The sequence below is a fragment of the Humulus lupulus genome, chromosome 1 (assembly GCF_963169125.1).
Source record: "Humulus lupulus chromosome 1, drHumLupu1.1, whole genome shotgun sequence".
NCBI lineage: Eukaryota > Viridiplantae > Streptophyta > Magnoliopsida > Rosales > Cannabaceae > Humulus > Humulus lupulus.
In genome coordinates, this window is record NC_084793.1 from 166,426,806 (window position 1) to 166,498,894 (window position 72,089).

General features: G+C 37.0%; 2 protein-coding genes, 1 long non-coding RNA gene and 1 other non-coding gene across 5 annotated transcripts; 1 reads left to right on the forward strand and 3 right to left on the reverse strand.

Moving 5' to 3' along the window:
* Positions 1 to 17,938: 17,938 nt before the first annotated feature.
* LOC133800115 (uncharacterized) lies at positions 17,939 to 21,806 on the reverse strand. Of its 2 annotated transcripts, none has more exons than XM_062238087.1 (3): positions 21,452 to 21,798; positions 21,269 to 21,345; positions 17,939 to 18,191 (listed from the first exon to the last, which is right to left on the reverse strand). In XM_062238087.1, the coding sequence occupies exons 1-3, from the start codon at positions 21,696 to 21,698 to the stop codon at positions 18,186 to 18,188; spliced, it is 330 nt and encodes a 109-aa protein (XP_062094071.1). In that variant the 5' UTR covers positions 21,699 to 21,798; the 3' UTR covers positions 17,939 to 18,185. The 2 variants fall into 2 exon arrangements, with proteins under 2 accessions (XP_062094071.1, XP_062094070.1); XM_062238086.1 differs by lacking the exon at positions 17,939 to 18,191 and adding an exon at positions 19,796 to 19,919 and having other exon boundaries at positions 21,452 to 21,806.
* Positions 21,807 to 28,718: 6,912 nt separating this feature from the next.
* LOC133822172 (uncharacterized) lies at positions 28,719 to 30,159 on the reverse strand. The gene is made up of 3 exons (XR_009887811.1): positions 30,063 to 30,159; positions 29,517 to 29,586; positions 28,719 to 28,820 (listed from the first exon to the last, which is right to left on the reverse strand). It is a non-coding gene; the product is annotated as an uncharacterized LOC133822172 (long non-coding RNA).
* Positions 30,160 to 37,002: 6,843 nt separating this feature from the next.
* On the reverse strand, positions 37,003 to 37,109 carry LOC133813078 (small nucleolar RNA R71). Its single transcript, XR_009884122.1, has one exon. It is a non-coding gene; the product is annotated as a small nucleolar RNA R71 (small nucleolar RNA).
* Positions 37,110 to 37,371: 262 nt separating this feature from the next.
* Positions 37,372 to 39,129, forward strand: LOC133824234 (uncharacterized). Its single transcript, XM_062257102.1, has 3 exons — positions 37,372 to 37,903; positions 38,027 to 38,373; positions 38,431 to 39,129. The coding sequence occupies exons 1-3, from the start codon at positions 37,372 to 37,374 to the stop codon at positions 39,127 to 39,129; spliced, it is 1,578 nt and encodes a 525-aa protein (XP_062113086.1).
* The last annotated feature ends 32,960 nt before the right edge of the window (positions 39,130 to 72,089 follow it).

The following is a 72,089-nucleotide window of genomic DNA, read 5'->3' on the forward strand; positions in this document are numbered from 1 at the left end:
TTAAATTCAAAATTCAAATTAATGATCATCATTATCATCATCTTTTAAAAATAATAAATCAAAACTATTTTAACTTACCATATTTATTTTCTCCCATTCAAATAAAATAATGAATTTCAAAAAGTAATTAATTTATTATTATATATTTTGAAAATTTAATATTAAAATAAATAAATATATTTTAAAATTTTAATAATTAATTCCAAAATTAATTATTCAACCTCAATAATCATATAATTGTATGTTTGACTCAAAAAATAAAATTCTTCTCAAAATTCCAAATTACAGTTTTACCCTTGTATCAACTCTTATCTTGATATGGTGTTGATAGAGCCACCCTAGGGACCTATGGACCTATAATTTCAAGCTCCAATAAATATTGGATTATTAATCAAAGCTCTTTGATTAAATAATTATATATATTAATCTCATGATTATTCCACTATAAATATGAGATTGAACTCTTGAAAAAATATAGAAATATATTTACACAGTACTTTATTACAGAATAAAGTGTCCATTTATATAATCATTACATACAACGTTAATCCTCTATTAATAGTTCGTAATTAAAAAGGAATAAAATTATCGTTTTACCTTTTTAGCTATATCTAGTTCCTAGTGTACCATTGACTTTACTAGTGAAGGTTGTGTCACATCAAGTTTGTAACGTGAGCGCTCATAACCATTTTAGTTCCAAAAATCAACCTAATAGGGAACCATTATTCAATCTATAAGAATGTATAGATTCCATATCTGTTAAACTATGTCCACAAACATATATATCATTGAGTCCCCAAAACAATTGTTCTCAGCCTGATCATTCTGACAAACCTTAACGCATGAATCATCAGATAACATATATAAGAGTTCATAGAAAACTCAGGATTAAGATCATCGTGTATATGATCATCGGTTGATGTGTTTGATTAAGACTACGAATCATTGTTTAAACAAATATTTATAAATCACATCTGGTCCAGGTCTATATATCACTATATATAAAGTACCTTCACTAAAGTGTCTTACTACACTAGTGACCCAGATCTAGGTCACTTGTATTCATAATACTAGTGAACCGTACTAGAATTAATTAATCTAAAGATTCCATAACTTTATTTTACTGTGAACTATTTCAAGTTCATTATCTAAATATTGATCCTCTCATACCAATATGAGATTAAGACCACATAAATCAACTTTGGATGTTTAACTGCTCAGTAGCTGTTACATTTTAGCTTCTATGGTGGAATTTACAATTCTGAAATGTCCAACACATTTCCAGATTAATGTGTTTCCTCCACAGTTATAGAAACTGATTCTAATATAAATCTTGGAAGATTTATATCTGATTGAAAATAAGCTCATCCTTCGCGATTTTAGGTCACTGCCTAAATGCACAAACATATAATCTCTATTATATTCAAGATACTTAGAAAATCAAGTCCTTATAATTATTCAATGACTCAATCCAACTGCTGACTATTCCCACTGTTTAACAAATGTCAATTTGAACACATAACATTCGATACATAAAACGGTACATCAATGAGTTGTAGGAATACTGACTCATGTCCTTCTTTTCTTGTATAAGAATGAATGGATATTATTATTTAGATAATACATCCTCCTGATCGAGAAGGCAAAAAGACTTTCTTGGAGTTTTGCAAACTAAAGTATTTAAACTTCTTATCTATATAAGTTGCTTGAGACACTGCCAAATTTTTTTTTTCAATCTCTAAAGATTTGAATGTACATAACATATTTGGTTTTTCTAAATCTAATATTTAGAAATGTTCAGCTAACCATTTCTTTACTTTTGATAATTTCTCTACATCATTCCCAATGATCAGAATGTTATCAACATGGAGAATAAAAATCACAAAAGAATCTTTGATTAAATCAAAGATATTTAAGATTTGATGACTCGTGAAAATCCAAAGGTGGATTTAAGAAGCCTTGCAAAAATTTTTGCTTTTGATCTTTTATTTCAAATCTTTCTGGTCAAGATCTTCAAACAGTTTTGTCATGTCAGCCATTCAGAAAAGACTATTTAGACATCCATTTTAATAAATCTCTTAATCCCTGCAAAAAACAATGGATAAGAGTATGTAAACAGATTTAAGCTTGGTTATAGTAGAAGGTATTTATTTTATTAATAAATTTCTTCTTTCTATTTATAGCATTTGGCTATCAACCTTACTTTGAACAATCTATACTTTCCTCTATTCTCATCTTCATCTTGAATATTCTTTTGCAAACTAAAGTTTAATGAACTTTAGTTGGATGTTCAAGAATCCAGATGTCATCAAAATTCCAAATTCCATTTCTAGATTCATGGTGTTTCAACCATTGTTATGAGTTAGAATCTTTCTTTGCATACTAGTATGCAAATGAAGCATAGTTAGATTGTGTAAGACACAACCAATTGAACTTTATGTTTGTAACGGAGTAGTTACTAACTAACTCTCCCACTATAATAAAGCTTTACAAAATTTGTGATATTCTTTGGTTTTATCATTGTTAATTATCAGTAACTCCCTTATATGACTTATAGTCATTATTTCTATTACTAGTTAACTAGAAATATAGTGATTATAATAATCATGCTTCATTAAAGTATCATTTAAGAGATACAAACACATTTGTAATATCTTTATGATTATTAAATGACTTAATGGAAAACTTTCAATTTATTCACATAACTACTTGTGAATCCCAACTTTTAAGTCTTTGATGATGTACAATCAAACATGTACAAAGTATAATAAGTGTCCAAATTATAGAAATAATAAAGACGAAAATGATCACTTATCATTTATTTAAACTTATCTAATATGACAATATTCCATTTCCAAAATACTCATTATTGGCGCAGTTTTTCGCCAACAATAGATTAAGAAATCAAATAGGCATATTAGTGTTAAATTATAAACCGTAATGAAATAATAAAAAATCTTTCGAACACACACAACTTTTATGTGATTTTGTGGTTAAAATCCACCTACTCCACGAAACAATGTTATTGCTTTTCTCTCTCAATTTTTGCAGAGTTTTAGTAATATAAAAATGGTCGTCTTTCTCCCTGTCCATTATTCCTGATATTTATAGAGGAATTTTCTGGATAGGTTTGGGTAACCACATGAATTAATAAGGTATACATTTAATACAGATTATTCCCATTTATATTGGGATACGATTTGATAATAGATTGGAATATACTCTTGCTATCTCGAATAATAAATGATAAATATGAAATACAACCTGGCCATTAATGAATGTATAAGGAGCCTCTGAATCTCTTGGGATCCTTCAGTGTGCACTCTATCCAGGTTTCCATGAGTTGAATATCTCACTCGAGATCGTGTTCAAAGTCTATCAGAACCCTAGCTCGCAGTAAACTAAGAGTGCTCAAAGTTTGATATGGTCATTATAAGTCTCGAACTCAATTATCATCCTAAGAGGCGGTCTGATAATAACCTATGTATCATGTACGAACTAAACTGAGTCTCGAGCTGCTCACATCATTGTTAACCAAACATCCTACTTCGCTATTTTTCCACATATTCATCTGCCAGTTGTACCCGAGCTGAGTAATTGAACTCGTGCTAATTTCAGGGTACAACACTAATTTTTTTTAGCATTTAAATTGTATGTGAGTTGAGTTTGAATTCCAAGTTCACATGCAAATTACTTAAATTCCAAATTCGAGTTTAGGCTTCCTTTTGATCAGATCAAACATGTTTTAAGCGACTTTACTTTGAACGATGCATGAAAATTTCTAGAAATGTATTTTTCATTCAACAAAGGTAAATATATCTTAAATAAATGTCAATCAATATTGACTTAATATCCATTATCTTTTAGCTTTGAGCATTAGAATGTTCAACATACATCTTTATGTATTAGCTAAACGATTATGTGATTTTTGAGTCTTTATTAGAGAAAAATCCTTTTGGTTAACTTATATTAATAGACTATATGAATAGGGAGAGAACCAATGAACGGTTCTAATAAAAGACTGTCTTTTATTTTTTTATGTGTCTATTTAATTATAAACCAATCTAAAAAAATTATTCACATATATGTTTCACTTAATTGTTGTTGGAATAATATGTCTTATTTATTAAATCTATGATTTGCACAATAATGAATAATTCATAATTATCAATATACTCATTGATGAAATAGGTAGAACAAATATATTTAAAAAAATAACAACTAAATTTATTATTTAAAAGAAATATTAAACTTGTTCACTTATCAATAAAGGAATCTAAAATAAAGTTTCTAGAAAGAATTCATGAACCAATTTAAAGAAAGAACTTATTAGTTTCTTTCATAATGAAAATCAACTATTTCAAAATGACAAAAAAATTAAATTGTTTTAAAGTAAACAAAACAAATTTCTAAACTAATATTTTCTTGATTCAATCGTTTTCATCATTTCTTATTTGCTTTAGTTTCAATGCAATTACTATTTTTCTCAAAAGATTTATGCATCCCTTAAACACAAGAACAAATGAAAAATAATATTAGTGGCATAATTTTGAATCAACCATTCAAATTATTAAAGAAGTGTTTTGAGTAAATCTAATTTACCCCGTATCTTAAAAGTTGCGCATATGCTAGAGCATCACTCTTTATCAGGGCCCACAACTCGTATGTAGTTTCAATAACCATACATCTTTCTTTAATGTCACCATGCATGGTAAATAACATGCATTGACGTGCCAGGTGATTCAATCTCATCCGTTCACCATATTTTTCATGTTCATCAAATCTTCTTATGCGGTTAAGACTAAATAAAATCCTTTCCAAGATTCTATCAACGGGTTGTGTGTCGATTCCCAAGTTTTCAAGTACTTGATCAGGATTAAGAGAATTAATCATTGTTGCTGGAAATAAATAAATAAAATAAAATTAATCAAAACATATAATAGATACCAGATATTATTTAGAAAAGTAAACATGATGCAACATATAAAAAACACATAAAAATTAAATAGCAATCCATGATAAATTAATTTGAAAATCAATGGACGAGGCTTGGGGTAGGTCAGACTAACTCCAAATTAATTTTGAGACGAATCTCAATTTCATAAGTGAAAACTTAAAAACACATTTTTCTCTTTTGACTTATGAACTACTGCTACTTTGGTCAAGATGTACTAGTCATGCTCGAAAGCCTAGATACACCTTCAGAGTGTAACCTATTATTTTCGATTAATGAATTAACTCAAGAGTGTGCCTTAGGGTAAGGCAAACTTGAAATACATCATTAATTTTATTCTCATAAGAGAAGTCAACCTTGAGATAAAATAAACATATTTAGAAGCATTTCCTTAGGGATGCTGCAAACAGAGGCTACATGAGGCCCTTCCTATGTCTCTCGGTGTTCAACCAATAATCGAGACCATGTGACTTATTGTCATAACTCCCTTTCCCACTCGCTATTTTGGAATTTTCACAAAATCAATATTTTTTAATTTAGTTGTGAAAATAAATTTATTTATTTTTACCAAATAATATTCTAATAATTACTAATCTAATTAAGCAAAAAATAAAATGAATAAATTGTGCCCTTTATTCTAATTTTAATTTTTCTTTAATTAAAAGAATGTCATTTTTATTTTAATAAAACATTTTTCATTAAAATAATAACTTAAACAATTTTAATTTACCATCTTATCTAATTAAGACTAAATTTATTGTTATATGAGTTATCATATATAAACATATAATAAATCATAGGACGTTCCTAATAGCATGTTTATACACGAATGTAATGCATACTAATTGCGTACTGTGTGAGTATATGAATGGCATGTTATAATACATGACAAAACAGTAAATACTTTAATCATATTCAAACATCTCTAATAAATAAATAAATGTGGGTTTGTAACTTTTGAGTATTTCTAGAAAAAATTACAACACTTGCAAAATATACATGAAAATGTAACATAGACCAGCTAAGGCCTGATGAAGAACACCTTGATCTCGAGCCTTGAGATGTAGTCTTGTTGAGCCAATGTCACCCTTTTCCATATCCATTTTGAATTATACAACTTTTAATTATTTTAAACAACCTTTTAAAAATAAGTAAACTTTGGGTATTAACACCCAAATAGTTTCTAAGGCCCAATTTTGAATTTGGGTTATTGAATTTTAAAAATAAAATAATTTTTTTTTGGATATTTCAATTAAAATAATTTTAATTATGGAAGAGAATAATTAAAATATTTTTAATTAAGAAAAATAGTCAAAATTATTTTAATTATAGAAATTACCAAATTAAAACATTTTAATTCAATTTCAAAATTTTAATTAAATAAATAATTAAAGTATTTTCGGTAACAACACATTAGGGTTTGCATGACACAAACCCTAGGTGTGTCATAAAGAAGGGGTGGCAGCAAGTGAGTGCTCGCTCGTCCTCACGAGTGGAGGTGGCGGCGAGGTGGAATCGTACGGTCCGTATGAATGGGGGAGGGCACCTCGGGGTGGGTGCCACGGTGGTCAAGGGTGGTGGTGATGTTGTCTCGATATTCGTGACAAAATCCGTTGAATCCAATTACAACAATTTTATAATTTATATATCAAAAAAATCAAATTACAAAATTCATATGCCCCAAAATTGGCTTACATTTTTCATTTAGAAATTTTAAGAACAATCATAAACCCAAAATCACATTTATAAACAACCCTTAAGAACCTATCATCATCAATATAAAAATCCATCCATTCAAATATATATCACATATAATGTAAAAATATACATAGTCCCACACAGTTAATTAACAATATGTAGCAACGGGACCCGAAACCCGACTCGGGGCGAGTCTGGGGGTATTCTGGGCATTATACATTTTATTGGGTTATCGGGTATGAAAATAAATATTTGGAGATATATTTGAAGTTAGAACGTATAGGAGGGAATATCGGGGAAATTTACCATTTTGCCCTCGAGGATGTTTTTGGTACCTCGAGCCTTGGAGGTAACTTAAGTGACTTAGGATAAGTAAGACAATTATAAGAAACATTGAGAAGCTTAGCATAAATCGACCGTCTCCCTATCACTTGGTGTTTATCTCTCTTTGGAAGCTTGAAGGCTCAAGGAAGTTCTTGAGGAAATTGAGCTGGGAATTAAGAAATCTAAGGCTTGAATTGTGGGAGCAGTAAGCTTGGGAAATTGAAGAGCAAGTGTGGCCTGAATTCATCCTTGAGGTAAGAAGCCTAATATTAAATTAACTAAGTTTAAGATGAGTTTTGTTAGAGTTGTAAGTTTATGCATGTAAGCTGAATGATGGATCACTCTTGGTTATCTAGATGAGTTTTTGGGATTAATTTTGCTAGGTTTTGCTGCTGGAACCGTTCTAGGATTATTGTAATGATTAAATTAAGTTGTTATATTGGTTTTGGGGTAAATTGGCTTGGTTTTAGTTGTGAAAATGGGGGATTTTTCTGGGTTCAAAGGGTCAGGTCACGGCATTGTTCTTGGTGAGTCGTGACCCTCTAGAACGTTTGGGAGGCCAGGAAGAGGGGCGGGTCGCGACACCCTATATGTTGGGCCGCGACGCACATAGGGAGAAAAGGGAGGCTGAGCCTCTAGTTGAGGCGGGCCGCGACATAGGGCCTTGGGGTCGCGGCGCTTAGTGGGTTTTTGGACCCCAAGAAGGTTTTAGGATCATGAATCTATAAGTTAAGGCTCGGGATGGATTTTATCACCCAGATTGATAGAATTCAAGGTCCTGGAGACTAGAATTATAACCCAAAGTTATTTAATGGATTAGAACTTGATGGATGGATGTTGTTGATACATTGTGACTAGGTTTTTAGTGAGGCTTGGACTAGGGGACTGTGCTCGAGATATCGGTGCTCAGAAAGCTCGGGACACAGGTAAGAAAACTGTTGTACCCGTAGAGCAGAGCGTGGCCCTATAGTTTGTATTGCAGGGCATGACATTATGTGATTGTGTTGTAGGGTGTAGCCCTATTTATTATGTTTGTATTTGCTTAAGTATTTGTTAAGTTTATGCTATGTGTTGCATATCTGTAACGACCCAAAATCACTAATATGGCTTAAGGGCTTTGGTTAGTGTGCCGAGAGGGCATAATTGGTTTATGTGTGGAAATTATTAAATTAACGTGTGATTATATGATAAACATGTTTGTATGGATATATGAATGTAAATGTGGTTGTATGTTATCTTTGTGAGAACCACATTATTATGTGGGTAAGCCTGCAGCGTGCGACTCGAGGCGATCCTAGGGAGCTAGTTAGCGGGAAAGTCACAACGGGGCTTAATGTTTGACTTGGGGCAAGCCTAGGCGGGAATATTGGGGAATTTTACCTTTTTGCCCTCGGGGACGTTTTCGATACCCCGAGCCTCGGGATTGATCTAATTAGCTAAGATTAGCTAAGTAATAAGAAAGTAGTAGAACAAAAGACCCAAACCGACCCATGTTTTCTCTTCTCCTCTCTTCTCTTTTCTCTCTCAAGAAGGCTATAGAAACCTAAGGTGAATCAGCTGGAATTCTGTGTTTTGTGCTGAAGTTGTGAGGGAATAGCTTAGTTCCAACCAAGGAACACTTAACCAGGATCAAGGTAAGAATTGAATTTCATTCTTGAGCACTAGAGTTCTGAATTTTGGTTGAGAATTAAAGGTGTTTATGGTTTTGATGTTTAAGGGCTGAATTGAAGCTGAGAAGCTTGGGTTTTAGCTCAGAAGCTGTTAAAGAAGTGGTTCATCAAAGAAGGTAAGCTTCAATTCGTAGCTTAGAGCTTAAATTCTAAGTTTACATGACTGGTTTTTGAGTTCTTTAGTTGCTGGGTTTTAGAAATCAAAGTGGAGTTTTAATGAGTTTTTAAGCTGGAATTATGTTGGATTATGTTGTTAGAATTATGTTAAAAGTGTTGTGATCCATGGGTTTTGGAATTAGGATGCTTTGGATAGTTTTGAATAAGGTTTGGATGTTAGGAATGGTGGTTTTTCTGGGCACGAAGGGTTGGGCCACGGCTCTGTTCTAGAGCGCTGCGGCCCTGTGAAGCAAGGAAGAGCCAAGGAGGCTCTGCAGTGGGGAAGCGTCGCGGCGTGTATCTGTCTCCAGGGAGGCTTAGCCTCTGTTTCAGGGGTGGGCCACGGCTAGGTTTCAAGGGTCGCAGCCCTTAAGGGCACCTTTGATCTTTTTGAGGTTTTAAGAGCGGGAACCTAACTTAGGGTGCTCGGGATCGATTCCACCACCGTGTTTGGTGGAATTCGAAGTCCCGGAAGCTAGAACTCCACCCGGAAATATTAACGCGATTATTAATGGTACTCCCTATCTTGGTTGTGACTAGGTATTAAGCTAGGGCTCGGGAAGCGGATCGTGCTCGAGAGGCGTCGCTCGTAATTAGTGAACTTGGAAATTAAAGGTAAGAAAACTTCACCCGGTTGTGGAATTATAATGGGACTAAGGGTTCCCTATTTTGTATGCTTTGTAAAGGATGGTATTATGCCATGTAAACAGTAAACCAACGGCCTAAGAGTGCCGAAGTTTACACTAGCGCATAGGGAGCGGCTCGACCATTGGTAGCTGAGGACAACTTGTTATACACTGAGCTCAGTTTAAGCGGGCCGGAGTCGGTGGGATAAACAGAGTGTGTGACCTTAAGTGTCGACCCTGACTATTATATGATTTGCTTGCTATTATTGTTTGGTGGATTGTTATGCTGAATAGTTGGGTGATGATTAGCTAACTCTTTAGTTGAGTCTCCATGCTTTGTGAACATTGTGGTATGTTGTGTGTATGAACGTGCTTAAAGGGTTATCCAAATATTATTATTGCTTGTTATGAGATATGATGTGTTTTCTTGTTGGGCCTTGGCTCACGGGTGCTACGTGGTGCAGATAAAGGCAAGGGCAAGCTTGATCAGCCCTGATTTGGAGAGCTCTAAGAGCAGAATGTACATGAACAGCTACTCAGCCGCCACGGTTGAGAGTGAGGTAGGAACAGGAGAACCAGAAACATCTATTTTGCGTTAGAGTGGCTAACGATTGCTTAAACTTTGGAAAATTTTGTAAACTGACTTTTGTACGCTGTTCCTTTTTGGGATCCCGTATGTAAATTGTTTAATTTTATGAAATGTACCTTTTGGAGACCAAACCCCTTTTAACCCTAGCACATTGATGGTTCAGTGACACGTTTTTAACTAAATGACTTGATTAGCAACTCCTGCACCTTTGTAAATACACAGTGTAGCGGTATTGGCTATCCAGGGCATTACAATATCTATAAATGTACGGCAAGGGCCGAGAATGGTGAAGGCTGAGAACGGCAAGGCCAAGTACAGCAAGGGGCTATGAGTAGCGTTAAGCACGCGGAGTGCAAGTTGCAAGGGTGAGACCCCTATTGGATAATTGGGATATCCTCACGGTGTAGACCGCGAACCCAGGGCCAGGTATAGCGCCTGGGACGACATGGTCGTTATGTGTTTAGCCTGTTGGCGGCTTTGTTATATGCTGATTGGTAGTTGTGCATATGTTGATTGCCTTTATGGAGTTTTCTTCTTGGGCTTCAGCTCACGGGTGCTCTATGGTGCAGGTAAGGGCAAGGGAAAGGTCAACCAACCATGAGTACAGAGAGCGTGGAGCGACGAGTACATGTTCGACCTACCTGGCTGCCACAACCAGGGGTATTTTTGGGATATGACGTGTATTAAACCTAATTTTTTTCATCTAGTCGACTTTAATTATATTTTGAGTTGTAAATATTTCTAAACAGTATTTTGGGATCCCAAATGTATAACACTTTATAATTTTTAATGAATGATTACGTTTTCAAATCATATGACTTTTATTACAGTTTAGTTACACTTTTAACTTAAAACCTCGATTAGCGAGTTAATTGCACATTTTAAACCCACTTAGTAACGACTTTAAGGAAGTAGGGCATTACAACTTGGTATCAGAGCGAGCCAAGGTTTGTGGTTCTTAGAGATTGACCGAACATGTACGCTCACTGTCAGTGACAAGCTCGACTCAGGGTTGGTTGGTAATGATTGAATTATATGCTTGATTATGTGTTTAGATGCCATGTTTGCCTGATTATTTTATATAAAGCATGGCGAATGAGTTAACATATGCATGACGCTAGGGCATGGCCCCCTTGAGTGTTGTATGTTGTTTGTATTATGTGGATTACTGTTATGGTTGGTTGTTGTGAATTGGGAAGTGGTTTTGGATGTTGTTATCATGCCTGATGAGTGGCATCCTTGATTGTAGGCATATTGTTGAGATGCCTCGACAATCATCTAGTCTCCGCGGCAGTAGGGCCGAGGATGACAGCCAGGGTCAGGACCTTCCACCTGCCCCACATAATTGACAATAGATGTTTGTTGAAATGGAAGCTAGACTGCATCTACAAGAGGAAGAACTTCGACAGCTGAGGCAACAGGCCCTTCCTCAGGGCATTGGGTTGCAAGTTCAGCATGTTGTGGCTCCAGTTCCAGTTCAACCTATTATGGAGAATAGGTGGGAACCTTTGTATAAGAGGTTTAGGAAGCAGCATCCTCCCACCTTCGAGGGTGGACCAGACCCACTGCGGGCAGAGCAGTGGATGAATATGATTTCCTCCATCCTGGATTTTATGAGGGTGGTAGGGAACGAGATGGTAGCTTGTGTCGGCTACATGTTCAAAGAGGATGCCTACATCTAGTGGGATGTAGTGACACAGAAAAGAAATGTTGTCGTTATGACCTGGGAAGATTTCAGAAGCATCTTTAATGAGAAATATTACAGTGTTGCAGTTTGAGCTATGAAGGTTGATGAGTTTATCAACCTAACTCAGAACCGTTTGACAGTTACAGAGTATACTCTGAGATTTGACCGGTTGGCAAAGTTCGCAGCTGATTTGGTGCGACTGATGCGGCAAGAAGGGATCAGTTTGTACGGGGGTTGAATGTCATGATTGCCCATGATGTTAAGATAACTTTGGATATGCTCAGGTAGTGGAAAAGGCCCTTACAACTAAGGGGGCTGAGGATCAGATAAGGAGAGAGGGCACTGCTAGGCGCGATGGCAGGAGGACGGTGCCTCCTTTCATCGGATCCAGTCGGGGTAGTGGCCCCAGTGAACAGAAGAGGAAGGCCTCAGATTCTTTTGTTCCTCCTAGCTCGGATAGGAGGGCATGGGGTGCTTTCAGCAGCCGTTAGGGCAGAAGTGACAACTGGAGAAGTTTTCTAGTGTGTCATCGGTGCAGACGATGACATCAGGGAGAATGTAGGATCAGGGCCTGCTTTATTTGTGGGAGTATCAATCATCTAAAGAAGGACTGCCCACAAGCCAGGAAAGAGGAGCAAAAGTAGGGCGACAGTCTCGCACTCGCCAGAGTATTCACTTTGACTCAAACTGAGGCAGAGGCAGAGGCTAGCCCCTCGGTTGTGACAGGTCAGATTTCTAGTGCTGGTTCTTGTTATACTGCATTGATTGATTCAGGAGCTACTCATTCATTTGTGACTGCTAGAGTGATTGACCAGCTGTGTAGACCTAGTGATTTGTATGATAGGGGTTTTCAAACTTTGTTGCCAACTGGGGAACTGGTAGTCTCTAGGAGATGGATTAGAGCATTGCCAATAGTGGTAGACGGTAGGGAGTTGTCTGTTGATTTGATTGAGTTAGAGATGGTTGACTTCGATATGATCCTAGGGATGGATTGGTTATTGAAGTATGGGCGACGATTGACTGCAAGCGCAGGATGGTGACTTTTGAACTAGAAGGGGAGGTACCCTTTGTATTTGTGGGCGCAGTTAGTGGACCACGAGTACCTATGATTTCAGCACTGAAGGCTAGAGATCTAATGCAGAAAGGTTGCATAGGATTCCTAGCGATCATTGTGGATACCTCTAGGGTTGTGTCGTTTGTACTGAGTGAGACCAGATTAGTATGCGAGTATCCAGATTTATTTCCAGCAGACCTGCCAGGGTTGCCGTCATAGCGGGAGATCAAGTTTGTTATAGAGTTGGCGCTAGGGGCTGAGCCAGTATCTAGGACACCTTACAGAATGGCTTCGGCAGCATTGAAGGAATTGAAGATTCAGTTGCAGGAGTTACTGGATTTGGGGTTCATCAGACCAAGTTTCTGGCCATGGGGTGCTCCAGTGTTGTTTGTCAAGAAGGATGGATCTCTTAGGATGTGTATTGACGACAGGGAGCTGAACAAGTTGACCATTAAGAATAAGTACCCACTGCCTAGGATCGAAGATTTATTTGACTAGCTACAGGGAAAGACAGTGTTTTCTAAGATTGATCTTCGGTCAGGTTACCATCAGCTAAGGATTAAAGAGGACATACCAAAGACCATTTTCCACACAAGATATGGACACTATGAATTCCTGGTTATGTCCTTTGGATTAACCAACGCCCCATCAACTTTTATGGACATGATGAATAGAGTTTTAAAGGACTATTTGGACAAGTTTGTGATTGTGTTTATTGACGACATACTAGTGTATTCCCAGTCAGATTCAGAGGATGAGCAGCATTTGCATCTGGTATTGCAATGGTTGATAAAGCATAGATTATATGCTAAGTTCAGCAAGTGCGAGTTTTGGTTATCGCAAGTCACATTTATGGGCCATATTGTTAGTAAGGAGGGTCTGGTTGACCCGAGTAAGGTTCAGGCAGTGAGGGATTGGCCTAGACCGAGCAGTGTCCCAGATGTTAGGAGCTTCCTAGGATTAGTAGGGTATTATCAGCGGTTTGTTGAGGGGGTTCTCTAGGATAGCCACACCGTTGACTGAATTGACGAGGAAGAAGACTAAGTATGTGTGGACAGACAGGTGTGAGAATAGTTTCAAGGAATTGAATCGGCGACTGATCACCGCTCCAGTGTTGAGTCTGCCGACAGACAATGAGAAGTTTGTGGTTTATTGTGACAAGGTTTAGGGTGTGTGCTGATGCAAGACAGAAAGGTGACAGCCTATGCATCGAGACAGCTAAAGGCATATGAACAGAGATATCCCACACATGATCCGGAGTTGGCAGCGGTGGTATTTTCACTTAAGGTTTGGAGACATTATCTATATGGTGAGAAGTGCGAGATATACACCGACCATAAGAGTTTGAAGTACTTCTTTACTTAGAAGGATCTGAATATGCGCCAGAGATGGTGGCTGGAATCGGTAAAGGATTATGATTGTGATATCCTATACCATCCTGGGAAGGCTAATGTAGTGGCTGATGCATTGAGTCGGAAGGGCCCATGAGAATTGTTCAGTTCGAGACAGATATCTAATAAGTTAGCTAAAGAGATGACTAGAGCGGGTATAGAGCTGGTGGTTAGTCGGTTAGCCAACATCATTCTTCATTCTACACTCCTTGAGAGGATCAAGGAAGCACAGGGGGAGGATCCCCAGTTGAAAGGGCTCAGGGAGAGTGTCTTTGTCGGGGCGGCTAAGGACTTCTCTTTCTCGGAGATGGGATTACTGAAGTACAAGGATCGGATCTGTGTTCCAATGGATTCTGATATCCGGCAAGAGATCTTGGATGAATCTCATATCACTCCCTATTCTTTACATCCAGGTGCGACGAAGATGTACCAAGATTTAAGAGCCTTGTATTTGTGGTCGGGAATGAAGATGGACATGGTGGATTATGTGGCCAAGTGCTTAACTTGTCAGCAGGTAAAGGCTGAACATCAGAGGCTAGTAGGGTTATTGCAGCCTCTAGGGATTCTAGAGTGGAAGTGGGAGGATATCACCATGGACTTCGTGGTTGGTTTGCCGAAGACTGTGGGACAACATAATTTGGTGTGGGTGATTGTGGATAGGTATACCAAATCGTCCACTTTTAACCCGTCAGGACTACTTATACTATGGAGCAGTATGCTGAGCTGTATGTGAAGGAAATTGTTCGACTTTATGGGGCTCCAAGGTCGATAGTATCTGACAGAGACCCCACCTTCACCTCCAAGTTTTAGGAAAGTCTGCAGAAGGCTATGGGCACGCAGTTGCAGTTTAGTACCGCTTACCATCCTCAGACGGACGGACAGTCTGAGAGGACGATTCAGATACTGGAAGATATGCTATGAGCCTGTGTGCTGGATTTTGGGGGATCTTGCAGTAAATATCTCCCTTTGATTGAGTTTTCGTACAATAACAGTTATCAGGCGACTATCGAAGTGGCTCCGTATGAGATGTTATATGGGAGGAAGTGTAGATCACCTATCCATTGGGATGAGATGGGTGAAAGGAGATACTTAGGTCCTGAGATGGTTCAGAGGACCAATGAAGCAATTGAAAAGATTAGAGCTCGAATGCTCACCTCCCAAAGTCGCCAGAAGAGTTACTCAGACTTGAAATGCATGAGCGTAGAGTTTCAAATCGGTGATCATGTGTTCCTTAGGGTTTCACCTTTGAGAGGAGTGAAATAGTTTGGTGTTCAGGGAAAGCAGAGCCCTAGGTTTGTTGGCCCCTTTAAGATTCTGGAATGGTTTGGAGAGGTAGCTTACAGATTGGCGATGCCTCCAACTTTATCAGGGGTTCATGATGTTTCTCACGTGTGTCTATGCTTCGGAAGTACGTATCAGATTCGACACATGTATTGAGTTATGAGAACTTGGAGCTAGACAAGGATCTATCATATGAGGAGAAGCCAGTTTAGATTCTTGACCGGAAGGATAAAGTCTTGCAGAGCAAGACCATCGCCTTGGTGAAAGTGATGTGGAGGAACAACAAGGTTGAGGAGGCGACGTGGGAACTTGAATCAAATATGCGGGAGCGGAGTCCCGAGTTGTTAAGGTAATTTTGAGAACGAAATTTCTGTAAGGAGGGGATAGTTGTAGCGTACCAAATTTTCTAATAAGGCTTAGGGCCTTGATTAGCGTGCCTGGAGGGCAATAAGTGGTTTATTATCTAAATATGTGAATTTGATGAGTATGTGATTAAAAATGCATGTTTAGGTGAATTAAATATGCATGTGGGTCATTTGGTTATTAGGGGCATGTTTGTAATTGTAACTCGTTGAGGGCATAAATGCAATATTTGTGATCTTCACCACGTGTGAGTGGTGATATATTTGTGATGCACGATCCGAGACAGTTTTAGGGATCGGTTTAGCTATGAAGTCACAACGGGACCCGAAACCCGACTCGGGGCAAGTCAGGGAGCATTCTGGGCATTATACATTTTATTGGGTTATCAAAATAAATATTTGGCGATATATTTGAAGTTAGAACGTATAGGAGGGAATATCAGAGAAATTTACCATTTTTCCCTCGGGGATGTTTTTGGTACCCCGAGCCTTTGAGGTAACTTTACTGACTTAGGATAAGTAAGACAAACATAAGAAACACTGAGAAGCTTGGCATAAACCGACCCTCTCCCTATCACTTGGTGTTTCTCTCTCTTTGGAAGCTTGAAGGCTGAAGGAAGTTCTAAAGGAAATTGAGCTGGGAATTAAGAAATCTAAGGCTTGAATTGTGGGAGGAGTAAGCTTGGGAAATTGAAGAGCAAGTGTGGCCTAAATTCATCCTTGAGGTAAGAAGCCTAATATTAAATTAATTGAGTTTAAGTGGAGTTTTGTTAGAGTTGTAAGTTTATGCATGTAAGCTGAATGATGGATCACTCTTGGTTATCTATATGAGTTTTTGGGATTAGTTTTGTTAGGTTTTGCTGCTGTGACCGTTCTAGGATTACTGTAATGATTAGGTGTATCATTATTTGATTGCTTGAATTATGTTATGATATGAATATATATGCATGTTTAGGTGCATTAAATGTGCATGTGGGCCTGTTCTGGTTAACAAGGGGCATATTTGTAATTTTTGCTCGTTAAGAGCAAAAATGTAATTATGTGTGTGTTGTGATTGAGACTACATTATTTTGTGGGTATATTTGTGTATTGGGCTCGAGGCGGTCCTAGTGAGTCAGATTAGCAGAATTGTCACAACGGGGTCAAATACTCAGCTCGGGGTGAGCCTAGAGGTATTTTTGGAACGTAGTGTGTATTCGAGGTTGATTGAGTAACATGTAGTTATTTAGCGGTTATATAGGTATGCTAGGATTAATTGGAGATTTATAGGACTACTCGAGGTGTGAAATTCTGCTGCTTAGTTAGGTTTTGAGCTGAGATTAGTTTCAGTATGTTTGTGGAGTTGGGATAGATTCTTGGTTAGTTTTTGGGGGTAATTATACTTCTTATGTTGTGTGATTGGGAGTTTTAGATGTAATTATGGTTTAGCTGCTATTTTGGGTACATTCTGCTGGGTTTGGTTTGGGCAAATTGTAGGGAAAATGTTGGATTTTCTGGGTTTGCAGGGTCGTGTCGCGACGATGTTCTTCAGCGCCACGACTCGCATGAACTCAGAGGCCTAAGGAGATTTGCTTAATCGCCTTAGCGTTGTGGCGCTAGGCAGGGCACGCCCACTACTACAAAAACAAGATTTCCCGACAGTTTTTAACTGTCGCTATTGAGCAACGACGACAGTCGACTAACTGTTGTATTTGTCTATGCCGGCGTAGAATAGCTATGCCGACAGTTATTAAGTGTCATCGTTGCTTGCTATGCCGACAGTTATTAGGTGTCGCCGTTGCTGGCTACGCTGACAGTTATTAGGTGTCGCCGTTGCTAGCAACGCCGACAGTTATTAGGTGTCGCCGTTGCTGACAACACCGACAGTTATTAAGTGTCACCGTTGCTGGCAACGCCAGGCAGTTATTAAGTGTCGCCGTTGCTAGCAACGCCGACAGTTATTAAGTGTCGTCGTTGCTAGCAATGCCGACAGTTATTAAGTGTCGTCATTGTTTGCAAATTTTTTTTTTATTTTAAATTAAAAATTATGATTTAAATAAAACATTTATATACAAATCTAAAGAATTATAGATTAAAATAACAAAACTTATACAAAATATTTACAAATCTAATAAAACAAATTTTGGAACAAATATAACAATACTACTTGACTCAAAAATCATAATCTTATCTATAAACATAATCGTCTTGACCTTAAAAAATATATAACTAGATTTACAATGTAAATAATTAACCCCTCAAAAAAGAATCATTTAGTCTAATAAAAATTACAAATAAAATAAAACACTAAATTCATTGTCAAACAACATATCTTTCTTCTTCTTGTCCTTGTACTCACCCTCGTCACCAATAGTCTTTCCAAAAGATTGGCTATCATGAATTTCTTTCTAAAATCATCCCTGAAACATAAAAAATCACATTATAATACACCAAACATGAAAAACCATAACTAAATTTTTATTATAGTGTAAATAAATAAATTTACTCACAATTATTACACAACTCTCTTGCTACTAATGTCTGAGTCCAAGTGTGACAACATATTCATTGCGATATCATTTATAAGAGTATTGTCATTAAAATTTTGAAGAGAAAACATTGAATTATAAAAATAAATCAAACAGAAAATCGAACATATCCCCTAATTTACTAACCTAGTCATCTATCATAATCAACACAAACAAATCAAACGACACACATGTTTCCATCCATATATCACGACAGCACACCAAATTCTCAGAGCCTACTTCACTAATACATGCAAATGTTCAACCTTTCGTTATCAACGCAACACAAAATTATAATCCTAGAACCTAATTCACTATGGATGAATATTTAACATATTCAAACTCCTCTAACATACACATGTATAATATTAAAAAGAATATACCTCTTCTAATCAATAGCAAGCTTTTCTAAAGATCCTCACTAATTCCACTACCTAAAAATAAAATTAATGCTTGAAATATTATAACATAGAATATATTGTACTAAAGGGAAACAGAAAAAGTGTCGTGCTCAAATAAATGTTAGTCCAAAAGAATGAAGCTTAAAATCCAATATAACTATGAATTATTAACCAATATGCTAATGTCAAACTTTTGTTTTGTTTGTGCACGTGCCTATTATGTAAAATGTAATGACATGCTTGCTTGCTTCTTATGCTCACTTCTTGGCTCTTGGCAATAATCATTATGCAACTTTCTCACCACACCTCTGAAATAAACTAAATACTTTACTTAAGCAATTGACTTGAGTTATAATGATAAAACATAAGATCCAGATATACGAAAGCATTTTATTCTTGGCACGTTTAGTAGCATAATAAGCAAGCATCACAAAAAGCAAGGCATAGTTTAAATAGAAAATGACAAATTATATTAATACAACAAAGAGATGACAAGCTAATAAAATAACTCTATCCTTATTCAGCAAGATACAAAAATGAGTTCCAAAAATAGACATTAAATTTAGAAATTCAAGGTACTCACTTAAGCAAGAACAAGGTGATTAGAATTATGTCCTATCTAAGTTAAAATATATATTATGGTTAAAAAAATGTTATTCTAAAGTCATACAAATGACCACACAAATATAGCAAGTGTAATATATTGTCAACCTCTAAAACTAGCCTAAAATGGCAGAGCAAGTCCGATACATTTAATGATATAGTTACAAATCTAAAAAACTGAGTTTCAGAACAAATATGAATAATCAATCTTTTCAAATTTATCAATCTTAACAAGAATCAATTATGGGCATACATTTTATATGCAATACTTCTCAAATTAGAGAGAAACTAATCATATAAGAAACAACTTGTAACAAGGCATTTATATGGATAAAACAATGACAAAACCCAAAAGCTTGTTCACCATGCCAGCTAGTACCCACCCAAGCCATCCAGATTATGTATAATCATATATATAAAAATTTAAGTGCACCTTAAATACTTGATTGAATATTACCACTTTCTGTAACATTTTGAAAAATGAGTGATTCATTAACACTTGTTAATTGTAGCTTGCCACTCATCATTTGATTTGGTTCTTTACATCATCATCAATTCACATGATCTTACCATAAGTACATCATCTTTCTTTAAAATCAGTTTGCTCACCAATAACCTGACAAAAATTGTATTATGGTTGATAGGGATAATGATATACTGCTTCACCAAGCATCAATAGTTATTGGCTTCAGAAAATTAAAACTGAGTAGTGTTGCGAGAAAAGAAGGCTTCAAAGTCCCCAAGCATCAATAGTTATTGGCTTTGAAAAAATCAAAACTGAGTAGTGTTACGAGAAAAGATGGTTTCAAAGTCCTTAGCTGGTGTCTCAGCTCCCTCATTCTTTTCTACATATTCTGGAATAATTTACATATTTAAGTCTTTTGGAGTAAAATAGGTGCTTGAGGAAACATTAAAGGCTCCTATATAACATATATACCACCTAAGTTCCCTATGTACTTCTAAAGTGCAGCAACACCCATATTTAACAAAATTAAAAAATTTAGTAAGTTCAGTGTTTAAGATCATTTTTCCACTAACAAATGAGATCATAAATGTTTATAGAGATTCTTTTGCAACAATTTATGTATCAGCAAATGTAAAGCATAATATATAGTGGGCTAAATATTTTAGCAGTTATTGCAATTGGGTGTAGATAAATATACAATCAACTTATTTTATCAAATCAAGTCTTGCTTGTTGAATTAAAGCCATTATAGCATATACACACAAACTTTGAACCAACTACCACACATCAAGGTGTGTAACCCAATCAGCATATAAACAAAATAGATATGCCAATGTCATACAAAATGATCGCATTTGCTTGAATGTGACTGAGTTCCCAAATAAAATACAATCTACAGTCATTTATTAAGGAAGATGCAGACATAATAACTCAAAAAGCTAGAACCCAAACGCAAAAAAAACAAGAAATCAGACATATAAAAAAACTGAGATTGATTAATTATGAACCTTGAATGTAGCAAATCAAATTCTAATATTCACTAAATCGAATGGAGTGGCACAATTAAACCAAATTAACTCTATCACTGGACAATACGAGTACACATGTATACTAAAATTGGAACATGAACTCTCTTGCTCTACAATAATGAAGAACCCCAAAATTCACCTAATATCTAGTTCACTAAAATCAACACAACTAAAGTCTATGCCCCAATACCAATACAAATACCAGTAGATTCAATTTTAAGAAAAGTCTATGTTAATTGCTAATCCAGGCTACTAACGATCCAAATCAATAATGAAAAAAAATTGGGATTGCAATTAAAAGAAAAACTGTGCTAGTAAATTAAGAGAGTGGAATCAGTGACATTTTCACAGCCAAGAACCCAAGCCCACCACCACCAATACCAGCCAAAACTGTGCTTGTATACATATATGCATATATTTATAAATAAATTAAGTTAACAATATTAATAATAAATCAAACTATATATATACCTTAACAGTCAGTCGTGCAAGTGCAGAGGGAGATGGGAGGAGTCGTATCCGATGGAGCTCGGAAGAACCGCAGATGGCTGAACCAGATGACCCAGCAGCCCAAGAAAAAAACATATGATTGAGGAAGAAGAAGTAGCTGAGACAAAAAAAATTAAAAACAAGAGGTGAGGGAGGGAGAAATACCTCTACCGTGGGTTTGGGTCTCTCCGTTTGGGGTTTTGGCGCTAACTGAGGTTTGGGTTTGGGTCTCTCCGTTGGGGTTTCTGCGTTTGGGGTTTGGGGGTTTCCGAGTATGGGTCTCTCCATTGGGGTTTCTGTGTTTGGGGTTTAAGGGTTTCCGAGTATGGGTCTCTCCATTGGGGTTTCTGTGTTTGGGGTTTAAGGGTTTTCGAATATGGGTCTGAAAGTGAAGGAAACAAAATATATTCATGGCACAGAGAGAGGAAAATGAAAGTTTTTTTGGCACTTTGTTTTCGCGCGAAACAAATTTATTAGATTGGAGGGAAATGCCAAAAAAATTATTGATTGGAGGGAAGTATCATACTGTATGACACTTCGATAAAGTTGTGAATTTTTACATGAAAACAGCTGTAATATTATTGATTTTAAATATGAATAAAAATTAAATAATGGCTCATATGTAGAGTGCTCCGTATATACACGAATAAACAATACTATCTTGAATTATTATATATTTTTTTATGTTAAAAAATATATGTCAAATCTTGAGTCTTAAATCCAACAGCAAAAATAGTTGTGTCGTGTTACAAAATTGATTTATTTATTTGTGAAGTAGTCTAAATTCTTATGATATCTAATATTGGTGAAAATTTATTTGCAACAAAAGGCGAAATTTTTTTTTCTTAAAACGTTTCTAAAAATGGTGCAGTAATAATAAATATCCCAATTCAACACAAAATATCAATAAATGTTTCGCCTGAAATAATTTTTATAAATATATATATATATATGTACTTTTAAAATTATATTATTCATTAATTTTTTTACAATATTTTTTCAATTAATAAAACAACTATTTTTTAAATAATACAATATGTTAAAGAATAATATAATTAATAATATAGTTAATTTTATAAATATATTAAAAAAATAATAAATTTAAATTTTAATATAAAAATTATTATAAATACAAAATTCAATAATATTACAAATTTAGAAAAAAAAAATCTAGTTTTAAAAGTTTTTAATAAATACATAATTTTTATAAATATATATTTACATAATTTAGTTTATTTTTAAAATTATACTATGCATTAATTGTTTTACAATATTTTTCCAACTAATAAAACAATTCTTTTTTAACTAATACAAATTTTATAAATATGTTAAAGAAAAATATAGTTAATAATATAGTTAATTTTATAAATATGTTAAAGAATAATAAATTTAAATTTTGATATAAAAATTATTATAAATACAAAAGTTAATAATATAGAAAATTTATAAATAAAAAAATATATAGTTTTTTTTGTTTTTAATAAATACATAATTTTTATAAATATATATATTTACATAATTTAGTTTATTTTCAAAGTTATACTATTCATTAATTATAATTTTAGAATTTTATTTGAATTTTGACGACATTTTATGACTGTCGGCGTTGAACTTTTATTAACTGTCGGCGTTGGGGTCAATAGCGACAACGTTTAACTGTCGGCATTAGTCTTGCATTAATTATCGGCGTTGGGGTCAATAGCGACACATTTTAACTGTCGGCATTGGTCTCGAATCAGCTGTCGGCGTTGGGGTCAATAGCGACAGTCTAAAGCAACGGTGACAGTTATTAGCTGTCGGCGTTGGTCTCTATGCCTACAGTTTTTAACTGTCGGCGTAGAGTCTCGCTAAGAAATTATGACAGTCAACAGAGTTCACTGTCGTGGTTGGGTGTCGGGAAAACCCAATTTTGTAGTAGTGGCCGTAGCGTGTGTCAAGAGAAATGTCTAAGTTTTCTCTCTGACTTGTAGAGGGCTGCGGCGCCTCTGAGGAGGGTCGCGACTCAAATAGAGAATGTGGGCCAATTAGGGTTATTAGGCTCGAGAACTCAAACTTAAGGGCTCGGGAAGGATTCTACAACCTAATGGCTAGTATAGTATTCTGAAGCTTTTAATTAGTTTAGGCTCTGATGGTTATTTATTATTACGTTATGACTAGGTTTTGATGCTAAGGCTCGGGATTAGGGATCGTGCTCGGGATCGCATTGTACTATTTGATTGGGACTCAGGGTAAGAAATTTGTTTGTGCCCGTAGAGTAGGGCATGACCCGATTATTTGTCCTTGTATTATGCTTATTGTTATGTATAGATGGTTTCAACTATTGTGTTATGCATGTGATATGATTGAGCAAGGGTCGGAATCAACAATAAGCATGCTTAATGCAGGACGCCATGGCATGGCCATCTAAAGGTGCTGTACTCACCCGCTCGGTTAGGACCGTGAACTTGGTGCCTGGCAATGCACCTTGATCGGCTTAGCCACTGTTGCGAATTGTGTGTTGTGTTTTTTTTAATTATGCACCTTTTAAAATGAATTGATATATGCTCTGCTAGTAAATTTTCTTGCTGGGTCTTGGCTTATGGGTGCTCTATGGTGCAGGTAAGGGAAAGGAAAAGTCCGACCAAGCATGAGTTGGAGGGCATGGAGCGGTGCGTACATGTTTGGCCTACCTGACCGCCACAACTGGGATAGTTTTGAGGAACGCCATGTAAATGTCTGATTTTGTCACCTTGGTTGACTGTATAATGACTTTTGAGTTGTAAAATAGGTTTTAAACAATATTTTGGGATCCCAGTGTAACTCTATTATGATCTTAATGAATGTCAAAACCTTTTATATTAAAGTTTCATTAAATGAATCTTTACTTTAATTTGGTGACACTTTTGAGTCTAACACCTCGATTAGCGATTCAAATACACATTTTAAAATCACATGGTAACAGATCTAGGTTAGTAGGGCGTTACACTCGATATGGCGGCGATCCTTGTAAATCCTTCAGAAAGACATTTATATAATCTTGTACTATTCTTGTGTTTTCCTGTCTCTGTAATCCAGTTTTTTCCACGCTAACCATCTAGCCAAGAATCCCATACATGCATGTTGTAGCATTTTTCCTGCTTGTAACGCTAAATTGATTGATGTTGTACCCCAAAATTAATATGAACTGAATTACTCAGCATGAAGTACAGCTGGTAGACAAGCGTATGAAGAAAGTGTACGGATAGAACATCTAGCTAACTCTGGAGTGAGTAGCTCGAGTCAAACTTGACAGCTTACGACAACCAAATAGTCTCCAGATCGCCTCTTGCGCCAACAGCTTAGTTCGAGATGCGTGATGGCCAAATCACATTCTAGAAACATTGAACTTGGCCCGTGTCAGGTTAGGTTAGTTCTTCGACATCTAACTTGAAGGAAGTGCTTAGCTCACGGAAGCCTGATCATGACGCACAAGGAAGGATCCCGCAACACTCGGAGATTCCTTATATGCAGATTTATGCCCAAATTTTACTACACATTTATTACCTGAGATAACGGATGTAAATTCCATAGGCAATCATATCCCTATGTAAATGGGAGGATATTCGAATTTATTATTTACCATATTAATGTACACATTACCATATGTTGTCCAGGAAAACCCTCTATAAGTACCAGGGGAATTGATAGAAAAATGGACCAATTCTTGATATACAAAAACTCTGCTGAAATTTTTAGAAACAATTTTACCCATAGCGTTAAAGAGATTAATAAGATTGTCTTGTGGACTAGGTGAATTATAACCATTGAACCACATAAAAGTGTGAGTGTTTGTCATGTAATACCCTGGGTAACCAAGACCATTACACTGTGTATTTAAAATAGTGCAAGACTTGCTAATTAAGTCATTTAAACATAAACGTGTTTCTAAAGTCAACTGACAGGTTAGGGTTAAAAGATTTTGATCATAAGATGGTTGACCTTCATTAAATTAAGAGTTTGATACACAGAATCCCAAAAATAATGTTTACAAGGCAGTTACAACCCTCAAAAGTAAATACATCTGCAACTAGCCTAAATGGCAAAAATATAATTTTGGCTCTAGTCCCTGTAAATCCCTCGGTCGTGGTGGTCGAGTAGCTGCCGATGTACACACCGACCCCAAAACTCTCCAACTCATGGCTGGTCTAGCTTTCCCTTGCCTTTACCTACACCACGTAAAACCCATGAACCAAGGCTCAGCAAGAAAACTAAATTCAACAAGCATAGATAACAAAAAAATGTGCATAGTAAACATAGATCAACCAGTTCAATCAATAGCAGAATACAAGCAATAAGCTAGGCAACAGTAAACAGTTTAATCCAAACATATAATTCAATCTTAATACAATTAGTTAGGTGTTGGCATCCTTAGGCTAAGCCCTCTAGTTATTTAGCTGATCTCAGCTTGCTTAGGCATAGCAGCACTCAGCACGCTTAACATGAGCTCCGACCCCCTTAGGCCAAACTTTCACATCAAACATAATAGATATATAGGTTGCGAAACACACAATCGAAAGCAGCATGAGCTAACCTACCTATCTAGATATTTCCAATCACAAATACATTTATACTCTCACATATGTTCATTTACAAGGGATCTCAGCCTCATTCACAACTCGGGTTCTGTTTTATTACCTCGAGTCCTGAGTGGAGGATGTGGAGCGGTTTCGAGCACGATCCTCAACCCCAAGCCTTAAAGGTAACCTTAGTCAAAAGCGATAATGGATAATTATTAAACTCTAATCCAATTAAATGCTTTGGAATAAAATACTAGCCTTTGGGACCTCGAATTCTACTAAACCGGGTAGTAGAATTTGTCCTGAGCGCTTAGGTTTAAGTTCCCGAGCCCAAAATCCTATTTTTGCTAAGATTGCCTAAGAGGGCCAAAACCTACCCGTAAGGCCCGCGGCACACCCCAAAGTCAGAGACGCCAACCCCAAATCCCAGGGGTAGGCAGGCCGCAACTTGCCCTTTAGGGTCGCGGTGAGCCTACAAAATATCAAGCCCCTCACGACTTCTGGGGTCACGCAGGTCGCAGAGCATATGAACAGGGTCGCGGCGTGCCCTCATGAACCTAGAATTTCCAGCTTCTTTATGCATTTTCCCCCAAATCAAAGCCATAGAATTCAACTATAACATATACCTAAGCCAACATTAAGTCCAGAACTCTCAATACTACCTTACAAAGAACACATATGGCTTATAATACTAGTTCAAACTTCCTTAAATGCTAAAATTAGAAACTAACCCAATTATCCCTAAGCATGTCCATACCCAACTAGAATTCAACATATTAGAGCCTATAATCTAACCTCAGTGATAGCTTTGATCCTCAGTTGTTCCTTGCCTGATCCTAGCTTAATCTGCCAAATTCCCAACTCAATTCCTAAGCCCTTTTCCTCAGCAATCTTCCTAAGCCTCCAAGTCACACAAAGAGGGAGAGAGATAATGTTGAGAAGTGTTTCTGATTTGTTATGGCTTAGTCCCGAAGCTTTCCTAGCTATATCCTTTAACCTAAAGACCAAAATGCCCCTAAAAAGAATTCAACCTCTTTATTGCCCTTAAGGGTAAAATAGTCATTTGCCTCATTTCCCACTAATTCCTCGAATTGTCCTACCAATTCCCAATTAATCTCGACATGCCCAACTAATTACCAAATACTTACCCGTTACTCGATAAATCCCAAATATATGTTAAATTTCCCAAAGTACCCCTATGCTCACCTTGAGCCGGGTATTAAACCCTACTGTGACTATTCTGCTCACTAGGATCACTTCGAGCCGAACACTGCAAATATATCCACACAATAATATGGTCTCGATAATTTAACACATATAATCAAATTTATGCCCGCAATGGGCCAAAATTATAAATATGCCCTTATAAACAAGAACAGGCCCACATGCATATTTAATACACATAAACATGCATATATATATATTCATATTATCATATAAACCATGTATTCCATGTAATCATATATTTAATCAATTAATCACACACATTATCCAATTATGCCTACTAATCAAGGCACTAAGCCTTATTAGAATTTTTGGGACGTTACAACTATCCCCTCCTACTGAAAATTTCGTCCTCGAAATTTACCTGAATAACTTGGGGTATTGATCTCGCATAGCTAACTCTAGCTCCCAGGTCTCTTCCTCGAGCCTTCTATTCCTCCACAAGACTTTGACTAGAGGAATCGTCTTGTTCCTCAGAACCTTATCTTTTCTATCTAGGATCTGAACTGGTCGCTTCTCATACAAAAAATCTTTCTGTAGCTCCAGATCCTCATATCCCAATACATGGGACGTATATGAGACATACTTCCAAAGTATTGAGATATGGAACACATCATGAACTCCTTATAATGACGGTGGCAGAGCCAATCTGTAGGCTACTTGCCTGATCCTCTCCAGGATCTCAAAAGGTCCTACGAATCTAGGGCTCAACTTGCCCTTTTTCCCAAATATCCTTACCACTCGCAATGGCGAAACTCGTAGAAATACGTGGTCCCCTACCTGGAACTCCACGTCCCTACACTTAGGATCAGCTTAACTTTTCTGTCTACTTTGCGAAGCGAGCATTCGAGCTCAGATCTTCTCAATAATTTCATTAGTCATCTGAAGCATCTCCGGTCCAAAATACTTCCTCTCCCCCATCTCATCCCAATGAATGAGCGATCTACACTTCCTTCCATACAACATCTCGTATGTAGCTACTCCAATCATTGATTGATAGCTATTCACTACAAGAAAAAATAGTATTCATAACACTTAAAAACTGCTAAGCGGGAGTATTGATAACGCTTCTGAAAATGCTAACATAGCCCATGCTATTAAAAGTCCTGTCTTTTCTATAACAACATTTGAATGTTATGTTCGATGTTCTCTTAAACTATTCAATAACACATTTTTAGTTGCTATAATATTCAAATAATAACATTTAGTTAAAGTATTTGGTTATAAATTTGAAGTTTAATCTTATACTTTTTGCATAACACTTTTCAACTGTTACATTTGATTATTTTGATAGCATTTTTAATTTGTTATATTATATAAATTATAACGATTTGTTACGCTTATAATATGTTTTTAAATCATAACATATAGTAATAAAATTTTGTTACTTTAGTGTGGATAATATATTTTAAATTTTATTTTGATAAGTATACGTATATGGTTTTTTTTTAATTAAAAGATTTTCATTATTGTATTTTGATAAACAAAATCAAAATTAATCATAAAATGTAATTCCCAATAGATTGATAAACCATAAGTATTACATTAAATAATAACTAATTCAAATCATGAATGTGTCTACTTCATGAGATCTTAGTTCTAACTTAAGTTTGAAAGCATAACATAATAAAGTTTTATAATCTTGAACATTTTTTACTTTAAACTATAGTTTGGATGATGCTGTTGTTGCTGTTGTAGCTGTTCTTCAGAATGTTGTGCTTGACTGTGAACCCCAGATGGCGTACTAGTCCTTCGAGGGAACTTGTTCAAACTCTCTGAAAAATAAATAGAGAAAGATAAGCAGCATGCTAACAATAATGAAACTATTCTCATAAGAAATCTAATCCAATAACTGAACGAACTTGGTTGGCTCAAGTTGTTAAAAGACATTGAGAGAATAAAATATCATGTCAATGTTTTGTGAGGGAAGCCTGCATGAATTTTTATTGTTTATTTATTATTAAATTATGTGGAGGAGAGTCATTCATGTTAGATAGCTAATAAATTATTCGGTTGATCCTTTATTGGAGTATAAAGATTGACCTTTTTTCCCAAGAAAAAAATTGATGAGTTGGTCACTAGTGCAATTTCACTTGTAAACTAACATTAACATTTGTGTAACAGAGTTGGCCAGAGCAGCTATCTAAAACTTATCAATGCACCACAGATAAATTTCACGAGGGCATTTTCTGACTCAAATTCCCAAGCTATTTAACTTTCACACAAATCCCTGGACAGTAATGTTTTAAAAAAAAAAGGGAAATGTGACATGCAAATGGCAGACATAACATGAATAATAAACTTTCTACTCTGCAACCAAATTCTTTGCACATTGTTATAAGCTTAATTTATAAATAAAAAGATAAGTGGAGTAAGGTAATCCAAAGTAGGTCTCAACTTCAAAAAATTATGCATACGAAAAAAATAATAGATAATTAAATCTAAATAGGATTAAATTGCATTAAACTTACCCATAGGTCCTGTCCCTGTTTCTCGACTATAATCAATCAAGTCTTTCATACTATTAACCACTTCAGAAATCTGAAAGGCAAGCATAAATGTAATTAGAATTTAAAAGAGAGGGAAAAAAACAAAAAACAAAATATCAATAAAACAGTAACCAAAAAGCTACTAATGTAAAAGTTGTCTTAGAGTTGAGTCTGGTCATATATTATAACATTTCTAAGTCTTTCTCAATATGCATTCACAAAGTATTACAAACGTAAACCTATTTGGAAAGATGGTTGTAACTAAAATACAAGTGATATGAGATATTATATGGTATTGTTTGGACACTCCAAACTTGTGAAAAGAAACTACTTGAAATATTACTATGCTATAAAGATGACATGAAGGTGAAAGTGAAACTTTTTGCCACTGTGTCTTGATAACATTTAATGATATCTCACCAAAATCTAACAGATTCCCAAAACACACCCACAAATAATTAAATGTCACAATCATAAACAAAAATTGAAACACTAATGATATACATTTTCCTTTAAAGAAAAAATTACCTGCAAGCAGCGTACGTATCTCTTCGTATAGCCTAAATCATTCACCAACGACACCTCCAAAGTTTTCGCCAATTAGCGAGCTGATGCCACAAACCTAACATACAATTAGCCCCATTTAAATCAAGTCAGGACATTTAAATTCAAGTCAAATCATTAAAGTCATAATGCATAGGAGTTGTAACAAATTGAACACCAATGATCTAAACAAATACGTGACCCTTATTGGTGTGAAAATTATCCAACACAGAGACTGAAGATATAGAAAGCAGCAAGAATTACATCACATTAAGACCTAAATATGTCAAAATAAATAATCCTACTACAGAATTAAGTAATATACCCAAGGGACCTTGAGAAAATCAGAAAAACATTATCAAATGCATTATTCTATAAAGAACTAAGCTAAGAATACTTGCCCTATTTAGAAATGTCAGAATCTATTCATTAATTGTCAAAATTTAACATTGATCAATAAAATACATTTATCATATGGGTAACTGTACAAAAACCTACATATTACAGTTATTTTGCATCTCTGGAAGTGAGAGATTAGAAGAAACATTTTGAGTAGCTGTTTGATATTTTTGAGCTGCAGCACCAAGCTGACTAACCTGTACAGCAAAATAAACATTAGCCACCACTGGCTAATGTTTGAATCCAAATCATTACTGACTATAATCAACATGAACAAAAACAGAATTCAGAAATCCAAATTCTACTATAATTCAATTCTAGATTTTTTGTATAGGTCAAAATATTAGCCATTATACACAATTTTTTTTTTATAAATATTGTAATTTACAGAACACCAAGTAAAAGGAAAAGGTATACTCGGTACCAGTCCCCAAATTTTGTTATATGCTTCACTCATCTAGATTAAAAGATATGTCCACAGGCAAGAAGCACTACTTTACTCATGCCTTGGTAACTACTTTATATAAAATAATAATAATAATATTAAATACAACATTAAATGTTAAAACATCATCACAAAATTATTTAGGAAAAAAAATTCTTGCTATGAGTTCAGTTGGAATAACTTGTACATTTTGCTTCCAAATATAGAAAGGACAAGAGGCAGCAAAAGCAAAGGCCAACAATAATGCAACAGTTTGAAATAAAACAACAATAAAAAGAAAAGCAGACACAACACACATAGAAAGAACAAAAAACCAAAAACAGTTTGTATTCCAATTTAAAAGGATGAAAAAAATAAGATTTATTATCAATACAAATAAGGGAAATGATAAATCCATGAAAGTTTGTTCTTTCTTGAGCATATTCTCTACAATAATGAATACCTTGAAAGTGAAAAAATAGCCAAATGAACCAAACCTAGCTGAGATGAAAATATGAGATCCCTTTATAAATGCCTCAGTTCCCTAAAGTTTCTTGTCTTCTTTTATGAATTTCTGCAAGAGTCCTAAAGAAATTTAAAAACTTGTGTAGAGAACCCAATAAATCAAAAAGTCATGTCACAATTATCTCATATTGAAAGAACGACATGCTTATAAGATCAAAATAAAAATTACATGAATAGAGACATAGATATTATTTACATGCTCAAATGATCATTGATTAAAAAAATATCAACATTATTGTGCTACTAAAACCTCATACCATAGACAATAAAACTCATAGGATCAAACAAGCAAAGTATATATCAAGTCGAATTGCAAAATATACCAACCCCAAAAACAACTAGGACCTAAAATCAATCAATAAAATCACTATTAAAAATAAAGCAATAATCCACAAATGTCATGAACACCAACACTTCACATCGGTAGCTAGCTCACCAAACAAGGGATTAAAAACCCCAAATCGAAATATGAAAGAGATACAAACAAAAGTTGTCCTTAATAAGCACATTGACTAACTTTACTAACCCAACAAGGCAAAACACCACCACAAAAATCATTGACGCCATCAAAAGGATAGTGGGAGTGGGACAGACAGGGATAAACACCATTATTAAAAAAATTAAACAACTAAACAACAGAAAAATAAAATAAAAAAAACAACAACCAAATGGAACCCATGGCACCCCAATCAACCGTCCACTACAGACCCTAGAAAACTTGCAGATCCTAAATTACCAAACATGACTTAGAAACACATTATAAAGAGGACAGAGATATATAGGAATCAATATTTTTTTTGAAATATTTAAATGATCAACAAGAAGAGTGGTGCAAAACTACTTACATAATAGAGTAGGTAGCAAACAAATATTGTAACTATATAAATAGCAAAGAAGTGAATCCATAGGCTGCCAAAAACAATAGAATGCTAATAGTAACATATCTTAGAACTCTTAAACAAGATATATATATATATATAAGTTCTCAAGATAATTATAAAAGAAAATAAGTTCAAGTACAAACATAGATGAACTTCATATATGCACTAAACAAGCAATTGCAATAAGGAAAATGATAATATATAATCATTGTTATAGTAACTAAAAATGCATAAAATTGTAAGTAAAACAATGTCCATAAACAAATAAAGATTTGAAGGTGTCAATCTTATAAAAAATGGTTCACAAATGAATCCCTCCCTACATATATTTACACACTGAAAGAATACGTGCGAGGTTTACTAACTAAAATAAATAAAATCCTAAGAGACATGCCAAATCCAATGCTATAAACAAACTCTTATTTCTTTACAATCTCTAATAATTACAGAAGTATAACCTGATGAACTGTTAAGCAACATTCTTTACAAGCTCAAGCCATCATAATGTGGTAGCATGACAACCAGTACGTGTATATTTAGATCAGTTTCATCTGCCTCACATACCATCTTGTAAAATTCTGTCAAAAACAGAGAAAAATTTGACATAAAAATATAGAAAAACATAGATGAACCCTAACAGAACATAACTAATAACATAAATACACACAAATAGATTCTAAATACATTTTTGATTGTTCAAGAGAATCAATTATATTTGTTCACCAATTTACATAATAAAATTGATAATAAAAAAATGTCAAAAGAACAGAGAAAACAACATCAATACTATTATCTCTCACATAATTCAGACTCAAAACAGAACCATTAATAGCTAATTTATTTTAAGAATTAACTACAAGCACCAAACGAAACCAAAACTGTAATAGCTCCAAATGCATTAGTATTACAAATAGGAAAAAGATTATTCAAAGTTCACAAAATGGAAAATTCCTAACAAAAGAGGGGAAACTAAAATAAATAAATAAACTTATTTTTTATCAGAGGGTAATCAAATACAAAATAAAAGGCTATATGAAACTAACCAAAGCTACATTACCAAAAGCTATGAAACTATCAACTTTTGATAAACTCAAGACAAAATATATTTTACATCATAAAGTTGTAATCTTTGCTTGATCAATCCCAAACAAACAATAATTCCATAAAAGGGAGAAACAGAGAACTAACATAGAAACCCAATTCAGATTAACTTAAAATCCAAAACTCGCTGAAAACTTTCACAATTCGACAAATGAACAAACTAATAAGAACATAAACCTGCCAAAATTTTCATCAAAACTGAGAAAGATACTAAAAAATATGAAAAGAGAAGAAGAAAAAAGCAAACCCATAACATAAAAGCATAAAAAAAACTATTCATATAATCACTAAAATAAACAATATTAATCATCGTTTAAAAAATGTTCAGAAACAAACAAAGGACATAACAACATAACCTCATGGTGAGAGAGAGATAGACCTTTACCAAAAGCATAAGAAGAAAAACCCCATGATACCGGTTCCACAGAGAATGAGAAGAAGAAGAAGAAGAAGAAGAAGACGAAGAAGAAGAAGAGGATTAACAACAAAGAAGATGGGTTTGCGGTTGGTGGGTTTACAGTGTATAGGTGTTGGAGAATAATAGTTACCCGTGTAGATATAAAGTTAAATCTTTGGTGGGTGATAGAATACGTGTACACTGAAGATAAAAGGATGTTCAATAGGAAAATTTGTGTTGCTTGTTAGAAATTAAGTAAGGGTTGCAAAATTATGAACCAAGAATGTTCCATTAATCAAAAAGCTGAAGCACCATTACCAGAGTGAGGTCGGGAGAAGAAAGAGTACCTTCAATTTTTGCTTAGTCGAGCCGATGGGCTGGAGAGCGACTTCGTGAGGTTGGAGAACAACGACTTCGTGAGTCGATGGGGTAGACCAATCTGACCACCGATGAAGGAGAACAACGTCTTTGTGGTTTGAGCACTCTCTCGTGGAGGCTGGAGAGAATGAGGGTGGTAGATGGAATCCCGAGAGCAAAAAGAGAGTGGTAGACGCAGGCCAAACCTGAGAGAAGAAAGGGGTTTTTGTTATTTGGGTTTTGCTCAGATTTTTTTCTCTGTTTTGGCGGGATAGCAAAATAAATGAGCGCCTTTTTTTAGTGACTATAACGTTTTTTTAATAATGTTGCATTTAGTATGTTATGAATATTATTTTTTCTTGTAGTGATTGTTGTACGAGAACTCAATCAATATGAGGTACTTACTCTAAGACCCCTTGAAGTCTAGCATACATGCTATAAGCATGTCCTCCAATACTTGAATTGTCCTCTCAGACTGTCCGTCTGTCTAAGGATGAAAGGTTGTACTGAACTTCAACTGAGTTCCCATAGCCTTATGCAAATCGCCCCAAGACTTGGAGGTACATATGGGATCCCCGTTTGATACTATAGACTTAGGAACCCCATGAAGTCGTACAATCTCCCTCACATATAGCTCTCCATACTGATCTACAGTATAAGTTGTCCTAACCGGTAGAAAGTGAGCTAACTTGGTGTACCTGTCTACTATCACCCACATCGAGTCATGTTGCCCCACTGTCCTGGGAAAACCTCCTACAAAATGCATGGTAATATATTTTCACTTCTGCTCGAGAACACCTAAAGGCTCTAAAAACCCTGCTGGTCGCTGGTGTTCAGCCTTCACCTGCTGACAGGTTAAACACTTGGCTACGTACTCAACCATGTCCTTCTTCATCCTACATCACCAATACAAAGTCTGTAGGTCCTGATACATCTTCGTGGTGCCCTGATCGAGTGAGTATGGTGTAGTATTGATCAGGCAACTTTTGGGCACTTGGAACACGTGGCAATCAATGAGTAAGCTGGAAATTTTGGCTGAGGTGGCAAGGGCAGAAAGAGTTAGTCAACATATTGGAGAAAAATACAAAAAGAGAAAGGAGGAATTGATGTTTTTGGAGAAAAATGGGCATTATGGTACTTTTGGGAAAGGAAGAAAAAAACCTAACATACACAAAAGAGGGTTTCAGCCGTATCAAGAAGGCAGCAGCCATTTTTGGAAAAGAAAACCAGAAAAAGAAAGGAGAAAAACTCAGAATATCAACAAGGAAGAAGGAGGACAAACAAAGAAAGCTCAAGCATCATTTTGGATTTGTTCTTTCTTCTTTTCCTAAACTTTATTTTATTAATTTCTGAGTTGGATTCTAAATCTGAATATTATGGGCTGTTTTGATTGTGGATTAATGTTTATGAACTCAGCCATGAACTAATTTTTAGGTGGCTTGAATTGTTGATGAACCCTATGTTATAGTCTATCAATTTCTTGCACTTTATTTTAGTAAAATCATCCTTTGTTAATTAAAGTGTTCTTATCTTAATTTCTTGTTGTTGTTTGGCCAGCAATGGAAAGTTATTTAATTATGTTTAATGCTGGAAAGATTAAATGTAATAGGAAAAACTTGGATGACACAAGTCATAATCTAGGTTAGGTTATGTTAGTAAGTAACACAGGGATATGTTATTTACCTTGTGTAATTTTGAGAATTAAACTTTGAATTGCATTCTTAAATCTGATTTGGCATAGGAATATGTTTAATTAGGTAGAAGAATTAATGTCATAAAATTTGGGAAAGTTTTATGAGTGTTTGAATGAATTTTTGTTATCCTGGGAGTTTTGCTAGAATATTGCTGCAGCAATCTGTCCGTAATTTGTTCAGGATGAATAATATAGGGGAATTCAATAATTCAAGTCCATTTTGCAATCCATATATTTCTCTCAATTTTCTTATTCAGTTCAGTTTTTAATTTCAGTATTTCTATTTTATTTTAATATTTTGCTTAACCTATAAACAAACCACTTGATTTTTAATTTCTTAAAATTGTTTAGTAATTGTTTTGCTTATTTTTTCTAATTTGCAATCCCTGTGGCGACGATTTACTTATCATTATATTACTTGTGTGATTACGTGCACTTGCGTATCTAAAATCAAATATTAAATTTATCACAATAAGTTTTTGGCGCTGTTGCTGGGGATTGAAATTATAAATGTTTGTAATATCAATTACTTGCAATTTATTTATTTTTCTTTGTTGAGCTGACTTTGTTTGCTTGCTCTTGTGTTTCCTCAGGTGATTTACTATATGAACGAGCAAGAAGAAATTGAACTAGCTCCTATTGACCCCGAGATTGAAAGAACAATTAGAAGAAGACTAAGGGAACAACAGGCTCAAAATCGCCTTAATATGGCTGAAGAGGTTGAAGGAGTTGAGGGTGCTAATAATGTCACTAACACAATTGCTATGGCTGATGATAGAGAGAGAACCATAAGGGAGTATGCTGCCCCCATGTTTAATGAGCTCAATCTGGGCATTGTTAGACCTGAAATTCAAGCACCCCAATTTGAGTTAAAGCCCGTTATGTTCCAAATGTTGCAAACAGTGGGTCAATTTAGTGGGCTGCCTACTGAGGAACCTCACCTTCATCTTCGTTCATTTTTGGAGGTGAGCGATTCTTTCAAGCTACAAGGAGTGACTGACGAGGTCCTAAGGTTGAAATTATTCCCCTTCTCTTTAAGGGATCGAGCTAGAGCTTGGCTCAACACCCTACCTCCCAACTCGGTGACTACATGGAATGAGTTGGCTGAAAAATTCTTGATGAAGTACTTCCCTCCTACCAAAAATGCCAAGTTTTGCAATGAAATTATGTCATTTCAGCAGCTGGAAGATGAATCATTTTGTGAAGCTTGGGAGAGATTCAAGGACTTATTGAGAAAGTGCCCACACCATGGGATCCCGCATTGTATACAAATGGAAACTTTCTACAATGGGCTAAATTCTTCCACTCGTATGGTGTTAGATGCTTCAGCTAATGGGGCTATTCTCTCTAAGTCTTACAATGAAGCCTATGAGATTTTGGAGAGGATAGCTAGCAACAATTATCAATGGTCCAATGTTAGAGCCTCAACAAGTCGAAAAGTGGCTGGTATACTTGAAGTGGATGCATTGACAGCTTTGACCGCTCAAGTTTCTTCAATGACTAACCTTCTCAAGAACATGAGTTTGGGGGGAATGGTACAACCGGCTGCTATGGGACAAGTTTCCGATGTATCTTGTATTTATTGTGGAGATGGGCATGCATTTGAGAGTTGTCCTTCAAATCCTGCTTCAGTTTGTTATGCGAGGAATCAAAATGCCAACAGAAATAACCCATATTCGAACTCTTACAATCCGGGGTGGAGGCAACATCCAAACTTCTCATGGGGGGTTCAAGGAGCTAGTTCAAGCGGAGCACCAATGCACATCAAGACTACATATCCACTGGGGTTTTCTCAAAAACAACCAAGAGCTCAACCACCTCCTCCTCAAGTGTCGCAATCAGGCTCGTTGGAGAGTTTAATGAAAGAATATATGGCCAAGAACGATGCTGTGATTCAGAGCCAAGCGGCATCCTTGAGGAACTTAGAAATTCAAATGGGGCAACTAGTTAATGAGCTAAGGAATATACCACAAGACACCTTGCCTAGTGATACTGAAAATCCAAGGAGAGATGGTAAAGAGCAATGCAAGGCGATCACTTTGAGGAATGGTAAAAATCTGGAATTAACTGAGGAGAATTGCAAGAGAAACAGCGAGCCCACTTCAATCCAAAGTAGTGTGGACAAGGGAGACAAAACTGTGAATTCAAAAAATTCAAATGTTGATCCTGAAGCAATTGCTGCAGCAATTCCTCAGCAAAACGCAACAGAGAAGCCAATGAGCAAGCCACCTCCACCATTTCCTCAACGTTTTCAAAAGCAGCAAAAAGATGGTCAATTTCGAAGATTTTTGGATGTTTTGAAGCAACTCCACATCAACATACTGTTGGTGGACGCTTTGGAACAAATGCCTAATTATGTGAAGTTCTTGAAGGATATTTTGACAAAGAAGAGGAGACTTGGTGAATTTGAAACGGTTGCTTTGACTGAAGGTTGTAGTGCTATATTGAAGAATAAAATTCCTCCAAAGTTGAAGGATCCGGGCAGTTTCACAATTCCAATTTCTATTGGGGGACGAGAAGTTGGTAAAGCTCTTTGTGATTTGGGAGCTAGTATTAATTTGATGCCCATTTTTAAGAAGTTGGGAATTGGAGAAGCAAGGCCAACTACACTCACCTTGCAATTGGCTGACCGTTCTATGGTGCATCCGGAGGGAAAGATTGAAGATGTCCTAGTACAAGTTGACAAGTTCATTTTTCCGGTGGATTTTATTATTCTTGACTATGAGGAAGATAGGGATGTACCGATCATTTTGGGGAGACCATTTCTTGCCACCGGGAGGACTTTGATAGATGTTGAAAAAGGAGAGCTCACCATTCAAGCTAAAGACGAACAAGTCACATTCAAAGTTTTTAATCCTATACGCTCTCCTAATGAAGTTGAAGCTTGTTTGGCCATAAGTGTTTCTAACTTCAAGTTGATTGAAAAGATGCATGGAAAGTATAGCAATGGAGTCAAGAAAAAGGTCCCTTTTGAAGAAATTGAGAAAGGTGGGGAGCCATGGATAAGTAAGGAAGAAGAACCATCTCATTCTTCAAAGCTACCGAGGAAAAAGAAGAAGAAAAAGAAACATAGTAGAAAGCCTCAATCACAAATGTTGGAAGTTGGGAATAGAGTTTTTTTCTCAAACTCTCTAGTGAAATCAAGGTGTGATGGTGTAGTAGAATTATATGATGAGCATGTGGGAAGAGCATTTAAGGTAACAAGGAAAGAAGCAAAGTTTGGGGGAAGCGAGGTTGAGCAATACCAAACCTCGGTTTCCTTGAAAGATCCTTAGAAAAAAAATGAAGTTTGGGTTGCTATGGTTTTTGGAGGATTCATTTGTAAAGCAACTCAAAGAAAGAAAGAATAAAAATGCACTGAAAAAAAAATGAGAAAAAAATTTTCAACCAATAAAAGAAAAGACAAATATATATAAATATATATGAGTGTTTTTAATTATTTTTATTATTAGTTTTAATTTTTTTTAATTTTAATTTCATTTTATTGTGACGTTTTGGAGTGGTTTTATGTGTATTTTGGTGTTTCAAGTGTTAAGACAGCAAGAAACAGGGTGTTTTAGAAGTAATTTTGGAGTCTGAAGGTTTTGCGAGAGTTTTGCTTCAGCAAAATGCACACAAAAATTTCCAAAAATGAAAGGGAGTTACGTCAAATTTGGGTTGCTGAAGCAAAATTAGGGCAAAATGTTAGCAATCTGGGCAGAGAAAAAATCCTGGGTCATGGTTTCATTCAGAGGCATATATATATACAAAAAAAAATTACTATATTTATTATTATTTATATATTTTTTACTACATATATATATGTATTTAAAATATATATATATACTATAACCTATACAAAAAAATATATACATATATTCAGTAAATTTTATATTATTTATAAAATACATATATGTATATAGGATATTTACCCATCTTCACCATTACCCTAACCCATCTCTGCCCAGAAACCCAGCTGTGTAAACCCCAATCCTTGGCACCACCCAATCGCGCAGCCACGAGCCCAAGCATCACCACAGTTAGCCAAGCCACTCAAAACTGTTGTATTAATTTCCTTGTCCTCTTATAGTACTATGTATATTGATGGGCATTGGAGTCATTGATAGTATTTGATCTGGGAAGCACAAAAATCTATTGGAGACTCTGTTGAAAAAAAAAATCGGTGGCCATACTGTTCAGGGGTGGTAATATTGCTCTGTTATTCTGTCAAAAAATTTGTGGCATTACTGTTTAGGTGCTTCTTTTGTTGTGTGGTGGCCTTATGCTTTAGTTGTTTCCTTTTTGCCCAAAATGACCACTAAAACACGAGTCCAGCGAAAGAAATTCAAACCAGCCCCGATCCCACCACCAAACAAACCAAAATCTCCACCAACCTCTATCCCATAAACTACCACAAAGAAATCCAAAACCACCACTTCCCCACCAAAAGCCCCACAACTTCCCACTGCCCCATTACTTCTGCCTTCCCTAGCCACTATAAATGCTCCTACCCCCACCAAAGCTACCCCACCAGCCACCAAATCAACACCAACCCGACCCAAATTCGAGAGAATCTATCCCAGACCAGCAAGAATCCCAGGAGCTCCATGCGCATCATCAAGCAATCCCCATCTGCAACTAGTTGCTCCTCACCCAAGCACCGAGTGACCCAGCTGTGCATCCCTTGAGCAGTGTCTGCATATTCGTTGACTGAGCATTTCTGAACTCTACTCCCCAATTTGATTTTGTTTATGTCTATTTCTTTGTTTTCTCTGTTTTAGGTGTAGTCCTTACTCATTGGAAAATTTTTGTGTTGTGTTATACTTTGGTATCAAGTGTTGATAATGATTTTTGTGTTTTGTGTACTGGGTGCTCTGTGTTGTACTTAGTTATGTTTCTTTGGTGATTTTTGTGTAGTGAGCACCAAAATTTGAGTCACTTGCCTTGTGTTTTGTTGCTAGGAAGGTACTTTGTTGGAATAGTTATCTTTGTTCTGTTTTTAGTTTGTCTTTGTCTTGTTGTGTTGTCATTCTTTTGAGGATATTCTTTGCTTTTGTTAGTGTTTAACTAGGGAGCTCGATGACGACTTTGCAAACTTAAAAATATATATATAATCAATCTAAGTTGCAGCTGAATGTCTTTCTTTCTTAAATTTTAAACTTAATTCTTTGGGTGTGAATGTTGCTAGAAATTGGTTGATGAGAGTGTTTCTCTTTTTAGTTTGTGCATAGCTTGATTAAACAATTTTGAGACCCTAGAAAGATCTAGTTTCTTGTGAGAGTGTAATGCCCTGGATAACCACAGCCGTTACACTGTGTGTTTAAAATAGTGCAAGACTTGCTAATCAAGTAATTTAAACAAAATGTGAATTGAATGTCATCAACGGATTAGGAATAAAAGATTTTGGTCACAAACATGCTATTTTTATTAAAAATGACAGTTTAATACATGGAAACTCAAAACAGGGCTTAGACGACTTAGTTACAGCAAATTCCAAGAGTTACAAATAATTCAAGCCACTCTAATGGCAAAATATACATTTTAGGTTTCCGTCCCTGTACAATTCCTCGACCGTGGCGGCCGAGCAGCTGACAATGTAAACCATGCCCCCAGAGCTCTCCAACTCATGGTTGATTCAGCCTACCCTTGCCTTTACCTGCACCACGTAGCACCCGTGAGCCGAGGCCCAGCAAGAAAGCATGATATCATAGCAAGATCAACATCATTAATCAAACATTCCACAATGCACAACTAGGAATTCAGCAATTCAAAGCATTTACCCAATCAGTGGTAACACTCAGCAGATAAACAGTTTATCATCTAGACGATCAACCAATCATATCCATAACACAATATTCACGTTCATAATCAACAGTCTATCACATCCACCAATTGATATTCAGGGTCAGCGCCCTTAGGTTGCACCCTCTATTTAACACGCTGTCTTCGGCTCACTTGGGCCGCCCCCAGTGTAATACTCACTGACTCCGGCCAGCTTAACCGAGCTCAGTGATAAATAAGTTGCCTCAGCTACCAGTGGCCGAGCCGCGCCCTGTGCGCAAATGTTGATTCTGACACCCTTAGGCCGGTTATCGCATGTCCCATGGCATAATATCACCTCATGACATGATATACAAATATAGGGAGCTCTTAGTCCCATCATGTTCATATGGTTAATCACATTCATATAACAAAGCACACAAACATAGGGAACACTTAGTCCCAACCTAACCACACAATCAGGTGCAGCTTTCTTACCTTTCGATTCGCTAGCTTTGATCACTTAACTCCTTGAGCACGATCCTCTCGAGCCTTAGCGCTCACCTAAACACAATCATAGGTCAAAGCCATCACCAAACCTCAAGTCCAAAACCTAGCCTCGGGACCAATCCCGAGCACCCGGGAAGTCCTAGTTCCACCAAACAAGGTGGTGGAACCAAACCCCAAACCCTTGGTCAAAAACCCTTGAAAATAACCCTAAAATCCCTTTCTAGAAACAGGGCAGCGCTACAGCGCTCTTAGGAGGGTGCTACAACGCTACAGGCAGAACCAAATTCCCCCAAAAAGCTTGGCCTAGCGCTACAGCGCCCAAAGGCTAGCGCTGTAGCGCTAGTCACAGACAAGCAATACCCCGGTTTTCCCCCCTACGATTTCCTCGAGCCAAACTCAACCAAAACCTCTCCAAACCTTCACCAAACTCAAAAACAACCTTATTAACACACTCCACTCATGCCAAGCACCCCAAATAACCAGAACTCAAACACATGCATCCCTAATCTCAAAACTCACCATAGCCACTTCTAGATATCAAAACTCAGCAGAAACCAGTCAAAACATCAAAGTTAAAAGCTTAGAATTTCTTACCTTTAGTGGGAATTCGGTTTCAAGACAACCTCTACATCTCCTTAGCTTGCTCTCCCTCAACCTTTGGCTTGAGTTCCCTAAAGTCCCCACCAGATTCAACTTAAACACCATAGTTCAAAAACTAAAACCAGAAATTGAAGAACTCTAAAGTCTTACTTCAGGTGATGGTGTGTTCTTGCTAAACCCCTGCCAGTTCTTCAAACCTAGCTTAGGATCCTTGATGCTCAGCCTAACCCAGCTCTCCTCTGAGCTTTGCTCCAAGAAAACCCAAGAAAAGTGGTGAGAGAACCACAAACCGACCCTAGAGAAAACTCTCTGTTTTCCTCTCCTTTCTCTTTTCTTTCTTTTCCTTCTTCAGACTTCTGTAGTACTCTACCACTTCCACTAACATAAAGCCTCAGTAATACCCATCTTTAAAAAGCCAAATGACCTTAATGCCCTCCCTTTTATTTCTAACCCTTTAATCCACTTAAGGGCATTTTAGTCATTTCACCCAATTCCCGCTAACTCCTCGAGTGTCTCTAATATTTATCGCTTACTACCCAATACCTAATTAACCACCAATAATATTCCTTGATGTCAAAATAGACTCCAATATACTCACTAAATTCCCATTTATACCCCCAGGCTCACCCCGAGCGGGGAATAAATCCCCGCCATGACTTTTTCGCTAATCTGCTCACTAGGATCGTCTCGAGTCACATGTCACAGATATATCCACATAATAATGTGGTCTCAAAATTAGCCTACCAATATACACACAAGTACACAATTACGCTCTCAATGAGCCGAATTACCAAAATACTCTCACAGCAGAGTATATAGCCCCATGCATGCCTTTATCATCATATAATAATATGACCCACATAATCATGCATATAATCATATAATAGCACAGTAAATCAATTATGGCCCTCCCGGCCTCCTAATCAAGGTCCTAAACCTTATTAGGAAATTTGGGTCATTACAACTATCCCCTCCTTACAGAAATTTCGTCCTCGAAATTTTATCTAAACTGCCTGGAATATAAATTTCGTACAACTGATCCCAGTTACCCCGATCATTCCTCGACCCTACCATTTCTGGAGCGTTACCTTACCCCAAGGTATAATCCTGTTCTTCAAAACCTTATTCTTTCTATCTCATAACTGAGCTGATCACTCCACATGGAATAACTCCATCTTCAACTGCAGATTCCTATCAATCAACACATGAGTATCTCCAACCCATGCCCTCAACATGGAGTACAGAATACATCGCGTACGGCCAACAGTGACCAAAACTATGATCAACTTAAAAACAGTCTCACTGATCCTTGCCCGGATCCGAATAGTCTTAATACTCTGGGGTTCAACTAGCTCGTCACCCCTTTATCTCTGGTGATATCCTAAGGAAGATACCATCTTCCACTTGGAACTCCATACTCCTGTTTCCCAATTCAGTAAAGCTTTTCCATTTACTTTGAAAAGTGAGTTTCCATGCTCTAACCTTGTAATAATCCCAATGATCCCTTGAACTACCTCCGGATCCAAATACAACATCTCACTTATCTCATTCCAACGAATGAATGATACACAATCCTTATTATACTCCATCTTATCTAGAGTTCTTTCAATAACTGGATAATTCCCTTTCTCTCTGATTTACCATCAGTCTGAAGATAATAAAATTCATCAGATTCTGATTATCTACTCATCGCCTTCCTTAACCCTCCCAAGACCTGAGAGTAAAATAGAGTCCTCACTCAAATGAAATTAATCCCTGAATTCCATGGAGGCTTACTATCCATCTCGCTTAGAGTTCTGAATACTGGTCAGCTGTATAAATTATCCTTACTGATAAAAGCAAGTTCTCCTTAGATGCTGGTCCATAACGACCCAACCGTCTTGGCAGCCTCTCTGCGATACCTATCACGATATTTCCTTGTTTTAATTATATCATACTCACAGGCTGCGAAACCTATCACGATATGCTATCAGGTTAAGAATTTTGTTCCTCATTCATTATATTCCTCTCCACCTATGCCTCCAATACAAAACCTTCAAATTATGGTACCTTTTTCCTAATGTCTGGATGAAGAGACCAAGAGAGTAGTATGAGATTCATCCAGAATTTCCATGTAATTTCGGTGTCCATCAGAGTCCAGATTTGGTCCTTATATCACGATAAACTTATACATAACATTGTAAAATCCTTAGCTAACTCAATTAAGACTTGCCTTTAATTCCTTTCATCTGGGATTTCCTTAACTGTTTTTCTTGATTCTTCATAAAATAATAATTCCAAGTATCAACTGGCTATTAAGCCTACTAGAAACTTCATTCTAGTTCTAGTCGGATCCTTAACCAACATCATACATAGACCACCACTTCCTCCTGTCTTGGAGTATCATAACAACTCAGCAATTAATTTTTAATCTGTAAAAAGATGTAGAACTCAACCCAGATACATGTACCACCATGCTTGCCTAAGAAAACTCTTACTTCCAAGGCATTCTTTAACCTTGACAAAGTTCCAACCAGATTACATCACTATGCCATCGATCAAGACAATCACAAGTCCAATTCGGATAATATTTGAATACTCTTTTCACCTATTTCACAAAAACAATTTGGCATTGACCAAATCCTCAACACATGACCCAACATCCTCAGTGCCTTTATCTAATATAATAGAAATCTCCTGCCTATCCTCTTCTTTGATCTCCAGCTGGTAATAACCAGATCAAAGATCCCTAACTGTCCCCGATCTCTAGTTGGTAATAACCAGATCAAAGACCCTTACCTATTTCTGATCTTTAGCTGGTAATAACCAGATCGAAGATCCTTCCTGAAGAATATCATCCTATTCAACAATTGAGACTTTAATTCTCACAGCTTTGTTAAAACCGTTCAATACAGTGTCTTAGATTTGATTCCACCACTGACACCAATCTTATCACCATTCCATCTCTTTACGCATACGAACTCCTCGACAAATTTCTTGGAAACTTATCTAGAAACTCACAAACTAATCCAATCTGTCTTGTCCCTCTGATACAACTCAGGTAGTGTCCATCACACTAGCTAAGGTTATAATCTTTCCCCTGCAGTAGATCTCCCACTCCAGGTACAATTGCCAACCACTGCAAGGATTTTCCCCTTTTAAACTCAGGAGTTACTTCTCCTTTCTTACAACCCATCATCATTTCCCATATTTGATCAACTCTTCATATTCAAAATCCTCACGTTGTATCTATCTTCGAGGATACTTCAGATAGTAGCTGCTATGTTCATCAATCTTAGTGTGCTTCTGATCAAATCTCTTCGTACCTGATCTCTACCCTTCTTGTAGCTTAACCTTGAATACCTTTGAAGAATGAAGTTAATACCTTCTGAAACCTTACCTCTGACCCTGTTGCTTCAGTCGTGATATCACCAGTATAGTAGTCGTTCACGTTCTACCTCCAGTTGGGGAGTAGTTTACCTCATCACTAGTGAATCTGAATGCAACCCATCCATGTCATTCCTCTATTCTCTGTCTGTCAGACTTGCCCATGTCGTTGAAGTACCAAGCGATTAGGAATCCTTACTATTAATACATCATACCTCTCTCGGTACAAGTAATAATTCCTGAGATGTCTCCTTCCTTGATCCTTATCTAGTAATAACAAGATCGATGACCAACTCCTGAAGGCATCATCCTGTCTTGTAACGAGGCATTTAAAATCTTCATCCCTAGCAGGCAATATCCACGAGTCCCACGACACAATATTTTGCCCAATTCACTTGTAAGTCACATACTTTTTCAGGTGACTCAATAATTCCTTATGCCGAGTCGAGCTTGTCTTTAGCGGCGAGTGTACATGTGCAGCTAATCTTCAGGAACCCATAAACCCAGACGGCTCTGATACCAAGTTGTAATGCCCTGGATAACCAAGGCCGTTATACTGTGTGTTTAAAATAGTGCAAGACTTGCTAATCAAGTCATTTAAACAAAATGTGAATTCAATGTCATCAACGGATTAGGAATAAAAGATTTTGGTCACAAACATGCTATTTTCATTAAAAATGACAGTTTAATACATGGAAACTCAAAACAGGGTTTAGACGACTTAGTTACAGCAAATTCCAAGAGTTACAAATAATTCAAGCCACTCTAATGGCAAAATATACATTTTAGGTTTCCGTCCCTGTACAATTCCTCGACCGTGGCAGCCGAGCAGCTGACAATGTACACCTTGCCCCCAGAGCTCTCCAACTCATGGTTGATTCAGCCTACCCTTGCCTTTACCTGCACCACGTAGCACCCGTGAGCCGAGGCCCAGCAAGAAAGCATGATATCATAGCAAGATCAACATTATTAATCAAACATTCCACAATGCACAACCAGGAATTCAGCAATTCAAAACATTTACCCAATCAGTGGTAACACTCAGCAGATAAACAGTTTATCATCTAGACGGTCAACCAATCATATCCATAACACAATATTCACGTTCATAATCAACAGTCTATCACATCCACCAATTGATATTCAGGGTCAGCGCCCTTAGGTTGCACCCTCTATTTAACACGCTGTCTTCGGCTCACTTGGGCCGCCCCTAGTGTAATACTCACTGACTCCGGCCAGCTTAACCGAGCTCAGTGATAAATAAGTTGCCTCAGCTACCAGTGGCCGAGCCGCGCCCTGTGCGCAAATGTTGATTCTGACACCCTTAGGCCGGTTATCGCATGTCCCATGGCATAATATCACCTCATGACATGATATACAAATATAGGGAGCTCGTAGTCCCATCATGTTCATATGGTTAATCACATTCATATAACAAAGCACACAAACATAGGGAACACTTAGTCCCAACCTAACCACACAATCAGGTGCAGCTTTCTTACCTTTCGATTCGCTAGCTTTGATCACTTAACTCCTTGAGCACGATCCCTCTCGAGCCCTAGTGCTCACCTAAACACAATCATAGGTCAAAGTCATCACCAAACCTCAAGTCCAAAACCTAGCCTCGGGACCAATCCCGAGCCCCCGGGAAGTCCAAGTTCCCCCAAACAAGGTGGTGGAACCAAACCCCAAACCCTTGGTCAAAATCCCTTGAAAATAACCCTAAAATCCCTTTCTAGAAACAAGGCAGCGCTACAACGCTCTTAGGAGGGCGCTACAACGCTACAAGAAAAACCAAATTCCCCCAGAAAGCTTGGCCTAGCGCTATAGTGCCCAAAGGCTAGTGCTGTAGCGCTAGTCACAGACAGACAATACCCCAGTTTTCCCCCCTACGATTTCCTCGAGCCAAACTCAACCAAAACCTCTCCAAACCTTCACCAAACTCAAAAACAACCTTATTAACAAACTACACTCATGCCAAGCACCCCAAATACCCAGAACTCAAACACATGCATCTCTAATCTCAAAATTCACCATAGCCACTTCTAGATATCAAAACTCAGCAGAAACCAGTCGAAACATCAAAGTTAAAAGCTTAGAATTTCTTACCTTTAGTGGTAATTCGGTTTTAAGACAACCTCTATACCTCCTTAGCTTGCTCTCCCTCAACCTTTGGCTTGAGTTCCCTAAAGTCCCCACCAGATTCAACTTAAACACTATAGTTCAAAAACTAAAACCAGAAACTGAAGAACTCTAAAGTCTTACCTCGGGTGATGGTGTGTTCTTGCTAAACCCCTGTCAGTTCTTCAAACCTAGCTTAGGATCCTTGATGATCAGCCTAACCCAGCTCTCCTCTGAGCTTTGCTCCAAGAAAACCCAAGAAAAGTGGTGAGAGAACCACAAACCGACCCTAGAGAAAACTCTCTGTTTTCCTCTCCTTTCTCTTTTCTTTCTTTTCCTTCTTTAGACTTCTGTAGTATTTTACCACTTCCACTTACATAAAGCCTCAGTAATACCCATCTTTAAAAAGCCAAATGACCTTAATGCCCTCCCTTTTATTTCTAACCCTTTAATCCACTTAAGGGCATTTTAGTCATTTCACCCCAATTCCCGCTAACTCCTCGAGTGTCTCTAATATTTACCGCTTACTACCCAATACCTAATTAACCACCAATAATATTCCTTGATGTCAAAATTAACCCCAATATACTCACTAAATTCCCATTTATACCCCTAGGCTCACCCCGAGCCGGGTATAAATCCCCGCCATGACTTTTTTGCTAATCTGCTCACTAGGATCGTATCGAGTCACAGATCATAGATATATCCACATAATAATGTGGTCTCAAAATTAGCCTACCAATATACACACAAGTACACAATTACGCTCTCAATGAGCCAAATTACCAAAATACCCTCACAGCAGAGTATATAGCCCCATGCATGCCTTTATCATCATATAATAATATGACCCACATAATCATGCATATAATCATATAATAGCATAGTAAATCAATTATGGCCCTTCCGAACTCCTAATCAAGGTCCTAAACCTTATTAGGAAATTTGGGTCGTTACAGAGAGCTTAAGTTTCTAGAATTACTTAGTGATTTTCCTTGAGGCGAAATCCTAGAAAATACCGCACCGATGAAATGATTTAGGCCAGTTTTGGACCGTTTGAATCTTTGAAGCCTACCTTGTATGCATTTTTTTCCCTAGTCACCCCATTGAGCTTAAGTGTCACTTTTCTTTCTTAGCCACTCATTAGCCTACCTTTACATATATATAATCATCTCTTTTCACCACACCCTTTTAGCACCTTGTTCTTTATAGGATTTATTTGTTGTGTATTTTGGGGAGGATAGTTGAGTTGAGTGGATGCGAGAAAATTGGGTGAGCGTTTTCCTTTTCTTCTTTTGCTTGTTTTCACCATTGGGGACAATGTTGATTTTAAGTTTGGGGGGAGAGTGTGTTCTCAATTTTCTTGTACTCTTGCCATCTAGTTGTTTATTTTCATAGTAAAAAAAAATAGAGCATCCAAAAAAAAAAAATTAATGAGTGCACTCCCTTGCATCAAAGCATCTAAAAAAAAAGAAGAAAAAATCAGAAAAAAAAAGAAAGAAAAAAAAAGTATGTATGTTTGTAAATAAGTTTGGGGGTGTACTTTTCAAATAAAGGAAAGTTGTTGTAGTTTTGTCTTTGTATGTTAGTAATAAAGGCTAATGGCAAGATTTATATTGTGTTGTGGGGTTGTCTTTGGGGGAAATTAATGTATGCATTTATGTATTTAGGTCCTAGAAAGATTGAGGTGTTTAGGGTGATTTGAGCCAAAATTTATCTCTCTTATCCTACCTTCACTCTAGCCTATCATTACAAGCTTGATAAAGTCCTATTGATCTTTGGTGTGGTGTTTGTCTACATAAGTGGAGAGGAAATCACTAAATAACTTATGGAGACATTATTTAAGCTTGAGGACCAAGGTCTAGCTTGATTTTTGGTAATTGAAAGTGTTTAGGAAAAGTTATGCATGCACTAAAGGGTGAAACACTTGATTCATATTTTGGCAGCAACATTAATGCTTGAAGAATTTGGTTTAAAACTTGTGAAAGATTGAAATTCAGCTTCTCTTTTTCAAAATAAAATTTTCCGAGAGCTTTCCCCTTTTTACCATTGGCACAGCAAAGTTTGTCCATTGTTGTGGTGTTTTGTCTTTGTGTTTTCTTGTCTTTTGTTGTTTAGTTTGTGTCTTTTGTTAGTTGTATTTTGTTTTTAGAGTCATCACTCGAGGATGAGTAATGTTGTAAGTTTGGAGGTGTGATAACTTTTGAATAAAGAGTTATTTCATGTGCTTTTGAACTTATAATTGTGAAAAAATCATGGGTGATGTTAGTTTATTTTTAGCTTTTGTAGCTAACCTTGATGTTTTCATTATCTTAATTAAGTTTAATTATTTTTTTTAGTTTTTAATAGCTATTGGGTTCAAGGTAATAGTTTCATGGATAAATATTCGCACAAGGAATGAACTAACATGTGAAACTATTTTGATTTAATTTTGTTGTTGATGGCTGAATTATCAAGTTTGCTGCAGCAAAACAGAAGCATTTTGATCAGGCAACTTTTGGGCACTTGGAACACGTGGCAGTCAATGAGTAAGCTGGAAATTTTGGCTGAGGTGGCAAGGGCAGAAAGAATTAGTCAACATATTGGAGAAAAAGACAAAAAGAGAAAGGAGGAATTGATGTTTTTGGAGAAAAAGGGGCATTATGGTACTTTTGGGAAAGGAAGAAAAAAACCTAACATACACAAAAGAGGGTTTCAGCCGTATCAAGAAGGCAGCAGCCATTTTTGGAAAAGAAAACCAGAAAAAGAAAGGAGAAAAACTCAGAATATCAACAAGGAAGAAGGAGGACAAACAAAGAAAGCTCAAGCATCATTTTGGATTTGTTCTTTCTTCTTTTCCTAAACTTTATTTTATTAATTTCTGAGTTGGATTCTAAATCTGAATATTATGGGCTGTTTTGATTGTGGATTAATGTTTATGAACTCAGCCATGAACTAATTTTTAGGTGGCTTGAATTGTTGATGAACCCTATGTTATAGTCTATCAATTTCTTGCACTTTATTTTAGTAAAATCTCCCTTGGTCATTCAAGTGTTCTTATCTTAATTTCTTGTTGTTGTTTGGCCAGCAATGGAAAGTTATTTAATTATGTTTAATGCTGGAAAGATTAAATGTAATAGGAAAAACTTGGATGACACAAGTCATAATCTAGGTTAGGTTATGTTAGTAAGTAACACAGGGATATGTTATTTACCTTGTGTAATTTTGAGAATTAAACTTTGAATTGCATTCTTAAATCTGATTTGGCATAGGAATATGTTTAATTAGGTAGAAGAATTAATGTCATAAAATTTGGGAAAGTTTTATGAGTGTTTGAATGAATTTTTGTTATCCTGGGAGTTTTGCTAGAATATTGCTGCAGCAATCTGTCCGCAATTTGTTAAGGATGAATAATATAGGGGAATTCAATAATTCAAGTCCATTTTTCAATCCATATATTTCTCTCAATTTTCTTGTTCAGTTCAGTTTTTAATTTCAGTATTTCTATTTTATTTTAATATTTTGCTTAGCCTATAAACAACCCACTTGATTTTTAATTTCTTAAAATTGTTTAGTAATTGTTTTGCTTATTTTTTCTAATTTGCAATCCCTGTGAAGACGATTTACTTATCATTATATTACTTGTGTGATTACGTGCACTTGCGTATTTAAAATCAAATATTAAATTTATCACAACAGTAGACTGTAAAGTAATATTGGCCATCTGACTCACTACCAATTCTATTCCTGCTCTGGTCATCTCCTCTGCCAATTCTTTTGATATTTGTTTCGAGCTAAACAACTGTCATGGGCCCTTCAGGTTAAAGCATCTGCCCCTACATTGTCTTTTCCTAGGTGATAAAGGATGTCACAGTCATAATCCTTGACCAACTCTAGCCAACATCTCTCTCTCATAATTAAGTTCTTCTGGTTGAATAAATACTTCAAACTCGTATGACTGGTGTATATCTCACACTTCTCTCCATACAAATAATGTCGCCATACTTTTAATGCGAATACCACCACTGCTCATATTCCTTCAGCTGCCGCGATGCGTAGGCAATAACCTTCCCACTCTGCATCAATACACATTTCAATCCCAGTAACAATGTGTCGCAGTATCATACAAACTTGTCCCCATCTGAAGGAAGACTCAGCACCGGAGTAGTAATCAATCGTCGCTTCAATTCCTGGAAACTACCCTCACATTTGTCGTACCATGTAAACTTTATATTCTTCCGCGTCAACTCAGTCAATGGTGTGGCAATCTTCAAAATCCCTTCCACAAATTGTTTGTAATATCCAACTAATCCAAGGAAACTCCTAACCTCTGAGGTGTTCCTTGGCCTCAGCCAATCCCTACCTGCTTCTCCACTGACAATATGTCAAAGGAATGTTACCTCTAGTAACCAGAACTTGCACTTCTTAAATTTAGCATACAGCCGATGCTCCCTCAACCTATGCAATACCAAATCAAAGATGCTTCTCATGCCTTACCTCTGAACAAGAGTACACCAGGATGTCGTCGATTTAAACAATCACAAATTGATCTAAGAAATCCTTGAACACCTTTTTCATCAGATCCATAAACACTGTTGGGGCATTGGTCAACCCAAATGACATGACCAAGAACTCATAATGCCCATACCTCATACAAAAGGCCATCTTCGGAATATCCTCGTCCTTGATCCTCACCTGGTAATAACCAGATCAAAACCAATCTTTGAGAATACCGTCTTACCTTGCAACTGATGGAACATATCGTCTATCCTCGATAGTGGATACTTGTTCTTGATAGTCAACTTATTCAACTCCCAGTACTCTTTACACATCTTCATAGTCCCCTCCTTCTTCTTCACAAATAAAAACAGAGCACCCCTTCGCAAGAAGCTAGGTCTGAGAAATCCCAAATCTAGTAGCTCCTGTAACTATATCTCCAACTCATTCAACCTTGTTGAAGCCATCCTGTATGGTTCCCTCGACACTAGTTCTGTACCCGGTGCTAACTCAATGACAAACTGAATCTCCCTATGCGGCGACGGTCATGGTGAGTCCTCAGGAAACACATCCAAGAACTCACACACCAGTCTAGTCTCTCCTGGCCCCACCGGCATCACTCTAGTGGTATCCACCACACTGGCTAGAAAACCTACACAACCTCCTTGTAATAGGTCCCTACCCATCAACACTGATATCGTAGGAATATGAGGTCCGTGCACACTACCCACAAAAACGAAGGTGTCCTCACCCTCATGCTCAAAAGTCACCATCTTTTTCCTAGAGTCTTTGGTTGCCCCATATCTGACTTACCAATCAATCCCCAAAAACATGTCAAAATCATCCATACTCAACTCAATTAAGTCTGCTGATAGCTCCCTACTGTCCACCATCACTGGCAGTGCTCTAATCCATCTCTTAGAAACTACCAGTTCCCCTGTAGGCAGTATAGTCCCAAACCCCACATTAGAATACTCACTAGGCCTACACAATCTATCAATCACTTTGCTAGAAACAAATGAATGTGTAGCACCAGAGTCAATCAATACAGTATATGAAGAGCCAGCGCTAGAAAGCTGACCTGTCACTACTAAGGGACTAGCCTCAACATCTGCCTATGTCAAGGAGAACACTCATGCTGGAGTCAAGCTGTCTGCATTCCCTGGTTCCTTTTTCATCAAAGTCGGGCAATCTTTCTTGAGGAGTCCAACCACCCCACACAAGTAACAGGCCTTTGCCCCAAATTCGCCCAGATGGTGCTTCCTGCATCTAGCTCACTCTGGGTAGCTTCTCCATGTCTCACCGCCTCCCTGGCGCCCACCCTGGACACCCCGCCTCCTCCTATCAGGACCTGCAATGGTTGAGGTGTAAGGGGTCTTCCTCTTCTGATCACTGGGGCCTTCGCCCCTACCAGACCCTGTAAGTGGAGGCACTACCCTGCAAACATACCATCTTGCATCGCTCTCCCTCCAAATCTTGTTCTCAACCTCCTCAGTAGGGAGGGCCTTCTCAACCTCCTAGGCATAAGGGTTCTCCCCTGATACTTATATGATACTCACATATCAGGCTATCATATCATTAAGCCCTCGAACAAACCTGTCCTGCCTGGCTACATCTGTAGGTATTAAATCATGTGCAAATTTCACTAGCCTGTCAAACTTCAGGGCATACTCAGTAAATGTCATGCTTCCCTGCACCAACCCAATGAACTTATTCACCTTTGCCACCCTGACGATAATATTGTAGTATTTTAGGTTAAACAGATCCCCGAATGCATCCCAACTCATAATAGAAACATCTCGAGTTTGTGATGCTACCTCCCACCAGATGTGGGCATCATCTCGAAGCGCATAGGTGGGGCAGACCACCCTGTTGTTACCTTCCACCCTCATGAAGTCTAGGATGGAGGTGATCAAACTCATCCACTATTCAACCTTATGTGGATCTCGTCCTCCCTCAAATGTTGGAGGGTGTTGCTTTCTAAATCTTTCCTAAAGCAGCTCCCACCTATGCCACAACAGGTGGTAAGTCAGGTGCAACTCTCCCTGACGGAGCTTGCTGCCTTAGAAGGCGAATCTCTTCCTCTTAACTCTAGAGTCTAGCTTGCATGTCGGCAAGCAATTGCTTCAAGTTCTCAGGAACTGGCGGAGGGTTTTGACCCTGTTCATCATATCTAGCTTCAACCCCAATTCCGGCTAGTCGAATTGACTGCCTTGGAGGCATAACTCTCCAAGTTTATCTGCAATCAATGACTCAGCTGACCAGGAAATGATAACAAGTTTATAATCACCCCACATTCTAATGTCAAAATTCAACCAATAACACCCAGTTATAATGCAAGCAGGCATTTAAACAATCATTCACATACATTAACAATGCTAATAAGCATGCCTTATCATATTCACATAGCAGTCAAGGGCCAGACCCTATCAATATATCTCATGCTCCCTAATAGACATGGAAATAGAACATTTATATTTCATTTAAACACTGAAACATGTAATCACATATATGGTTACCAAACCCTGAGTTGAGCTTATCTTTAGCGGCGAGTGTACATGCCCAACCAGTCTTCAGGAACCCTTAAACCTAAATCGCTCTGATACCAAGTTGTAACGCCCTGGATAACCAAGACCGTTACACTGCATATTTAAAATAGTGCAAGACTTGCTAATCATGCCATTTGAACATAAACGTGTTTCTAAAGTCAACGAACAGGTTAGGGTTAAAAGATTTTGATCATAAAATGGTTGACTTTCATTAAATTAAGAGTTTGATACACGAGATCCCAAAATTAATGTTTACAAGGCGCTTACAACCCTTAAAATTAAATACAACTTCAGCCAGCCTAAATGGAAAAAATACAATTTTCGATCTAGTCCCTGTAAATCCCTCGGCCGTGGCGGTCAAGCGGTTGCCGATGTACACACCGACCCCAAAACTCTCTAACTCATGGCTGGTTCAGCTTTCCCTTGCCTTTACCTACACCACGTAGAACCCGTGAGGCAATGCTCAGTAAGAAAACTAAATTCAGCAAGCATAGATAACAATAGAGTGTGCATAGTAAACTTAGATCAACCAGTTCAATCAATAACAGAATACAAGAAATAAGGTAGGCAACAGTAAACAGTTTAATCCAAACATATAATTCATTCTTAATACAATTAGTTACGTGTCGACGCCCTTAGGCTGAGCCCTCTAGTTATTTAGCTAAGCCTTACTTGCTTAGGCCGAGCTGCGTTCAGCACGCTTAACGTTAGCCCTAACTCCCCTAGGTCAGACTTTCACATCAAACATAGCAGATATACAAGTTGCAAAATATGCAATTGAAAGCAGCACGAGCTAACCTGCCTTTCCAGATATTGCCAATGACATATATATATTTATAATCTCACATATGTTTATTTACAGGGGATCTCAGCCCCATTCACAACTCGGGTACAATATTCTTACCTTGAGTCATGAGCGGAAGATGTGGAGTCGTCCTGAGCACGATCCTCAATCCTGGGCCTTAACAGTAACCCTAGTCCCAGCCAAAAATGGATAACTATTAAAATCTAATCCAAATAAATGCTTTGGAATAAAATACTAGCCTCCGGAACCTCGAATTCTACTAAATCGGCTAGTAGAATTTGTCCCGAGCTCTTAGGTTTATGTTCCTGAGCCGAAAAACCTATTTTGGCTAAGGCTGCCTAGGCAGCTGCAACTTGGCCCTAAGGGCCGCGGTGTGCCCCCAAGTAAGATGCGCCAGCCCCAAATCCCAGGGGTGGGTGGGTTGCGACTTGCCCTCTCAGGGCATGGTTCCCATGAATAGGGTCGAGGTGTGCCCTCACGAACCCAGAAATTCCAGCTTCTTTCTACATTTCCCCCCAAATCAAAGCCACAATTCAAGTTAAACATATACCTAAGCCAACATTAAGTCCATAACTCATAAAAACACCTTACAAACAATACATATGGCCTATAATACTAGCTCAAACTTCTTTAAATCCTAAAATCAGAAACTAACCCAATGATCCATAAGCATGTCCCAACCCAACATATTAGGGCCTATAATCTTACCTCAGTGATAGCTTTGATTCTCAGTTGTTCCTTGCCTGCTCCTAGCTTAATTCCCCAAATTCCCAGCTCAATTCCTAAGCCCTTTTCCTCAGCAATCTTCAGAAGCCTCCAAGTCACACAAATAGGAAGAGAGAGAATGTGAGAGTGAGAGTGGGAGAGAGAATGCTTAGAAGTGTTTCTGATTTGTTTTGGCTTAGTCCTGAAGCTTTCCTAGCTATATCCTTTAACCTAAAGACCGAAATTCCCCTAAGGAGAACTCAGCCTCTTTATTGCCCTTAAGGGTATAACAGTCATTTGCCTCACTTCCCGCTAATTCCTCGAATCGTCCTAAAAATTCCCAATTAATCCCGACATACCCAACTAATTACCAAATACTTACCCGTTACTCGATAAATCCCAAATATACGCTAAATTTCCCAAAGTACCCTTAGGCTCACCCCGGGCCGGGTATTGAGCCCTACTGTGACTATTCCGCTAATCCGCTAACTAGGATCGCCTCGAGCCGAACACTACAAATATATCCTCATAATAATGTGGTCTCAATCATTTAACACATATTATCACATTTATGCCCGCAATGGGCCAAAATTACAAATATGCCTCTATAGACAAGAACAGACCCACATGCATATTTAATACACATAAACATGTATATATATATTCATATTATCATATAAACCATGTATGCCACGTAATCACATATTTAATCACTTAATCACACACATATATCCGATTATGCCCTCCCGACACGCTAATCAAGGCACTAAACCTTATTAGCATATTTGAGATGTTACATGTGATATCTTTCATTTGTTTAATCACAGTTCATAAGAAAACGCTAATATCTCTATCGTCTGATTTCTTAATCCATTGTTGGCGAAAAATAACGTCAACAATTGGAATCCGTAGTCTTGTTGTTGTCCCCATGAATGCGCTCATCCCTGCTAGGCTTAAACATAACCATTTTCTTCTTACAATTGATGGTAGCGCTATACTTAGTCAACCAATCCATTATGAGAATGACATAAAATCAGACATACTATGCTCAATTAAATCTACATACAGTTCCCTACCATCTATCTTTATAGGCAAAGCTCTAATCCACATCCTAGATATTACCTCCTCCCCGGTCGGTAACATGGTCCTGAATCTCTTAGCATGCATATCATAAGATCTAATATATCTATCCACTATTCTCTTAGCAAAAAACAAACGAGTGGCACCAGAATCAATTAAAATATGACAATCAATTCCAGTAATAGATATCTAAACTGAGACCACAGAAGTACTTGCTTCAGCCTGTGACTTGGTAAGAGCGAAAACACGTGTTGGAACAAAGATGTCATCCTTTTTAGGTTGTTTCTTAGCACATTCCTGCTGACTCTTCTGTGGACAGTGCCTTTTAATGTGCCCTTCAATACCACAACCGTATCATGCATTTTCTCGACATTCCCTTGGGTGATGCTTCTTACATTTTTTTTGTATTTTGGATACCGAACCCATTCATTATTCCCAGCGCAGTTGCTCCCCTTATTATCCTTGACCTCTTATCCTAACTAGATTTCCCCTCATTGTCATTTCCTTTCCTCTTCTAATCATTTGAGTTTTAACAGTGTGTTTAAAATAGTGCTTAACTCGATAAGCAAGTCATTTGGACTCAAAAGTGTAATTAAAATTAAACGATGGTTTACGTACTAAAAGTTTTGGTCAATAAAAATAAACTTTTCATTTAAAAGGTTTGAATATATATATATACATGGGATCCCAAAAGTTTATAAACAAGGGGTAGTTATAATAAACATTACAAAAACAGCCGACCTAACCGGCAAAATCGAACCACTGTTATGAGGTCCTCAAAATAACTCGATTGTGATGGCCAAGCCGACCGAATATGTATGCGTTGTTCCAACGCTCTCCAACTTATGGATGGTTACCCTTAGTTTGCCCTTACTTGCACCATAGAGCACCCGTGAGCCGAAGCCTGACAAGAAAACCCCCACAAGGCATATTAATGTAATGACCCAACTAATTCTAGACTTTGGACCATTAAATCTACTATACCTAGACACTAATCTTAAGAAAAACATACATATGAAATAGTCATAACTTTATTAAAAACTGTAAAGAAAAGGTTAAAATACATAATATTCGGGGTATTATATGGGATCCCATTGTTTGAAAATAAAACATAAGTTAAATCTTAAATAAATTCGTTACAAAATCAGGTGCGGAAAATACATAGAAAACATAGTTGAAATGACTAAAAACAACTTCGTCCTCGAATCGTTCACGCAGTCCACCGAATCCATTCTTCCTCAATACACAATCCCAAGCCGCCAACAATCTTTCTGCCGCCATAAATATTTTCCTGCACATATAAAATAAAGGAATGAGCCTAATGCCCAGCAAGGAAAATCTACTAAAACCTTGAAACATAAACATAAACTATAAACATATAACATATACTATAAACATATATCATAATTCTAACCCATGTATATGGTAATCATTGGGGTTTTCTAACTAAGCAACTATAAGCCTCAAAATACAATGAGGTTTGCTAGCTAAGCAACTATAAGCCCCAAAAACATAAAAGTATTGGGGTTTGCTATTTAAGCAAATATAAGCCCCAAAACATATATATATATATTAGAACATATAAAAATATATTATAGCATAATCATATAAGCATACAATAACTATCTTATTTTCCTCACCAAATACCGGGATGTGAGAACAAGAATGGGATTTTGGAACACTCCTAAAAACCATTAACGAGAAGATGAGTATTTCTAAAAGAAAAAAACAAAGATGAAAAGGAATGAACTAAACCACCGAGAAGATACTTACCGACAAGAAACCTCAAGTTCAAAGTGTTATATTATTTTATAATATAATGTAATATTATATTATATTATAATATAATGTTTTAGATTAAATAAATGTGACAAAGAGTGTCACATATTGTAACATATAATACAAAATTACAATATTTAGATATATGGGATATATCCAAATAATGTAACATATTTGGTGTTACAAATTTGTAACTTCCAAATATTACCCTTTATTGTGTAAATTTGGTGTTACACAATATTGAGATGAATTTCATAAAGCCATATGTGAAATGGCTGTTAGAGATATGATTTTAACCCCAATAATGTGTTTTGGGGGTTACAAAATCATTTGGGAGGGTTTGGAACCGTTTGGAAAAACAGAACATTTTTAAGTGCTGAAAATGGTTAGTGGCCGCGGCCTGTGGGACAGAGAGTAGTGGCCGCGGCCACTAAATGTCTCTAGCCGCGGCCATAGGCCAAAATTGACCATTTTTTCAGTTTTTTCAATCTTTGTTGAATGGCTCAAAAAACCCAAATAACTCCCAAATCTCATTTCTAATTCCATATTAATAGAAATTAAACATTGGTAACAACCATGGGGGTTAGTGGAATTTGAAATTCAAAGGGTGTCTCTAAACTCTATAAATAGGAGCCTATAGCTCACTTGAAAGATACAACATTTTCTATCCATTAGAGCACTTGGCTAGAAACACCTTGAGGCTTGATAATTCCAGAAAACATTTCCAAAATCTAAGAGAGATCCCTTAGTGCTTGAGTTAAGGGGAAATAAGCTTTTGGACAAAGGTTTTAAACCTTGTTCAAGTTGGTGATCCCCAACCCTCTTCACTTAGGTTGTGTAAGTGAGAGTTTACTTGTGTTTCTGTTCTTCATTTTATTCTATTGCTTTTCATTTTATTCTCTTGTTCTATTTACTTGTATATTTTGTTTAAGAGTTGTAATCTTCTATTTTGTTTCAAACACCTTTGCTTTACTTGTAATCTTTTGCTTAGAGTTGTATTCTCACTATTCTCTTCTTCTTCATCATCTTCTTCCTCTTCTTTGTTTATTTGTAATTTTCAGTTATAGAGTTGTAACTTTATGTAATCAATCAATATTTATTTGTAATATATTGCCTAGAGTTGTAATATTCTTACCTATTTCCATTGAGGCAATCTATTTTTTCCTAACATTCAAAAGCTTACCATTGTTTGTTTCAATGGAAGGTGAGACCATCAAAATCATGAATCAAGACCTAGTGAGGTTGGATAGGTTTGATGGGTCCAATTTCACTAGGTGGCAAGACAAGGTGAGATTCCTTTTGACCACTCTCAAAATCTCCTACATTCTATAATCCTTTCTAGAACCTCTCCCAACGCCATTCGACAAGGACACTCCCGAGGAGGTGGAGAAAAGAAGGAAGAGGAAGACTATCGCATATAGGTTTTTCAACCATGAAAATAGTAGTTAAATGTGGTGTGATTGCATGCAATATTAAAAACTATGGTAAATGTGAAACATGTGTTAAGGAAAAAATGATTAAGAAACCATTTCCTAGTGCAGAAAGATCATCTAATTTACTAGATTTAATCCATAGTGATCTTTGTGAATTAAATGGTATATTAACTAGAGGTGGTAAAATGTATTTTCTTACTTTTATAGATGATTTTAGTAGATATACCGATGTGTTTCTTTTAAAGCATAAAGATGAAACTTTTGATGCTTTTAAATTGTATAAATTAGAAGTTGAAAATCAACTAAATAAAAATATTAAGGTGTTAAGAAGTTATAGAGGAGGAGAGTACTTCTCTAATGAATTCAATACATTTTGTGAAGAAAATGGTATAATTCATGAGTGCACTGTACCTTATACACCACAATAGAATGGTTTTGTCGAAAGGAAAAATAGGACTTATCTAGAGATGATAAATTCTATGTTGGTGTTTTCTAAGTTGAACTTCAACTTATGGGGTGAAGCGCTTTTAACCGCTTGTCACATTCTTAATCGAATACCGATGAAGAAAAATGAGATATCTCCATATGAGTTATGGAAAGGAAGAAAACCCAACATAGGGTACTTCAAAGTGTGGGGGTGTCTTGCATATTGCAAGAAAAACGAACTTAATGGAACAAAGTTAGGTTCAAGAGCCATAAAGTGTGCTTTTGTTGGTTATGCCAACAATAGTAAAGCTTATAGGCTATTGGACTTAGAGTCTAATATTGTGATTGAATCTAGAGAAGTTGAATTTTTTGAGAATATGTTATGTGACAACAATTCTCAAGCTTCAACATCTCTAAAGGAGAATTTGTTATATGAGAAAAATTCTCAAGATTCTACATCCAAAGTTGATTCTCAAGAGGAGAATTCTTAAAAGGATGTAAAGCAACCCTTTGAACCTAGAAGAAGTCAAAGGCTTAAAAATCATAAAAGTCTAGTAGTGGATGAGATAGATTCTCAACGAATTTCATTCTACATGGTAGAAGGAAATAGAGAGGAAGTTATTAGGAAAATTCCTATTGTACTTCTCGTTGAGGATGATCCTAAGACTTATAGAGAAGCTATGCAATCGAGAGATAGTGCATTTTGGAAAGAAGCCATCAATGATGAGATGAATTCCATTCTTTCCAACAACACTTGGGAATTGGTAGACCTCCCACCGGGGTCTAAGCTAATTGGGTGTAAGTGGGTATTTAGGAGAAAATACCACACTGACGGCACTATTCAAACCTTTAAAGCTAGATTAGTAGCTAAAGGGTTTAGGCAAAAGGAGGGTATCGATTATTTCGATACCTATGCGCCTGTTACAAGAACAACTTCTATATGAATTTTGTTCGCATTAGCTTCTATACATAACTTGTATGTTCATCAAATGGATGTCAAAACGGCATTCCTTAATGGTCACCTCAATGAGGATGGCTATATGGAACAACTCGAAGGGTTTGTCCTACCAAAATATGAACATAAAGTATGTAGACTTGTAAAATCCTTATATGGATTGAAACAAACTCCTAAGCAATGGCATGAGAAATTTGATCAAGCCATCATGTCTAATGGGTTTAGACATAACAATGGAGACAAGTGTTTATATTACAAAACTTGTAAGGGATATGTGATCATTGTTTGCTTATATGTGGGTGACATGCTTATTCTAAGTAATAGCATGAAAGGGATAGAAGAAACAAAGAGGTTTCTATCATCAACCTTCAAGATGAAAGATCTTGGAGAAGTTGACACCATACTTGGTATCAATGTAAAGAAACATAGTGGGGGTTTTGCGTTAGGGCAAGCTCACTATGTTGAGAAAGTATTGAACAAATTTAACCATCTCAAGGTTAAAGATGCCAATACTCCATTCGATCATAGTGTAAAACTAGAGAAGAATGAAGGAAGAGCGGTGGCTCAATTGGAGTACGCTAGTGCTATAGGGAGTCTAATTTATGCTGCCCAATGTACTAGACCTGATATAGCATTTGCGGTAAGTAAACTTAGTAGGTTTACAAGTAATCCAAGTGTGGATCACTGGAAGGCAATTGGACGAGTCCTAGGTTATCTCAAGAAAACCAAAGGACTAAGCCTTCACTACTCCAAATTTCCTTCAATTTTAGAAGGATATACAAATGCAAGTTGGATATCAAATCTTGGGGACAACTTGTCCACAACTGGTTGGGTATTTACACTTGGTGGTGGTGCAATTTCTTGGGATTCCAAGAAACAAACTTGTATATCTCATTCCACTATCGAAGCAGAGTTCATAGCTCTAGCTGCTACCGGCAAAGAGGCCGAATGGTTAAGGGATATGTTGATAGAGATTCCCCTAATCAAAGAGAATGTATCTACTATATGGATACATTGTGATAGCCAAGCGACATTGGCTAGAGTATACATCGGAGTGTATAATGGGAAGTCTAGACATATTAGTCTAAGACATAGATATGTAAGAGAATTGATTCAAAGAGGAGTTATCTCAATATCCTATGTGAGAACAAGTGAAAATCTGGCGAATTCTTTCACTAAGCCACTAACGAGGGATTTAGTGGCTGCATCATCTCGAGGGATGGGACTTAAACTCCCTAAAGAGATTCACGATTGATGGTAACCTATCTTAACACTAGTTATTCAACTAGTGTTAGGTTCAATAGGTAACAACAAATTAATCAAGTGAATATTAGTTGTACTCAAAACAAGTCCCATCTGAGATATTGAGTACTTGCGTGCTACCAAGTTGAGGGTTAAAACCGAAAGGTTCTTTAATAGAATTTAGTCTTGTGAAGACAAGTATTTTTGGTAACAAAATACTGTAAGAATTCTACCTATATGGACCTAGGGGTGGTGCCGCCTCTCATGAGAATTGGGAGTATTCTCAAGGACGTCCATGAATGGAAAGTGCACATGGCCATTAACAGTGCAAAGCGAGACATAGAGGTCTCAAGTGAACATCGCAAAGGTGTGTGTGTTATCATCGATTTGTTATCATGAAAAGATGGTTCAATGCCTAGTGCAACCAAATTTTTCGACAAATTTTGTGATAATTACACTATAGTAAAGTTAAAGTTGAAAAACACACTACTACAAAAATTACATGATAAGTCGGTTAAAAACTGACATCTGAATGTTCATAAGTCAGTTGGGAACTGACTTCCCATGCAGTGACTTATGATGTAAAAACTTGGTAGGTCAGTTGGCGCCAAACTGACATCTAGTGTAAGACATGGTACGTCGGTGGAAAACCGACATCTGGTGTAAGACATGGTAAGTCAGTTTAAGCAGAACCGACCTCTCATGGTCGATGACTGATGTCCAGATTGTAGTAGTGATACTTTGCTTTATGCACTAATGCAATGACTCCTATAAGAGAAAGTTCTTATTTAATCAAGTGGGGGATAATGTTATATTTGAAAATATAATGATTGATTAAATAAGTGTTACAATAGATAACTATTTAATCTTGTGGGGGAATGTTATATTATTTTATAATATAATGTATTATTATAATATAATGTTTTAGATTAAATAAATGTGACAAAGAGTGACACATGTTGTAACATATAATAGAGAGTTACAATATTTAGATATATGAGATATATCCAAATAATGTAACATATTTTGTGTTACAAATTTGTAACTTCCAAATATTACCTTTTATTGTGTAAATTTGGTATTACACAATATTGAGATGAATTTCATAAAGCCATATGTGAAATGGCTGTTAGAGATATGATTTTAACCCCAATAATGTGTTTTTGGGGTTACAAAATCATTTGGGAGGGTTTGGAACCGTTTGGAAAAATAGCACATTTTTAAGTGCTGAAAATGGTCAGTGGTCGCGGCCTGTGGGACAGAGAGTAGTGGCTGTGGCCACTAAATGTCTCTGGCCGCAGCCACAGGCCAAAACTAACCATTTTTTCAGTTTTTTCAATCTTTGTTGAACGGCTCAAAAAACCCAAATAACTCCCAAATCTCATTTTTAATTCCATATTAATCAAATTAAACATTGGTAACAACCATGGGGTTGGTGGAATTTGAAATTCAAAGGGTGTCTCTAAACTCTATAAATAGGAGTCTATAGCTCACTTGAAAGATTCAACATTTTATATCCATTAGAGTACTTGGCTAGAAACACCTTGAGGCTTGATAATTCCAGAAAGCATTTCCAAAATCTGAGAGAGATCCCTTAGTGCTTGAGTTAGGGGGAAATAAGCTTTTGGAAAAAGGTTTTAAACCTTGTTCAAGTTGGTGATCTCCAACCCTCTTCATTTAGGTTGTGTAAGTGAGAGTTTACTTGTGTTTCTGTTCTTCATTTTATTCTATTGCTTTTCATTTTATTCTCTTGTTCTATTTACTTGTATATTTTGTTTAAGAGTTGTAATCTTCTATTTTGTTTCAAACACCTTTGCTTTACTTGTACTCTTTTGCTTAGAGTTGTATTCTCACTATTCTCTTCTTCTTCATCATCTTCTTTGTTTATTTGTAATTTTCAGTTATAGAGTTGTAACTTTATTTAATCAATCAATATTTATTTGTAATATATTGCCTAGAGTTGTAATATTCTTACCTATTTCCATTGAGGCAATCTATTTTTTCCTAACACAAAGAACCTAGATGCCTAACCAAGAATGGAAAACGGCGAGTTAGGATTTGAGTAGAGAAAAACCATAAAAACTAATGAAACATACAGAAATGAACTAGGAATAGGAATAACTTTGAATGCACTATAACCGAACTACACCTCGATATCGAAAAACACACTATTAGCCTTACTTCCCAAGTGTTTAATAAGCTTAAAATGATAAAGCTTATAACCCCTACCCAAGTGTTTAACACTCTAAAGTGAACCTAGCTACTTGAAGGTTCTAAACTTAGCTTGAAGAATGAAAGAAATGGCTGGGTACTAGGTCCTATTTATAGAGTTCAAGAATGAAAAGATCTTATTTTTAGCTTGAATAAAATACTAACCATTTAATTGAAAAACATTTGAATAATCGTTCAACAGAGGCTTGAAACTCGGTCAAAAAGATTCTGAGGCTAGCTAAGAGGTTATGGGTTGAATTGAGCTCGGTTTCAAAATTATTCAAAAACCTTGCCCTAGAGCCGATATATCACCCATGGTAGGCGATATATCGCCTGGGCTTATATTCCCGAGGCTCGTCGAAGTGTTCGTGCGAAGTTACGTATTTTTTGTATTCCCCTAGTGGCGATATATCCCCCCTAGAGTTGCGATATATCGGCATACGCTGAAATATTATACATGTAATTGCACTTTTTCAGCCTAATTTTATTTGAGAAAACAACTTTGACTGAGTCCTATAACGATTTCAAAGCTACTGGCAGACTCTGGGGTTTTCAAATATTCCTCTTATAAAACTATTCCTCAATAATACTTAATTTCTTAATAAACATGCACACGACAAGTGTCATTTTCTTATTGGGTCTATCTAAACCTTATAGTATAATAAATATCATCTTCATAATCAACTATATTAATCAAACCTTACGTTATAATTAATATTCTTAAACTATAGGTTAAACTTATAAAATCTATAAGTGTTGCTACGAGTGTTCAACTAAGTTGCGTCTTGAACCAAAATCCACAGTAATAAACATACTACAACTATTACTAGCTATTACTACTACTACTACTACTACTACTACTACTACTACTACTACTACTACTACTACTACTACTACTACTACTACTATCTAACTAGCTAAGTAAATTTTTTGGACTCTACAATTAATTATCCAATTATTCATAAGAAATAAACATATGCTTCACAAACGATAATTGCATTCATTCCAATCATATAGATCAAAAACACGTTTCACAATTTCAAGTATATTTATTTCAATTGTATGCATCATTTACATGGCCTATAAAAAACAACCTTGTCGAGCGAGTGGGGACCACACCTGTAACGCCCTCGATAACCAAGACCGTTACACCATGTGTATAAAATAGTGCAAGACTTGCTAATCAAGTCATTTAAATAAAAATGTAAATCTAACGACACAAACAGGTTAGGTTTAAAAGATTTTGGTTATAAATGAATAATTCTCATTAAAATACATGTTTGGTACATGGGATCCCAAATCAAGGTTTAAATAACATAATTACAGAATTTCCAGATCTTATAAATAACCAAGCCACTCTAATGGCAAAATACACATTTTATGTTTCTGTTCCTGTGCAATCCCTCGACTGTAGCAGCCGAGCTGCTAACAATGTACACCTTGCCCCCAGAGCTCTCCAACTCATGATCAACTCATTTTACCCTTGCCTTTACCTACACCACGTAACACCCGTGAGCTGAGGCCCAGCAAATAAACATAACATCATAACACAACTAGTATTAATAGCTAAATAACTCACAGAGCATAATCAAATGATTTACAAGACATTAATCAATTACCCAGCAAGCCATATCATACATTCAAGGAAGCACATCGGTCAATAACCAATGATCTAGTTCCAGATACTGAGCACATCATACACATCAATTAACAACAGAATACATGTCAAGCAATAACTAGGGTTAACACCCGTAGGCCGCACCCTCTATTTAATCCACTGTCTATGGCTCACTTAGGCCAAGCCCAGTGTTATACCCACTAACTCCGGCCAACTTAACCGAGCTCAGTGATTATTAATCTATCGTCAGCTACCAGTGGTCGAGCCGCGCCCTGTGCGCAAGTATTGATTTTGGCGCCCTTAGGCCGTTTATCACATGTCCAAGCGGCATAATACCACCCCATGACATTCTTATAATTATAGGGAACTCTTAGTCCCAACATATTCACATGGTTTATCACTATCATATAACAATGCATGCAAATATAGGGAGCACTTAGTCCCATCCTATCCACATATACAGGTGCAGTTTTCTTACCTCTAATTCCAAGTGCTTTAATTAGGAAAGACGACCCCCGAGCACGATCCTGGCCCGAGCCCAAGCTTACACCTAGTCACAACCATGGTATTGTATAAGGGTTTTCGGATAAAGATCTAGACTCCGGGACCTCGAATTCAACCAAACACGGTAGTGGGATCGATTCCGAGCACCTTTGGTTAAGTTCCCATGCCTTAAAACCCAAATACGCAAATATCCATAAGGGTCGCGGCTTAAGCATCCCCATGCCGCGACATGGCCCCAAACAGAGCTCAACCTCGCCCAGAAATAGACACGGGCTGCGACCTTACATGCCCCATGCCGCGGCCCGCCCTCCTTCTCCAGCATCCCTCAGCTTCAAAGGGCCGCGACTCATCAAGAACTATGCCGCGACCTGACCCCTTTGAACCCAGAAAAACCACCATTTTTGACACTCAAATCTCTCTCAAACCACCCACAGCCATCCCAATAACATAATCCAGTTATCCCAACATTCTAACATGATTTCAACAACATAACCCAATAGAAACTTAGTCTAGAAACTCATCAAAACAACAACTCAATCTTTGAAACCCAAAAACTCAAAACCTCTTAGAACAACAAGAAATCCCAGAATTCAGATGCTAAACTATTATGAACAGCTTACCTTTGCTAAAGAGCAAGCCCACCAACTAGTTGCTGAGTTAATTCCCAGGCCTTAGCCCCAGTTCAATCTTCAATATCAAAATCCAAAAAATCTTAGAACCTAGCCAAAACTATAGAATTAAGTCAGCTAAACCACAATTCAATACTCACCTAAACTCCTGGTATGAACCTTCAGATTGCTACAGAAATCCTCCCCACAACTCCAGCTCAAATTCTTGAGTTTCCAACCAAGTCTTCCCTTGTTTCATGGTTTCCTTGAGAGAGAAAAGGAGAGTTGAGCTAAGTGTGGAGGGAAGGGTCGGTTGGCAAAGTTCTAGCTATTTCCTCTCCTTTGTTTTATTTTACTTAAGTTAAACCCAAGGCTCGGGGTACCAAAAACGTCCCCGAGGGAAAAATGGTAAAATTCCCCGGTATTCCCACCTAGGCTTCCTAACCTCAAATATATCTCCAATTATTTATTTCCATAACCTGATAACCCAAATAACCACCTAACACCGGAAGTCCCCCTTGACTCATCCCAAGTCTAGTATTGGGTCCCGTTGTGACTTTCCCGCTACTTGTTCCCTAGGATCGCCTCGTGCCGAAAGCTGCAAACATATATATCCACATAATAATGTGGTCTCAACAGTTTTTCACAAATAACCACATTTATGCCCTAACGGGCCAAAATTACAATTATGCCCTTACCACCCAAACAGGGCCCACATGCTTATCCGATACTCATAAACATGCCTTCTCACCATTAATTCCTATAACCTCCAATTATGCCCTCCTGGCACACTAATCAAGGCCCTTAAGCCTTATTAGTAATTTTGGGTCGTTACAACTATCCCCTCCTTATAATAATTTCGTCCTCAAAATTTACTCGAACACATCAGACAGTAAACCTCACACCTCTGACTATAATTCCCAAGGTCCATCGCCTTTGCTCTTGATCTCTGATAACACTCAACTCGAGTAACAATCTTGTTCCACAAGATCTTGTCTGATAACTATATTGTCATTAACTTCTGCTTGCACATTAGATCTGCAGAAAGTCTAGAGTTTGTTTAGTTCACAACAATCGCTTCATTAATTTATTCTCGATACCAGAAATACTTATGAGTCGTCACCCCTACCAGGGTGGAATCAGCTTATAGGCCCTCGGCCTAACCTTTGGTACAACCTCAAAATTCCTGTTGAATTGGGAGTCATAACTCCCCTTTATTTCCCAGAATAACATACTTTTCCTTGTCTGCACTTACTTGGAGAGATACCAATCTCTCATCCTGGAACTTTATATTCCAAAGTTAACAATTTACAAGCTCCTATGTCCTTTTAGATAGGCAGGCACTCCTGCCTTTAGAATTCCAACGACCACTTGGTTTTTCCCCTTAACTAATACTGCATCGCAGTATCCACTATCTTCCACTTCTCTACCTTGCATAATACTCCTTGTTTTTTTTTATCTTACCACATCCTATGCCGTGTCACCTTAGCTGTACTCCAGCATCCACTACCGTGACTGTCTCATCAAAGAGTACACTTTCCTTAATATCCCAAATGTTTACATATTCAACGCCTAATCCCTTAACATAACTGTTAAGCCCTCAGATTGCTATCCTATCTACAATCCATCAGTAATTCCAGATTCCCACTCTGTTCTCTTTACTCTCTGGTCCCTTTCCAAAACTTGGAAAACTATAGGGTCTTAATTTAGCGTTAGCAATGCTCTGCCCCATTACTAGTTCATACGAACCAAATTACGCTAACTCATTCAGCTGAGTTACAATTTTCTCTGTCCAATCACCTTACTTCAAATCTAATGTGGTCCATTCCTATGATCCATCATCATATCACTTTACCTTTCAACACTCGAGCTTTACTAGACTCTGTCACCCGTTCAAACTTCCCGGTACAACATACCCTAGGAGGTGGAACGATATCCATTTAGGATTCTCATCTCCACGCCAAATTTTCATCGGATCGTTCATCCGATCCTGATACCCTAACTTATAATACCTTGACAAGATTCTTCCTTGTTTCCACCTAACCCTCACTTTGGATTCCATTGCCCAAAGGAATATGTACCCGTCCATCACCACACACTGAGGATATATTAACTCAATCATTACCTTGTACAGTCCATTATAATCCATGACGTTCTTTTTAATTGACACACACCTCCCAAGTAAGAGATCTACCTCCAATCAAATCTTCCCCTCATAAAGTCGAGGATTTCCAACACCAACCACCCATCAATTACATTTCACTAAATCTTGGTCTCAACGTTATCTTCTTACAAATGACCAAACACTCATCACCTTACTCTATGCATATACTACATACCTATCGCTTCAGGTATATCGACCATGTTCCCATCTTACCTCCCGCGAGGCTTGATTCATCCTCAAGTCAGCCTAAGTCTGGGCGCCCCAATTCTGTGATGTACACCTCACAGTTTCATACCTTTATCAAAAGTTAGGTCTTTTGTGCTACCCTTTCACATCCAACCGTAACACGCATATCCCTGCATCACCAAGTGCTAATCGATTCTTACCCTGTCTTCTGAACTTCTGATCTGACACTATCCACTCAGTCTAACTTCAAGTTTGACTGCTCCTCTAATCTCTGGTGTAGCTGTCTACGAAGATACTTATGCGGTAGATGACGCGCTTGCTAGTCTTGTTGTGCTTCCTGTCCTTTGGACGTTCTTCAATAGCTTCTTTGTGGCTTCAAATCAAATCTTTTCATACCTGTCCCCTCTTCTTGTAACTTCCCTTCTCGTAGCACAATTCTGAATACTCCTGGCGAGACCAAACTGACACTTCATGGAGCCTGACCTATGACCCTGTTTCCTTAGTACTAATATCATTAGCGCAATAGTCACTCGCCTCCCACTTCTGACTGAAGAGTAATCCAACATACCGCCCGTAAATCTGAAGGAGACTTGTCCATACCGTTCTTATATTTTCTGCTTGAAGAACTTACCTATGTTGGTGAAGCTTGAACCAGTTAAGAACCTTTGTTACCAATTCATCACACCCTTCTCGGTACAAGTAGCAATTCCTGAAACGTCACTTTCTTTGATCTCTAGCTGATAATAACCAGATCATAGATCAATTCCTGGGGACATGGTCCTGTCTTATAACCGGGCATTTAAAACTCTTCATCCTTAACCGATGATGCCGAAAATTCCCACAATATGATGCTATGTCAGATCCGAAGTCAAACTTCTTCGACTGCTTCAGTAATTCTTTCTGTCAAACTAGTACCATCTTCCACAATGTTCCTGATACCGAACCTACATGTAGCCCAACCCTGAGGCACACCCAATCTTTCCTTGTATACCCGTCTAAATTCCCAACTGGTCAGCTTAGTTTCCATTCAGTCCAATTGAAGTACTCCAAATGATATCCCCTATAACCCATGGTTGTCTCTTAACAGATTCATTCTCACTCTATTTCATGTCGAGGCTTCCATATGACAAGCTCTATTGATCTCACCACGAACCTCTC

Bases quoted from the DNA above. Each gene is read 5' to 3' on its own strand.
- LOC133800115 (XM_062238086.1), bottom strand. From the start codon at position 21,698: ATGAATATATTTTGTTTCCTTCACTTTCAGACCCATATTCGAAAACCC. The intron at 21,346-21,451 runs GTATTTCTCCCT...CATCTGGTTCAG, and splicing joins GACCCAAACCCACGGTAGAG to CCATCTGCGGTTCTTCCGAG. The intron at 19,920-21,268 runs GTATATATATAG...AATTTTTGTCAG, and splicing joins TTGCACGACTGACTGTTAAG to GTTATTGGTGAGCAAACTGA.
- LOC133824234 (XM_062257102.1), top strand. From the start codon at position 37,372: ATGAGTTTGGGGGGAATGGTACAACCGGCTGCTATGGGACAAGTTTCC. The intron at 37,904-38,026 runs GTAAAAATCTGG...TTGATCCTGAAG, and splicing joins GGCGATCACTTTGAGGAATG to CAATTGCTGCAGCAATTCCT. The intron at 38,374-38,430 runs GTTGGTAAAGCT...CCCATTTTTAAG, and splicing joins TTTCTATTGGGGGACGAGAA to AAGTTGGGAATTGGAGAAGC.